At 39.8% G+C, this 72,089-nt stretch overlaps 2 protein-coding genes across 7 annotated transcripts in view; one reads left to right on the forward strand and one right to left on the reverse strand.

Moving 5' to 3' along the window:
- The window catches only part of POU1F1 (POU class 1 homeobox 1), a 21,073-nt gene extending 16,099 nt beyond the window's left edge, over window positions 1-4,974 (forward strand). For all 6 annotated transcript variants that reach the window (XM_066177325.1, XM_066177328.1, XM_066177322.1 and 3 more), the window contains 4 exons: window positions 344-589; window positions 2,113-2,277; window positions 2,859-2,919; window positions 4,761-4,974. In XM_066177325.1, the coding sequence (XP_066033422.1) occupies window positions 344-589; window positions 2,113-2,277; window positions 2,859-2,919; window positions 4,761-4,974 (686 nt within the window). The remainder of the gene's footprint in view (window positions 1-343; window positions 590-2,112; window positions 2,278-2,858; window positions 2,920-4,760) is intronic.
- A 3,250-nt stretch (window positions 4,975-8,224) lies between these two features.
- CHMP2B (charged multivesicular body protein 2B) lies at window positions 8,225-19,194 on the reverse strand. The gene is made up of 6 exons (XM_066208368.1): window positions 19,039-19,194; window positions 16,094-16,185; window positions 13,029-13,223; window positions 10,605-10,707; window positions 9,556-9,662; window positions 8,225-9,425 (listed from the first exon to the last, which is right to left on the reverse strand). Exons 1-6 carry the CDS (start codon window positions 19,070-19,072, stop codon window positions 9,312-9,314), a joined length of 645 nt encoding a protein of 214 aa, XP_066064465.1. The 5' UTR covers window positions 19,073-19,194; the 3' UTR covers window positions 8,225-9,311.
- Between the last annotated feature and the right edge of the window lie 52,895 nt (window positions 19,195-72,089).

Consider the following 72,089-nt stretch of genomic DNA (forward strand, 5'->3'; position numbering starts at 1 on the left):
TCACAAGCTGAAGCTGTAATTGAACAATTAAACCCCAATATGCAAATGGCCCAAAACTTATAAAAATGTAAGATCTCGTGACCGGTCAGCCGTTTTGTGACCATTCTTTGTCCACCTCGGGTGTAGCCCTGGTCAGGCTCTTGTCCTGCCCGAGGTGTATCCTAGAGGCCCTTCAGTAAATACCTGCTTTATTCTCTAGTTCTGTCCAGTCTCTGTTTCAGGTCAGCCCTCCCAAGGCATCAATATAATTAACATTACCAGGATTACCAGGTGGCGAGGGAAGATTTTAAGTGTGTATCAGCAGAAAATAACTGCAATGAGCTTTCTCTCTGGCCTTGCTCAGGTGGTCTGACCCCGTGCCTGTACAAATTCCCGGAGCACGCCCTGGGTGCCAGCCCCTGTGCCCTGGGCCACGGCTTCACCCCCATGGCCCAGCCCCTCCTCACGGACGATCCCGCTGCCACAGACTTCAAGCAGGAGTTCCGCAGGAAGAGCAAGTCTGTGGAGGACCCCGTGGACATGGACTCCCCTGAAATCAGGGAGCTGGAGAAATTTGCCAACGAGTTCAAGCTGAGGAGAATCAAGCTGGGTATGTGCTTTATGTCCACGAGCCAAAGGCTGAAAGGTTCCAGCGAGAGCCCAATTATTTCTCAGTGTTTTATGGTCTGGCCTCTGCCGTTGGCTGATCATAACTCTGATCCTGCCTTGTCCTGCAAAACTTTCTCCATTCCTAGAAGACTTGCATGGAATTAATGAACCTCAGCTTCTAGCTTGCAGGAAGGGACTTTAAGCTTTCCTGCCCTTAAATTATTTGTGCTAAATGAGGAGAAAATTTTTGATGTTCAATAAATTCCATTCAGTGTCAGGTGCAATATTTTGCACAGCTCCAAATTATCTGCAACTTAGGGCCGGACATGCTCCAACCTCTCATACCCATCCTCTTCCCCATGGAGTGTTTCATCTGATGGTGTGCTGTCATTTCAGTACACACTGAGTGACATCCATGGGAAATCCTTCACACCAGTAGGAAGCTTCTCTTCCTGGTTTATTTTTTTGTTCCATGACACAGCTGGGAAGCAATTGATATCTTTGTTGCTGTGAGATAACTGCTGAGGACAAACGTGGGCTGAGCCCTATGGTTCTTGGCATTATCACTTACAACATTGCATCAGGATTATAGGGAATCCTTTTATTTTATAAATCTAAAACAAATTATAAGGTTATTTGGGGTATGTATGCACTATCTCAATAGCCAGTATGTTCCATTTTCAGTCTAAACTGAAATAAAAGGAATTAGGGTTTAAAAAAATATTTGCATCTCGCCAATTTCCCTGTATATCCTGTACTTGATGTCATACACAGCAATGAAAAGCATTTGCCAGGCCACACATAGTTAATCACTGCATCTTCATCCTGAATTTTTGAGGGAGCAAAACTTCCTATGATGCAAGCAAATGACAGGGAGCCTGTAGAATGGGAGAAATGCAGTATGCACATGAAAAATAATCTGAGTTTGAGCTTTACAAGAAAAAACAGAGTTGTGAGTCTGAGAGACACAGGGTTAGTGCATCAAAAGAGAGGTTAAAAGGTGCCTCATGGGGCACCAAGTGCCTAAAGACATCCCGCCTTGTCCTGGCACTGAAGCAAGAAAGGAGGATGAGGATCCAGTCCCCCAGCCACGGCAGATCCACATTCAGAGAAACAAACAGGGAGCTGTTGATGCAGAGTCAGAGTCTGCATGGGGACTGCTGCATTTCTCTGATGACTTCAGCTGAGTTGTTGCAACAAATAACAGGAGACCTGCAGTGCCTCTAGGGATTAGTTTATTGCTCTTGCACTATCTACAGAAAGACATAAGGTGTCTGGATCCTTCCCAAATCCCTAATCCTAGAGTGTGAAACTCCACTAAATCCGTGTCACACTCCACGGGAACCACCAGGAGACTGAACACGGCTCTGAGGTGAGCTCAGGCACCTCTGCAGGAAGCTCAGCTTGAAGGCACTGCAGCACACACTGTCCCTGCGAGGACCAGCAGTGAAGGGCTGAGCATCTCAAGGAAAGTAACCCTTCCAGAAAGCTTCAAAGCTGCTTTTTCCTCTTTACTTCTGACAGGTTATACACAAACCAACGTTGGGGAAGCTCTGGCTGCTGTGCACGGCTCTGAGTTCAGCCAGACCACTATTTGCCGGTTTGAGAACTTGCAGCTGAGCTTCAAGAACGCCTGCAAGCTGAAATCTATCCTGTCCAAGTGGCTGGAGGAAGCAGAACAAGTGGGAGGTAGAGAGCTGAAATCCTCTAAATATTGATTTTCACTTCAAGGAGAATCCCACATAAACATTTTAGGACTATTACATGTCTTCTGCAGACTAAAGATTTTGTTTGACCAGCTTTAAATGCTGAGGTTTGCTTGTGTTAAAGTATAGTTATCTTTTTTTTTTTTTTTTTTTTGATGAGCATGGAGGGGAAAACTGAAATGCTTGGAAACATCTCGAGCTACTGGAAGAAATTTCTTCCAGTCCAATCCCAGCAAACTCGTTCCAGTAGAGAGCCAGAGTAGGATCTGCAGGACAGCCCATTTAGCAGTGTCCAGGGATTTTTCAGTAGCAAAGGACTTTTGCTTCTAACCATTTCTGCCTATAACCATTTATAGTTGGAGGTAAAACAATGGCCAACCATCCCAATGATGGAAAGATCCTGTATGTGATGCTCCTCTTATTCAGCAGCACTTTCTCTTGTGCTTTCTTCTTCCTTCAAACACAGTGACTATTTTTCTGGAAATGCTTGTTTTTGTTTTCCAGTCCCTGTGGAATGTAACTGCCAGCCTTTGCTGTTTGTCTTCTTCTTTTTTTTTAATACAGCTTTGTACAATGAAAAAGTTGGAGTGAATGAACGGAAGAGGAAGCGCAGAACGACCATAAGGTAATAAATATTAAGGTCATTACAGTTTAGAAACAATTTTGGCTAAGATGCTTCTTTTTCTTCTGCCTAAGTGCTGTTTTCTATTAATGAATATCTACATCTTGTGCTTGGAAACATTGCAGTGAAAAAACCCCAGCATAACCCTCCAGACCCTCCAATTCATTCCACAGATACTCTTTTTTTTTCCCAATTAAAAACTTTTGTTCAACCACACACTTTCACATGAAAATACATTTTATTCTCATTCAGTCAAAATTTATTCTATCTATATATAGCGACTAAGGTATCAGAGCACCTTTATTTTCATTTTGGGAGATTCTACATTATACTAAAATAAATGGATTATTTTGGCATAATTAATAATTATATAGATTTTGATACATAAAAAATGCATATAAATTTTTGAGAGAATTGAGGTCTGGGAAGTTTGAGAGAAAGCTTTCATGTGTCCTGTTGCATCCCTGTCACTGAATTTTTTGAAGTTCCAAAGGAACACTTTAATAAATTAAAGGGAAAAAATCAGAGTTGTTCTGGAAACTTCCTTTTCTTGTTTCTCACAACTCTGGTGGCCAACATCTACCACCTCTCGAGTCTCAGCTCCATATGGAAATTGAGTAGGCTGGCAAAACATATTATTAAAAAAAAAAACAAAATGGCAAAATAAGAATTTGGAGTGCTTCCTTCTCCTTTTGATATCCCAGATTCTAATTAAAGGTTCCTCTTTAAGGGATGCTTCTCAATTAGGGGTGAATTAGGGGTGAATTTGGGATGGAAAAGTCCCATGAACTAAATTAAGTTAGACCACAGCAAAAACTTCTAAATTTGAATTTGCGGGAAGTATTATATTTCATACTTTGCTCAAAACCCAAGAAGTTTTTAGTCAAAAGTAATGATGTTCCTATACTTCTGTATCTGCAGAACACCATGCTATTAATTAGCCAGTTTTGTTAAACTTTAGTAAATATTGAAAAACTGACCTGTAAATGAAAGACCAACAGATGAAATAACTACAACTGAAGCAGATACTGTATTTCTGTACCTAATACTTGCACCTCACTTCCAGAATAATGCATGAAGTGCCCTCTCGTGTCCAAAGAAATTACAGCTACTGCTGAAACTTCAGGATGCCTCCCCGTGGCACACGAGCAGGCCACAGAGGTGTTTTTTAGAATATGTAGCAGAAATTGGAAGCAAATTCTATCTGAAAATGAGAAAAAAAAATAACGGTATTAAGTTATTCTGTTTAGCGAACCACTCAACTTTGGTTGCTGCTGACTCTGAGGAACAGATGAGGGCAGGCGTTGGAAAATGTGATGATGGCTTAAACAGCTGGCCATAATCTCTGTGATTTCTAGGAATGCTCTAGTGCTGACTCTATAATTAGTGAGATGCAAAACACTCCCAAATCCAAGTGATTCTCTTTCTCTCTGTAAACCCAAATGATTTGACACAACCAGGTAACACTACTGATGTGCATTTGCTGGTGTCAAAAGTGGTCAGGCTTGCTCTAATTCCTGTGACCCTACTCATAAGTAGTTAATAGCTGTGTCTCCTAGATAATATCAAGAAGCACAAATATTTTATAATTAACACTGAAATTGCACTGGTTATTTTTGCCTTTTGATCACCCCATACCAAAATTCTGTGTGATGTCACGCTGCTTGTGTCAGCAGAGAACTGGAGAATATTTTTCGTGCTTTGGGTTTCCTTTACGTAGAGAAAGATGAAACAAATCAAGTCACTGCCTTCAGTGCTGTTACTTGATCTTTCTCTTGAACTAGTGGTGAAAGCCTGAATGTACAGAAAAGTTTTTAAAGGTGAAATTTTACCCCTGTATCCAGCATCGCTGCCAAAGAAGCCCTAGAGAGGCACTTTGGAGAACAAAGTAAGCCGTCTTCTCAGGAAATTATGAGGATGGCTGAGGGGCTCAATCTTGAGAAAGAAGTCGTGAGAGTTTGGTTTTGCAACAGAAGACAAAGGGAAAAAAGAGTGAAGACCAGTTTACACCAGAATGCTTTCAATTCTATTATCAAGGAGCACCATGAATGCCGGTGAAGCTTTTCCACGCACAGATGTGGATTTCTGTTTTCCTTTTTTGTAAATATTGTAAAAACTGTGTTGTTAAAAAAAAAAATCAGTAAACCACTCGTTCCTCCTACAAGATACTGACTTCAGGCATAGTGTTTGTGGAAGACCCAATTTTAATGTAAAAGGTTAGAAACTCAATCTTGCAGTGTCTGTTTAACGAGTTGAAGGTCTCTGCAAGGAACCCACCACGCATTGTTCAACTAGGAACGCTCCCCAAATTTCACAGGCAGCTGCAGCTTCCCTCTGCTGTGCCTTCCTTGCCTCCATGGTACGAATTAATGACTAAATGTGTGTGTGTTGTACATTCAGAAAGGTTGCAAAGCTTGCTGTAGCTTGGGAAGGATTTTGCTGTCGTTCATTAAGGCACTGTGAGCTCACCAGGACAGAGGTGTCACACTGCTCCTGCTGGGTGCTCTGTCTCAGCCCAGCATTTGACTGCCTCCTTGAACTGGTGTCAAGTAGAAGTGGCTTGGAGAATGCTTGTTATCAAAGGTAATTCTTTGGCCACTTCGTTATGTGCCTCAAAGTTTGGTTTGGGTAGGCTTAGCTAGAAAAACAGGAATACAATTTATCTGACCTTAAGACTTTGTGGCCTGAGGGGAAGAAAAATAATTATCAGGGGTTTTATTACATTGGTCTTTTCTCTGCGTTGTACTTCTGATTAAAACCATGTGTGGACATACTTTATTTGACTTATTTGTCATCCTCAAGCCTGGAGATAATTGAGGGGGAAAATACCAATGCCAGAGCTCCACCTATCAGGCAGGCACTGAGAAAACTGAATTAATGACTGTAGTACTCATCAGGGAAAGATTATCCAGCCATCTCATCAGCCCTGCTCATTGTTATGGGAATTAGCCCATTACCAAATAAGTATTTTGACTGTTTTCCCTGGACTGAAATTAAGTGAGCACACGCAAGTAGTACTGGCCAGATACATTTTATTTTTCCATAAAACAAACCTGATGATTTAGAAAATGTCTGTGTAATAGGCCCACAGAAAGCCAAAGGAGTTTAATGTTCAAGACTACTTAGGAGCAGCATGTACAAGTTAAGTGCTCACTCTCTAGTGTACATTAAATTATCTCTGATACTTATTACAGTGGCCGTAAGCGTATTCAACAATGGAAATCAGGCTCCTGGATTTCTAAAAAAATGCATTTTTATGGATGAATGCACCACTCTAAGCCCTTAACTAAGAAGAAAAGTTCAATTTAATAACTCAAAGGGGAGAAACTGTGGCGACGTACTCCCTTCAGGCTGCTCTCAGCACTAGCATAGCTCACCCATTACAGCACAGGCCAAGTGCATACTTTTATCCACCCCAAGTTATCAGCAGGTCATGAACTTTACAAAAAAAAAAAAATTCAGCTGAGAGGATCAGCACTCAGCAAAGGTGGTGGCATGCATTGGTACCTTTTATGTGATGTGAACAAATGTTGTGTACGTTGAAATTACTATCTCATACATAAAAACATTATTTATATTCTAAATTATTTTCTTAATTATAAAAGGTTTCCTAGAAATGCTGTCAGCCTGTACTTCCCAACTTCCTCATCTAATAAAGTATTCCTATACATTTGGCACTGCAGACAATGATTTGTAGTTCTGTTTTGGTAAAACTTTACTCTTTTCAGCTGTGTGTCATGCTGAAGCGTATTTTAGAATGCTCTAAGTTTATTCCTCACTGGAACGTGGTGGTCTCTTGTCCCTCAAAAAGTCTCACAAGTGAAAGTTAGTTGCAGCAACAGAGTAAAATAAAATGAAAGGTGACACATAACAAAATTGTCTTGCAAAGGAATGACAAAAGGCCAACTGAGGGAAGCAGTGACCATTTAAACACACCTATCTGCTGCCACAGAAATACAAATTAGAATTATTTGAAGAAGAAAAGCAGGATGAAATCCATTTCAACAGCTGGAGCCAATATTTACAGAAAGTGGCAATCCATTTTTTTTTTCTCTAGGAACAACTTAATTACCACCAGTTACTCTTGATTGGGTGGTGGTGGGGGGAACCCTAGAAGGCAGGATTTTCAAGGAGTAGCTCTATAAACCTGCAGGAGTTTTGCTGGCCACTCAGCCAAGCTGGGCTGCACTGTTTTTCTTTGAGATATTTGTGGGGGTTTTTTTCTTGCTCCTCTTTTCCCATGGTAACTTTAGGCAAGGTGTTAAAACCACACTAGAGGGCTAAACAAGGCATCATCATGACATTTAAATCTGAGGTTCAGCTGTCTCTGAAGAACTGTGATGTGCTGTGCCCTCGTGAATTATGCCCAATTTTAACAGTTATGAAAAAAAAAAAAATCCACTGCACACTTCATTCAGAGAGGACCCAAACCTTGGTGTTCAACCAAACTACAACCAACCACTTACATTTTATCCCTGCGTTCACTTCATGATTTCTCTTTCAATACTACAGAGCAGTACCTGGGCATGAGGTTCCAGACAAGGGAATGCAAACTTGAACAAGTCTTTACTGAATATTGAGTCAAAGGCCCACAGGAAACTACAATAAATATTATGGTGCTTTATAGCTCAAGTCAAAGGAATACTTATCAGAGCTCACAAAGAAAGCCCAGTAAGAGAGACATGTGTAAGACTAACCCTACAGAGGACAAAGTCATTGTGGAATAAAAAGCCTTTTATTAGATTTTTACAAAATAACTTGTAAAAAAGAAATCACTCCATATTGGATATATGCAATATATTAACTTACACATTCCTACCCACTACCTGACAGATTCAGTTTGTCCATTATTTCTTTGAAAGAGAAAGAACACCTACAGTTCTAGGCATAAATCCTCCTATGAATTCTCTTTGCTGACTTCAGTCCTAAACAGTAGATGGTGCAACAACAGTAGGTTCACTGAGGTTTCCTGCTACACTTTGCCAAGTAGCAAAGTCTCTTTATGAGGTTTGTTCCCCCCCAGTTTTCCTGGTTTTTCTTTTGGGAGGCATTTTGCTTTTCTCTTTTTAAAGCCAAGATGATTGTTGTTTCTGTTCAATGAGCAGCACCACTAAATCAACACTGAGGGGTAAATATCTCCAGCAGAGTCAGGGCTGAGGAATATCACACCATCTAGGAAGTAATAACTGGGAACTGCATTCTCATTTTGTCTATTCCAAGTATCAACAGTTCTTATTCCTTTGCACAATGCACATTCCACTTAAAGCCACAATTGTGTTGGTGCGGTTCAGAGACCATAGAAAAACCATCACAGAACCAGAATGCTTTTATTATAGTGTTTAGACAAGTAGTTATAATTTATGATCCAAAACTGTTCTCAAAACTAATATTTAGATTTAGTTTATCAATGTGATCAGTTGCATCTTAGCAAACAATACAATTATGCACAGTTATCTTCCATTAAGAAATACTGTAAAATATATACAAATGTTGCTTCAGGCAAATGTCCTTTTTGCAAGTGCACAAGTTGCATTTCTGAATGAGTGCATCTCTCCAGCACTGAGTCCCATCAAGTGTACAGAGAGGTCTCACCAAAGCATTTTGTGAAACCATCTTAATAATTAAGTTTACTCACCTTTCAAAGACTCATTCTGAAAGAAAATCACAAAGGTACAAGATTTATATACATAAAGGCACAGCAATTCTGTTGAAACCAGCTATGTTACAGTACAATGGAGTTCAATCAGTGCCTTTCATGCAACAAAGTTCACTAACAAATGTAACTCCTCTTCCAGAAAAAGTAACTGCACAAGGAGTGTATCCTTCCCTTCTGGTAAGAAGAATAACAAGCTATTATTTTGGCAGCTCAAAAGGAATTTCAAAGAAATACATAAAATGCTTTTTCCTTCTGCCGTAATTAACTAGACTTCCAAAGCTATTTCTCATGGAAACAAATAGTTTCCAACTAAGAGCCAAGGTGAAGTTTCGTTTGTGCTAAGAGATGACAGACTAAGAATGTTTCTATAATGATAGTTTTGTCAAAATGATAAATATTACATAGGAGCTGTCCTAGAAAGTGGCACAATCAGCCACAGAATAGCCAGTTCTAGAGATAGATCAGGAACTGAGATGGAAGAAAACTTTTAATCCAAAGGACAGATCTGGATCACGTGTAAGGGAATTTATTGTTAGAACTATACCCCTGGTTGGTCCAGAGTCAAAGACTCCATGCAATGGATGAAAAAAAATGTACTTTTCTCTTTAAATTGATCTTCAAGTCGTAATTTCTGAGACTTCAGGGTTTTCCAAGAAATCAGTTGCATTGAAAGAGTATTTGCACTTTGCACATGTGTCTAGAGGCGAGCAGCCAGCAGGCAGACTCTGAACTGGGTAAGTTAATCCACACCCAAGGCTTTGAGCTGGCGCTCGATCTCCTCATCCGATATGGTGGTGGCGGTGGCTGCCGACGCAGATGGCAAACCTCTGGCAGCTGAGGGAGCCTTGGCCATCTGGAAGGAGACAGAAGTTTCCTTCAGTCAGAACAGTGCAGGTTATGACAAGCTGACTTTTAGAATAAACTATTTTTAAGAAATGGAATGTAGGGGGAAAAGCACACCAACCATGCAGAAATAGCCGTACCTTGCCAGAGATTTCGATCCCGATCTCATCAAGCACTTGATTAACAATATCTTGGCTTTCTTCCTCTTCATCAGAAGCATCAAAAATATCATCCAGAGTATCATTAACTTAGAAGAAAGAAAAAAACCCAGACTGTATTAAGCAAAAAGGTGACTTAACATGACCTAGTACCACCTTTCTACCCTCCCAAAAAACGGCAGAAATACCACGATGTAAGATACCAGCAGAAGGCACCCGGGCTTTAGAGAGGCTTTCTTAGCTCTGCCTTGCAAAGCCTGTGAGCACAGCCAGGGCAACAACAGGGTCAGGCATGGCTGCTTTTATAAAAACGTTTAGTTCCACCAAAGGAGTTCAGCTGCTCTATCTCCCCCCACATTACATTTTAACATTTCTGCACAACACCTATAGTTTCATTAAAGTCCCCCCTTCCTCTCTTCTTTGTCCAAGAACGTTGCAAAGTTGTTAACTACTCAGAGAACTTGTGTGCAGTTGAGGTGTTTCCAGCTTGGTCAACAGCATGGTGTGAATCCATGCTACTTCATACGACCAGCAAAGGGGCAGGAATTGGGATGGGGAGAAGACTGTGAGCAACAGCAAGAATTAGCTGACAGTGAACTCAGGAGAAGAAACTTGCTGCCTCCCCAAAAAGTTGTTTGTGGCCTAATTTAAGAAAAAGGAGACAGAACTACCATGTGCAGAAAGCTGAGACTATCAGTATCTAAATTAAGGCAATTTTCAAGTCCCCCTACCAGTTATGCCATGAAGGCCTTCAATGGGTCTCAAACCCTCTTGCCCCCCAGAATGTTCTTTCTAAAAATGTGATGAATGTTTTGAAGAAGATGGGAAGAGAACGGATTCTAGATTTAATACCTAGAGCCTCTAAAAAGTCTAAGGCTCAGCTTTTCTGCTCAGACATACATTGTTTTGTTTGCTTTACACTTTTGCTGTCAGTCTCATTAACTATAGAAATAAACTTCAAACATTAGTGGTTTTAGGCTGGTTCTCCCCTGCCAAGAGCTGCCAGCTGTCCCCTGCTGTGCAGAACTTACTCATTTCTTCAGTCATTTCCATCTTCATGTTTTCCTTCTGGAAATTCTGCATAGTTTGTAGTGTCTTTTGTGGATCCATTTTCTTATTAACTGCTTGCATTGTCTATTAATATGGAAAAAACTCTTAAATCATACAATGAGACATTAGTAAATATCAGCGTATTCATTAAGAAAAATGCTTTAATCCAAATTTCACTTTCCTTGTCTCTTTACATCCCGTGACAACTGTAGGTAAGTGACAGATCAACAGTACAGCCTGCACTTTGAAAGAAATATTGCTATCTAGTGTCCTAATAGACAGACTTCTAAATATGTGCCTCTTTCTTGCACCATAACTCTCCCCTGGCCTTGTGTTAGGAAAAATCCGACTGATCTGAATAAAAAGAATGGAGAACATTTCCTAACTTGAAGGCTACACACTTAAAGAAGTAAATAACTGCAGGTTCTTATTCAGAAAGGACCATTTATTTGAACCACCACTGGAGGACAGGCCTTACATTGTTTCTTGATGTTACAATTTAATGGAAAAATTACTTTTCTCTGGAAAGAAAATATCTAAGTGTTGAGGAAGTACTTGTGTAGGGTTCACTTGTGTGATGGGTGGAGATCTTGCTGTGACAGTGAAACAAACTTCACCCATTTTCCTACAGGTGTGCAGCACTGCCTTTGTGGGCACTGCTATGGGGTACTTCCCTCTTTCCTAAAAAGCAAGTTACTGATACAAGATTTCAGAATCTAAATATAGACGTGAGCAATTCAAATGCAAGATTTAACCATCCTTGAGAAGATAAAAGACTTGGTTAATTAAAAGAGATGGTATCAAGCCACTACAGGCTTCACAGAAAGTTTTCTGTCTTCATGTCTGAGTTTGTTCAAAGTGATAATGTATTATGATACTAATGTTACTTGAATTTCAAAGACTGTACTCATGGTCACATTATTTGAATTTAAGAACTTGTTCTGGAAATGGAAGGTGTTGGTATAAATGGGTATCAAAAGTATCTGCACTGATAGAGGGTTTATATATCTTCAGAAAGTAAGGGTCAGATGCATGATTAAAATAAACAGGTAACTTAACTGGACTTTACTATGTTCAAAATTAGCAACATATATGCTAGGAAGTATCCTGAAAGTTCTTTGAAAGCTTTGCACTCACATATTTATTTTGCTTGTTAAGACAACTGATCCTATACATTTTGCACTGATGATTTTATGAGATTAACAATTCTTTAAGCTTCCCATGTTATTAAGGCAAAATATTCACTTTAAAAATGATCAAAAGAATTTAAGACCTTTCTCTCCAATAATGCTACACAAATTGTAGATACAAGTATCTGCTGTGTTTCAAAAACCATAATTTTTCTGAATCCTGGGTAATTTTTTAAAAAATGTTTTAGGATTTCTTTTTCCTACTGACCTAATCTTCGTAACTACTCCAGTGACACTTTGGTTTTGAGAAATTTAATCCAAGATCTATCACAGATAAAAAAAAGTCACCCATGTAATAATTAAAAAGCAAGACCAACTTGTTCACATGAGTGCAGTTGTCAGAGTACTGAGTAAGGTGTTGAACCTGATCAGTCAGACAAGTGCAATTTGTAAATTTGCTGCAGAGCCACAACTCTTTATCACTCATTTTGTGTCTAAAAGGCACTTGACCACCAAGCTTTTGTGGTTTCTGCACCGAGTTGCATTGCTGTGTTTAACTGGATTTAACTTGGACTGGGAACAAAGCCCAGCTTGGTCTACAGTGATGCATACTAATTCTGCCTCCTGCACCTCGAGCTGAACAATCCTCCTTGCCAAAAGTCACATACCTCTTTATCAATTCAGGGAAAGAGGGGAAAGTTCACACCTAACCAGGAAAACTGAGATTTTTCTCTCTTTCATGAGATGAGATTTGGGAGAAAACTTAATGCAATACTCTTTTCCTGAGAGAGCCCAGAGAGAATTACAGCAAACTCCAGATTAGATATTTTTTTTTTTAGCAACTTTAGTTCCAAAGCAATAACCTACTTTTTTCAAAAGCCATAAAGCTATTGTGACACACTGCCTTGATTTCTAGACTAATCATGCCCTACTTTTTTCCAGTAAAAACTGCTTGTGACAAATAAATACAGGCAAGGCATCAGAGCAGCAGGGTTTGGGGTTTTTTTTATGTACTAAAAGAGTTCATTCATTGGCATTAGTTTATTTTTATCATGTCAACATCTCACAAATGTCTAGCTCAATAAAGTATGTAGGTGCTATGTGGATAGACTGACTAAACAAAAATGTAATTAAAATAAACCCAAATTATATTTCCCTACCGTATCCTCACCACCCCTGTGCAGTGAGTTTTAGCCCTGCAATTACCCAAAATACCACGATTTTTGCAGCCAAATGCTGCATTTGAATACAAAAGAATATCCTGTGGTGCCTTACTTTTGCTGTAGCTGACATAGCTCCTGCCATCTTCATCTGGGAGTTCATGACCTTGGTCTGAGTGGACATGGAAGTGACTTTGGAGCTCACAGCATAGGTTCGGTTCTTCTGCTTCCTCAGCTGCACCAGCTGCTTTGCCAGCACTTTGCAGGCCTCTTTGTTACCAGTCTTAGCCATTTTCTTGATTTCCAGTTCCTGTGAAAAGAGGTGTCAGATTAATTCCACAGAATTTCCATTTGTGCAAAGACTATAATTAAGCCTTAACGCTAACAATTAAATTCGAAAGTTAACGATCCTCCTGAATCTTTTTAAGACATTTTAAGTTATATAAATAGTTCCTTGCCTTTTCAACAAGGCTGTTTAGTGGAATCAATGTCATGCTGGTGTGATCTGACCACAAGGAGAAAACTCAATAAAACTGAATTATAGTGTGGTAGCACACAATTCCCTCAAAGACTTCAATTTCTGCGTGATGTCACATTCACTTCTATGTGCACACTCAATTCCATATCTGGATAGGCAGCCACACTTCAAAAAAAGCCCCCAAAAGTGAAGGAATTGTGATATCAACTCCTGGTACCTAATCAACTTTGATTTCTTACAGTCAAACAACATCACCTATGTAAGAAACGGAGAGTTCTTTTCAACACTTTTTCAGCCTCAAGAGAACCTCACAGCCTTTTTGGGGAAGAAGTAGATAAAGTTAGATGACCAATAATTATAGGCTCTTTGCCCTTAAAATTTAGCTGGACTTAAATCATAATAAAAATAGCATAATTTAACATGTGCTAATGCTGTAAGAAAGACACTTCTGTCTTAGAAAACCAAACCCCAATCTGTCAATTCAAAGAGAAATAACAATCTGTTTAGCCCAGAGGTACCAGGAAAAAGCCTGGCACAAATAATCTTGTCAGCTGGGACTTTTCAAAGTGTGCCTTCTGATTTGTGACTTGGTAATGTAAGCTTTGCAACTATTTTTTTTCCTTTACAGCCTTTTTAAGGAGGTCTTGTCACAGTGGCTCGGTTTTCTGCAGATGACCATTTGTCCGTTTTGATTTTTACCACTATGCAAAAGCAGCTTTTAAAGACCAGCTTTCTCCTGGGTTTTTCAGGAGAATATGCCTGCTACAGGTATGCAGTGGCTGTACTGACAGTCCAGAAAACTGCACTCATAAGAAGCTATGAAAAGATAAATCCCAGAACAGTCACTTTGAAAGGTATAAACTGGCCCACTGCATTACCCTGACTACCAGAAAAGTTCAGAGTTAAGTTTATTACAGAGATGGCTCAGGCACAAAATCTCCTCTGCAGATTCATAACTTTTAAAGGGTGTGTCATACACTCTATTTTTAATCCAGGAAGGTACAGAGTGGCAAAGAAGCAGCATGAGACTGTTCAAACGTTAGAGGCCTGAAATAGAAGTAAAGCTGTGCTCTTTGAAAGTAGCTCACAGAAGCCACAGAAATTTCTGTAACATCACCAGAATATTATTTCCTTTCTTTTTGTACCTAAGATATTGTGAAGGTTGAAGGGATTAGTCTGCACCCCAGAGTTTTCACAGCAAATGTTTGACAATAGGGATTTTCTCAGGAAGTTGAAAGACCTACATAGCATTTATAACCAGATTTTTTTCAAAGCAAAATGCAAACCATTGCTAAATCACTGCACATAATCCACCTGCAGGAATCAAACCCTATATGCAGATGATTTTATTCTTAATTTAAAAGAATTTGGATAAATTTGGGGTATGTCATCTGCTCTTGAGAGGTCTGGGGCAAGCTTACAAGTCAGTTATGTTCTTCTGGAAAAAAAAATCAAAATTCATATAGTTATATCAGGTTACTGAACTGAAGCAGAATTGTCTGCATACATTAAGTTATTTTTATCCACAGAATTAATATAACTGTATAACTGGGTTTTCTCAGAGTAGTACCTTAAAATTAAGGGGAAAAAAGAAAGGTCTTTCCAGGGAAAGCACATAATGGAATGTTTTGAGATTGACTGATAAGCCCCTGATCCTTCTTCACCTGATCTGACACTGAAAATTAATATTTATTTTCTATTGCTCCTCTCATTCCAGCAGCAAATTTTAACTTTTTCACTGCTATTACATATTCATATCAAGACATGTTTCACTGCTCCTTTCTTCTTCTCCTCAGAAATCCAACATTTCTGAAACCACTTAATGTGGTAAGTAATCAACACTTCAGCCTGAATAGTCACTAAAATTAAGGTTATTTTCATTTTTGGAATACTTAATACTGGAAAAAATGCCTTATTTATGAGTAACCTACTATCTCTTACATGTCCAAGGCTTTAGGAAACATTTTCTCTGATCTTTTAGTTTATTATTCCCAGCTCTTGGTATCCATGCAACCTGCTGCCACAAACCACCACCTCAATAGCTGCTGGAACGGGCTGGATTTGCACAGCTTTTCCCACAGTCTGAACATTCTTCATGCATCCAACCCCACCATCTGGCACATCCATTTCTCCTCTTATAGAGCCACACACAGGTGCAGCATTCAGCCACTGAGCACTTGAAAGCTCACACACAGTAAGTTCTGAATGCATCTTAATTTAGGCAAACAGTCCTGCTATTATTGGCTAATTTTAGGGAAGTTCTATCTGAAAGAAAATAACTCTGTGGGGTATACTCATGATATCCTGTGGCTTTTCAAGTACTCTCTCCCACTGGACAGTCATGGTACCATGTGACAGCACTTCTTTTAATTTTTACACCACAAGACCACAAGGATTTACAAACCTTTTAGAAAAAAAAACCTTCTGAAGGACGGAGAATGCTGGGAGTTGTAGGGAAAACCCAATGTGGTTATTTTATCTAAACATATTGTTTCAGGATTTTCCTATATCTAAGGCTGAGAATCAATTTTAGACAGTAAATATTTTCCAACACAATTTTAATAACTGAGAAATGAGAAGGGGAAGACAACTTTTTTTAGTATTCCATTCTTATGCACTGATTTGTATCTTTAACACCTTGCAAGTTCTCTATCACATGTGTGTGTTTTAAAGAGCAAAATAAAGTTCCCTGTCATACTTACCAGCTGTTTTTCCTGTTTTTCAAGTGCTGCTCTATCTCTGCTTATAGCCCTCTGTGTACCTCTCAACTCTCGATTTTGCTCCTTTATTATATCTGGAAAGAAAATATTGATAGAGTTGGGCAAAGTTTTTCAATACTCCATGAGCATCTGCTGAGCATGTTTGACAACTCTCTTTGTTCAGAGTGAAGTGGCAGCGTTTTGGATACAGAAAATATTAGCAAAATACAACTTGGTAGATACAACATCATTGTGGGCTATATCCTGCTAAAAATAAAAAAGCTGTTTTACCTAGGATGTCGCTTGGCACCATAACCATAGCAAGAGCCTTAACCCCACAGTAAGACACTTGTACACACACTTTCCTTCAAGTCCAGCACTAACTCAGCAATATCACAGCCACTGCCATCCCACTGCTTTTCCCCCAGCCAGGCCTAACTGCAACAGGTAGGGCAGCTGAAGGAGCCTCGATTTAGGAGATCTCAGAGCAGGTGAGGAGCTCCCAGCTCCACAAAACAGTGAAAATAATCCCAGGTGCAAGTCCTGGATCCTGCTCTTCTCTGTCCTTGTCCTGCTCTGGGGGAGCTTCCTCTCCTCCACATCTGCCTAGCCCTTCTTCAAGTCAGTCTATAAAGCAACAATCTTTGAAACCTTTCAATTAGGAGATGCTTAAGAATAGTCAGGTAGGAAAGCGGAGGCCTTTACAACAAATTTCAGTCTACTGACAACTGACACAGCAAACAAAGCCTGAACACTGTCAGGTGAAACCCATCATCCTTCATATCAGCTTTATCAAAAATTATATACTGGTAACATCCTCTTATTAAAGCAAGTATTATTTACAGTCTAGGCAGCAATCATGCTAGTTGCAACTAACTTTTGACAGGATTTACAGCATGTGCTTGGGTGTGATTCACCTGGGCAAAGGCAGAGCAGGACGTCTGCATGTGACTCAGCATCCCCTGACTTCACAGAGGAAAGCAGTTATTATCCAGGAGAGATCCATCTACTCCTACTCTGTGTGCTTTGGGTGGGAGTTTGGAAAGAGCATACTGACACATAAACTTTCTTTAGAGCTAATGAAGGATGAATTCTAGGATTGCAGGCCACCCTTTTTAATTTTTTAAGGTTTGAGGCAATTTTTCTACAAACAGCGAGAAGCATTCCCATTCTTCATTCCCAAAGCCAGAAATACTGTAAAACATCCATTGTTGAAATTATTTCAATGTTAATAAGGTTTGAATCAGAAAAAAAGTCCCAAACCTTCAACGGCATTTTAAAGACAGAGAATAAAGTTCCTCTTCCAACCTTGCTGGAGATTTGCCCAGTTCTTGGGCAAAGAAATATATACACTTAAAAGAAAAATAAAAGTGTGGAAATGACACCTGTTTTTACAATGCTACTATTGCTGTGAGTATTACACAAAAAACATCCTTGGGAGATGCAGACTTTTCAGTGGACAACAACTAAGAACTGAAAGATGGCACGGAATATAACTGCATTCTTCACACTGGCAAAACAGCAGAGAAAATCATTGTGAAAGTGCTACAGGCAAGTAATTTGGAAGGTAGATAAATGTATATTACTTGCACAGCTGCACTTGGTGAAATTGGAAGAAAAAGCCTAATAGCTACATACAAGACTGGACTATTAAAAAAAAATCCTTAGTATAGTGAGCTTGAGAGGTAGGAACTTCAAGGTGATAGCAAATAAGAAGAGTATGATGCTTATTTCTCTAGTTTCTGATCCTCCACAGTGGCTTAAACTAAGGCTAGCAATAAACTGAAAACAACTATCTGCAGTTACAGACTGTTTAACTTGTTTTTAGAAGTGAGGGCCAAGATAAGAACTTGGTTCTTGTTTCTCTCTGATAAGCGGGGGAAATTCCCAGTTACCAGAGCAGACAGAATACGACAGGTTATTCCGAGATAGCCTTAAGCCAGCAGCCACTCCTGTGTGTCACAATGTTGTCACACACACCGGGGCAAGGAGGAAGCAGCTCCATTCCTTAGAACAGGCTGGACGAGAGACACCCAGCAGGGCTTGACCTGGCCGCTGCAATCCTTCCTCGGTCATGGAAGCTTAACGCAAACTCCCCTTATTCCTATCTCAGGTGCGGCATCCAAGATGAGAAAAGCCAGGTGGGACCTGTGCGTGTTCCCCTCCGGTGACACAACTGGTGGACGAGCAGGGTGGTTTTTTGGGAGCCCTTTCCAAACGCGGCCCCGCGGATGGGACACGGGGCACCCACCGCGCCCGAGAGCCGAACCCCGGGCGGCCCGACCCGGGGGCACGACAGTGCGGAGCGCCGAGCATCGCCCCGCGGCCTGCTGGCAGCTGAGGCATCTTCCGGGGGTTTTCCTTTGAGAATCGTTATTCCTGCTGGAGTTTAAGCGTTGTGATGTTGCCAGACCGGCTACAAAGAGCCAAGGCCAAGTTGTTCCCACCCCCGCGCGGAGCCCAGGGCTCGGCGGTGGCGGCTCCCGCAGCCGGGACGCGGCTCCCGCACAGCGGCACCGCTGAGTCCCGGCTCCCCCTGGGCCCCAGCAACTCCTGGCGGGCCTGTTTGGATTCCCTCGCTGCCAGCCAGAGATGCCGCTCCTCCTCTTCCCTCACCCGGGATGGCCGGGCCCGGCTGCCAGCCCTCCCGGTGCGCCGGGCATCCCCCGCCCCGCCGTGCCAGGGCCGGCCCTGCCCGGGGACTCCCCCCGGGCGCCGCCGGTGAGTCACGGCGGGCGGGCCGGGGCCTCCTGCTCCTCTCCAGCTCCTCTCCCTGCCAGCTCCCGCTCCGCCGGGACGCGGGGCCCGAGGCCGCGACCCTCGCCGGGCTCCCGCCGCCCCGGAGCCCCGGAGCCCCGGCCGGGACCAGCCCCGCTCCCGGGGCCGTGCGGGGGCTGGCGGCGGCCGCTGCCGGCAGCGCGGCGGGGCCTCCCCGGGCGCGCACTCACCGTCCACCGTCTTCTTCTTGAAGAGCGAGGCCATGGCGGCAGCCGGACCCCCGCAGCCGCCTCGGTGGGCTGCTGTCGCCTCCTGCTCCGGTGACCAGGAAGCGGCCGGGCCGCGATCGCCCGCCCGGCTCCGCCTCCCGGCGCCGAGGGGCGGGCGGGGGCCGGGCCGGGGCTCCGCGCTGCGCCCGCCCACCCTGAGGGATCGGCCCGGGGACGGGGACGGGGCAGCGGGAGCGGCTCGGGGGTGGGCTTCCCTTTCTCCTTGCGGGGTTTTTCTGTCTGTCCGCCCTCGTCCGGCCGCCCCGAGGCGCGGGAGAGGCGCTGCGGGACGGGACCGGCCCGGCCATACTGAGGGCGAGCCCGCAGCCCGGCCGGGCGGTGATGTCCCGGCTCCCCGCTCCGTGCCTTGGGCTCTCTCCTTGTACCTGTCGTGACTAAACATTGAAATGAAAGCATGTAAAAAGTTAACGCGGCAGCCTGGTGCTCTCCGTGTTCGCCGCTTGGTTTTCTGAAAACACCGGTCGCGTTGGGATTAGCAAGTTTTCACTGTTTTTCGTGTGTCCCTTTAGTTAATTTTCACCGGCTGAAATCCAGCTGGTGTGTACGCAGACACTATGGGAATTCAGCGAGCTATTACAAGGAAACCTGGTGCGTGGGCATCTGGAGAGATTTGGGCACAGGTCACGATTAAACCCACAATTAAGCAGTGGGGTCGCTGCCTGTCTGACAGATGAACTCTGGGCTCCGGGATTTTTTGGCCAGGAGCATCCCAGCTCTGGGCCCTCGCCCCAAGCCATTGCTGAGTCTGGAGAACGGATGACACATTAAGTTTTCCTGGATATGCCTTTGTCTGAGAGTCACAAGCACCGCTGTGCGCAAGAGTATGGAAAAAGGAATAATAATTTTCTTGGGTTTCAATATGTAATTACAATCCTTAATTTTTAATAAGGTAGTTTATAACGTAGCTGTGGTTTCATCGTTGGCGATTACCTACATATGCATCATGTAGGTAAGATGACAGAGCTGTAGGTTTGAATACCAGCTAGACACAACTTCTCTTACTTTGAGGTGTTGGGGGTGATTATGTTAATATGCAGGGAAAAAAAGAAGTGACTGGAATGTAGTAATGCATTTTGATGGCTAGATATAAATTCAGCCTGAGAAACAATTGTAAGTTTATGGTTGCAGTACCCTAATAAACCACACTTTTATAACCTTGCTTGGAGAAACAATCTATCAGAATACTGTAATAGCAGCGTAAGGATGTATGTGGACATGGGAAGGTACAGACTATGTGCTTGCTGTCAGGATTCCTTGATTTTCTGAAAACACTGATTTTGTTGTAAATAGCAAGTTTTCATTGTTTTGCACGTATCCCTTTAGTTATTTTTCACTGATTGTTCTAGGCTGAAATCCAGACCATGCATGATGACATAGATGCTGTGGAAATTTGGTGATTCTCTATGAGGCAAGTTAAATAAAATACACTTCAGGAAGTTTATTCCTGTGCGTCTGTACTCTTTGTTAGGTTAGATCAGTCAGACATGGGTTAGTAAGCAAGACTGAAATCCTGGTTTTGAAAATGCACAGATGAGGGGGAGGAGAGCACTTGTAATTTAGATTCAGATCCCCACTTTCCTTGAGAGAGAGTCTGGGCAGCTTAACTACAGGGTACTCTTAAATTGTGCTAATTAGCTATGAGACCAGAAATGCATTTTTCCATAATATTTCTTCATGAATGTTTAATTGTGATGAGATAAACAAAGATGTCCATAATAGGCTTCATGACTGCAATAAATACAGTGTGTCCGAGCTATTGCTTGCCAAGACTTCCTTTCTGTGTTGAAAGCCTGAATGCTGGAATGCTATTGCATGTATTGATAGCAGTGGTAAGAGAAGCCCTCAAATTTATCTTTTAAATTAATATTGCTAGAAGCCCTCAAATTTATCTTTTAAATTAATATTGCTTAAATATCCGTGTTTCTTTTAGATTCTGACTTGGTTCAGGATCTAATCACCAATCAAAATGTAAAAAAAAAATTCCTTAGTTCTTTATGCTACAGACGAACTTTAAAAATCCATCAGATGGAATAAATAACCTTGTCCTTAGTGACTGTATGCAAATATCACTACCAGAGCAGGGACTGTGTGTTTCCTGTTTGTTGGATTTAGAGTGAAACTGGGACACAAAAACTGGTTTGGCAGTATAATACAATATCCTGTATTGATTTGAAAATTAAAACTTTCAAGTCATAGTATGAAAAAGGAATGGATAACAAAAACAGATTAAAGCCAGTGTTCAGTGTTCCAGAGTTGTACCTAGAAAAAGACAGGAGGGAGGGTTTGTTTTTGGAGATAGAGATAAGCTATTCTAGCCTTGGTGCACTGGAGTATTTAAGCACATAGTTTATTTAAACCAAGTGATGGGGTTCAGTCTGCTTAAATCTAAATATGTTCATGTGTTGAGATAAAATGGTTGCTCTGAGGAGACCCTTAAAAATTGGTGCTTTCAGGTACTGTTCTATAGAATAGCAGATAAAGTGTCTGATGTGAAAAAATATCCTTTCCTGACCATGCTCTCAGGAGAAAAAGGAGAGGTGAACTTTCAGACATGTGAGCCTTGAAGAAACTCTTGAGATCATGCTTTAAATCTTTTTAAGCTTTCTGGTCTAATGAAGGTTGCCAGTCTTCCCTATCTCCTTTCCTACTGTGAGTAAAATGTTGCAAGTGAACTTTCACTGACAACTAAGGCAGACAGTCTTGGGATGCTTTGTGGATAATGACCCAAATTCAGCACTGTTTGATCTATTCTGGGCCTAATTCCTGCTCTGCAGATATAAGGAAATTAAATGAGGCTGTGTGTAGTGAAGAATTAAGTGGTTAAGTCAAAAATTACAGAGGCCTGAGAAAGATAAATTATCAAAGACTGTATAAATGTATTGCTATATGAAATGGACAGCACTTTACATGGGAAATAAAGTTATGAGTAGAAGTGTCTTTGGTGCCTCAGCAAGTGGCCACTTTCCAAATTCTGCAATGCTTTACCTCATCCTGAAGGAGCTCCATGAGGGTCAAGCTGCTTACTTGTGTAAGAGTTCCTGAGATTGTGCAAAAGTCTCCATGATTTTATACTTTGTCACCTCACCCTCACCTTGCAGATTAGGCAACTTTCCAGCAACGTTTGTGGAAAGCTCATGAGAACAGAAAAATACCTCCTTTGCAGGAGGGAAATGGGGAGTCACATCTAACAAATATACAGGTATGAAATAACCTTTATAAATGCTGAAAGTAAAATTTTTGAAATAAATTTCCTAAGAGAAAATTAACTGTCTACAAATAATGCCCATAGTGAATTGCTGTCCAGTAAGAATAATGCTACAATCAATGAGGTGGCAAAGGGAAACAAGTCAGTAAGCTGAAGATCAGTGGAATGCCTATTAGGAACTAGCTTATAATTCTAAACATTTAAATTTTTAAAAGTGTATTTTTATCGATCAAGAAACATATTGAGGAATGTGGTGAATCTGAAATATATGAGAATGTCTTGCTTTCCATCTGTTCACAATTTAGGTTGAACTGGGCATGTGTGTGAAGCAGAGAGTGATTATTGGTCTCATTCATAACTTAATTGTTTTTTGCTTTCTCTGCCTAAAAAGAATCAATAGCCAGTAGACTGTTACTCTTCTAAGCCTTACATCACACAAGGTGCATGGAGTAGGGGGAAATACATATTTAGGTGTGTGAGCATGGCTTGATTTAATTTGTTCTTGTGAGTGCTTGCTGACATCTATGGAGATTGTCTTTTTATGAGAGAGGGTATTTGTGATGTGCATGGTTTGCTTGATACTCTGCTGAATTTGCTTGACAGACCTATGAATAAGTAAAAACCAGCAAGAATGAGTTGAAGGAAAACTGTAGTGCCTGAAATGTGAAACGTTACTCTAGTTTGCTGAAAGGCTTTTAGTGAACTGAGTCCTTGAATGTATAAAGGATGTTGTCTTCATCTCAATTTTTTCTCCTAAAGGCATTTAGGAACAATTCTGGGGGCAAAAAAATGTAACTCAAAATACCCCTCATGCCTAGAGAAATCCCCAAAATCATAAAGAAGACTGCCAAACTCCCTCATCCTTAATATATGTGAGGGTAGGCATGTTTTTTCTGTTGCACAGAGTTAGGCTAACAAGGGAAGATGCTTATGTATGCAAGAGTACACCTTACTTTTAGTCACTTTCAGCATCTTCTTACTAAAGTAAGTGTACTTTGAACTGTTTATTATGTGCATGAAGTTCAGTACTTTGTGAAGCCCCCTAAAAGCCTACCCCCTCCTCACAGAAATCTGGTCTTAATTATCACCTTGATTGGTGCTAATAGGACACTTCTGACTTGCAGACTGCGTCTTTTATAACCTTCGTGTCTGATTACAAGGTTTTTGCTTCGTGCAAGAGCAAATGCTTCACTATAAAATAGTGCCATTACTTTATACAAGCAGAGTCAGTGTTGCTTCAGTAATCAAGTACAGTAGGACATCATATTTCTGTAGGGCATTCATGAAATCAGAGGTTATACTTTTAAGAGCTTTTGCTTGCAAATATCATTTCTTTAAATGACTTTTCCCAGGGAGAAATGGAAGTTCAGGCTAGCAACAAAATAGGTAAATACTGTTAGCATTTTATCACAAGCTTCAAGACTTCCTCAAGGCATCAAGTTCAGAAAAAATAGAGTAAGATATTATGGGGAGGATATTTATTATTACAAACTGCAAAGTCAACAGGGACTGCTAAATGTTCTTGCAGCCATAATAGCCCATCTCATGTTAATTCTAGCCCAAAGCTCTGTGACTCTTTATGTGCAGAGATAATGGGGGGTAAAACTGTATTTTTAGTTTAGCAGCAGATTCCTCCCAACCATGAAAAATAAATTAGGGAGCTTCACAAACTAAAAATGATTTGGGCTTTGGAGGAATTCCCAGCAATAATATACAAGACTTATTACCCTGGGTAGTTAGAGGGTCCCATATGTTTATGGCTGATAGTAGTCATTTTGATGGAATATTGCCTCAACAACTTGTTTTCAAATAATTTCCCTGTAACCCAGATCTCTTGATCCCAAGACAAGGTCTTAGGATCCTAAGAGAAGATCTTTTTGGTAGTGGTATTCTTGTTTGTACTCCCTATGTGTCTCTCAGATAAAATTCTGTGTATTTTGCCCAGGAAAAATGCTGCATTAGTGGCCAAATTTCTATATTTAATTTAGCTGGAGTCCACTACACATCAAAGTTTAACACATCAAGGCTTGGGTTATGTAGGTTCAGATTTGAGAATGTGTGTGCATTTCTTTTTTCCTTTTTTTTTTTTTTTTATTTTTTTTTTTATTTTTTTTTAATTTTTTTTTTTTTTTGAATAAAAGACACTTCAGGTAGTTGTTCTAAAATAATACCTTAAAAACCTAGAATATCCATCTTAAGGTTATTGCTGTTCATTATTTGTTTGACATTGTTATCCAGGAACATGCTGCTTTGGAATGCTGTAAAATGTGGGGGGAAAATATCAGTCCATCCCCCAGAGAAAATATTGTCCCAAAATAGAAATGGTACGTGAATGTCAACAAACTGGGCAGTGCAAAGAAAGCAGAAGTTAATTTATATAGCCTTACATATCATCTGTGCATAGGTGTCAAGGTAAAAATAAATTAAACTTTAGAAAAAACCCATCAGTAAGAGGAAGAAAAAAGATGCTTGTTAGAAGCAAAATTAGTGACAGTGTCCTAAAAACTTAACAAGAATTGAAGGAATCAGTGAGGTCTGTGAGGGTGTGGAGTTTGGGATAGACCAGGGAAAGCCTTGAGGACACCTGCACTGTTTGTAGTGAACAACCAAAGGAGACACCTGGAAGGAGGCAATAAAAATGGCAGTGTGGTCAAAGAAATGATCTAAAGAGATGGTCTTTTGGGGTTACATTTATTGAGTGGTATTGTGATGGTGTTCTTGCAGTCATGTGAAGATAAAGTAATTTAAATATATTTAGAAAAGTTAACATTTCTTTATATTAAATATTAAGAGAATAGAAAGCTATGTCTTAGAACTGGAAAGGCCAGATCAAGGAGCTCTTATTTGGTGTTGTTGATAATGACTTATGTGTTCCCCAGGGTTCAGAATGCTTGTCATTTACACTGTCCTTTGGGTACAGCTATAGCTGCCTCTTGCCCAATCCAACAAAAAATATGTTCAGTTTCTCTCTGAAAAAAAGTGTATATAAACCTCAAAGTCAGTCGAATCTGCTCCAAAAGCATACACTGCCAGAAAGATATATTTTAGATTGCATTGGACCCTAAAGTGTTATAAAAAATGGCATATCCTTTTTTTTTTTTTTTTTTTTTTTTTTTTTTTTTTTTTGGTGGCTTTATGACCATCTAGACAGCATCAAGCAGTTTATTGCAGACCTGGTTTATGCCTTGCAAGAGAGCAGTGGAGTAGACCCTTGTGCATGCTTTGTTTTCAGCACCAACACTGGAAGCAATTTTGAATCTCATTTGATTTTATTTGAATCTATGCTCTTTGTTGTCTGTGTGAGAGCCAGTATTTTAAAAAAATTAAACTAATGCTGGTTTTGTTGTTTAAAAAGGCATTTAATTTATTTTTTATTAGCTTAAACTGTATTTTCACACTATGCTTAACAGTTTCTTTCTTAACCCTTTAATGCCATCGTCACTTTATACAGCTAGGATAAAACATTTGCCATTTCCAGGGATGGAGAGAGGCACATGCAAATGAGGATTCAATCCTACAAAGCCAGGAAAGACATTTGGGCACATTCATTTCAGCAAGAATTCAATGGATAATCCCCACAGAAGTTAATTGGGATGTTCTGTAGGTAAATGAGGTAGCCAGGATCCAGGGGAGTGTCAGTGTCCTTCTGGGAGGCTCAGCTGTCAGTGACAGAGGAGGTGTGAGCAGCCTCTGCTTTGCTCCTGCAGCATCGAGTCTCCTGAGCTGAGCCTTGGAACCTCATTAGATCCTGATTCAGGGAACTCCTCTGGCTTAGCCTTTAAATTGGTTCTGGAAATGTGTCTTTCTACGGTGACTCTCTTTTCCTTTGAAATGGGTAATGTGGCAACTGTTTGCTTATAAAATATCATTGTTAATTTCACTTGATCCTTGACTCTGACAGAGCTGTAATTGCCAAAAAAGTGACAGTTATGGACCTTGGTCCTATTTTAGAGGAACATGGACCACAGAGGGTTCTGACGTCCCAGTTCCTTAAAGTTGTTCTGAACCTGCACTCAAGGGGTTTATCCTTCTTTCAGCAGAAAAGTCCTTTTATTGGGACCTGCATTATTTTCTCTGCTGTTTTGGAGATTTGAGTCTCTCCAAGGAGGAGGGGGTCTTGTGGCTGGGTGAAATGCAGCTGGCTGGGAAGTCAGGGAAGAGAAATATGTGCGATTTGCTTTTTTTCTTCATCAGTGCTTTCTGATTGTAGCTGCTCCTGGGAATTAGATATTTTGGTTTAAAGAGTAGTCCCTGTATACCAGATATTTCACAAGACAGTGACAGCATTCTGGCATGGGCTGTTTTGTTCAGAGTTCTGATGACTACATCACTTAATAAATGAAGTATTTCATTATTAAGTGCTTGATCAGAACCAAGCAAATTTTTAATGTTGGCCAAATTCACTAACTTACAGCTTAGCTGTCACTGCAGCATCAATTACAGATGGTTCTTGTGGTTTTTGTTGCCATTCGCATTCATGGAACGCCTTAATAAAGGGAATAAAAAGAGGATTATCATGCACTTTGTTCTTGTAGAGAAATAGATGATACAAGCACATCAATTTTGTCTCACTTATAAATAGCTCCCGGAAATACTGGTCTATGAGGGAATAGGGCTGATTGACTCATTCCTTGTGAATAATTTAGCCTCAAAGATTAGCATTTTTGTACATGTATTATCCATGGAGGACCGAATTCATCTATTTGTTATTATAATCTTCCATTTAATAGTTTATGAATTGCTGTCTGAATTTTTTTGAGATGTGCTTAATTCACTGCTTTGTTATACGTGATGTGTGATGGTCCTCTGAGTCATCTTGACAATTTGTGAGTCCTCGCTGGAGGACTGGGACATTCAGCTAGAGAACAATGACAGGGTCCACAGTTCTTTGTGGCCACATGTGGAGATGAAGAGGATTCATATGCCAGCCGTTTTAAGGAAATGATTGTCAGGATGGGGGAAAACTCTTCAGACTTGCAGTGGTTGTGAGGGCTGTTTTGCAGTGATTTTTTTATATTCAGTTTTGTGCAAGACCTTGCACAGAGCAAATTCCTGTTTCTTTTGTGAGGATGCAGAGTAGCACGGGATCAGTGTGGGTCTGGGAATGTGAAGTCCAGAGTTACAGCTCCCAAGCAGGAAATATCGTGTATAGAGATAACTGAGAGCTCCTGAGGAGGGTAGTGCAAGGGTCAGAAACAAGCTGTGTACATTAGCATGGTATTCTACCTATTAAAAATAATAAATCAGGCTTCTAGTTCAGAAATTTCTCAGATACCTCTGCTGTGTTGTATTTTGTGTGTGCACTGTGTGTGTGTTCTTTGTAAACATATACACATACAACGTATATGTGCCTCAGTTTCCCCCTCTTTCTCATTTCTGCTCTGGGTGAGAGTGGCCGTGTTTTTCAGCAGCAAAAAGTAATAGCAATCCTTTCCCACTTCCTTCTCACGTTTGCTGTATTTTAGTCCACGTTTTTGAGGTGCTCTGAGCATGCTGAGCATTGGTATGGAAAACCCAACAGTGCTTTGATTGCCAAGGTGCACTGAGTACCAGGAGGAATTCAAATTATTAACACAAGCAAATGTACAAAGCCACTGAATGTTAGTTTTATGCACGGTTACAATCGATGTCAAAGCTATGAGATGTTGTATAATCAAATAATTTATTAGGCACAGCTGGTTAAGTGCTTACAGCAAAGCAACCTGTAGCTTAATTGCTCCTTCTATTGCACCGGTTTTCTGTATGGTCCTTCTGGCACCAATACCCAAAGCAGAAAAACCCTGCCGTAGGCTTCCTGAGAGTTGTGCAAGACACTGTGGGTCATAACTCATCCATGTCAAATTAATGTTGTTGTCATGGGGCACTAGTGGCATAATGAAGGGAGAATAAGGGCATTAAGGAGAGTTAGTCCTTCAGTAGGACTTCCCTTCTAATTTCATTGATATGCTAAATAGAACTGAATCTTTTTTGGGTTTTTTTTCCCCCTAAGAAATGATGATAATGTTAAGTAAATACTTTGAGGAAGAGATGTGAACCTTGTAGTTTTAAAGTATTAGTAATTAGTTTGCTTCCATTCGAAATGGAATTGTTCTATATATTTAGAAATGCAATAAGGAAAGTTGCTACATGCTATCAATTCTAAAATTTCTTTTCCTCTAAGGTAGTTTTTGATGAGTTCGATTATTTTACTCTATAAAATACAAGGATAAATGTCCTGCCTAACCTATATTCTGCAATGGCCGTTTTTCATTTTGTTTTCAGTATATGCAGCCAGGTGAATGAAGAATACTGATCCTTAGTGACTTGCATGCTTGGGGATCACTTTGAATAGAACCAGGAATGTCCTTGATTGGCAATGAGAGAATTTGAGAAATAGTGCTTCACTTAATCATTGAAAACTTTTACGTGTAGTGTTGGATTTTCATAATAATCACCTGATTAGGTGCATGAGTCTATTGCAGGGACAAGGGATGTTCAGTCACACAAGACTTATGTCTTCAAGTTGTTAACTTACTATATCATCAGAAACAGCTCTTCAGTCCTATGGTATAATGGTAAGTAGTTGCTTATTCCTGTTTGGTAGATAAAACTTTTTCTGCTTTATTTATGTCTGTGTAATGTCAGTTTAACTTTAGCCTTCACCATTAAATATTTCAGATTTTGTGGATAGCTCTGGTGCTAGATACTGTTGAAAGTGTATTCATTGGTCTTCACACGTTCTGTCTTCATGTTTAGGAGCAGTGTTTTCTTAAACTAGTAAATACATAGGGGTAGAAATAAAATGTAAGAGTGTATAAGGTAAAACTGCTTTTCATTGCTGTTTTACTTTTTATTTTTGCAATGGTTGTTCAAATGAATCTGTACTAATTCAGTGGGACTGTGAGTTCCTTCTGCTTTGCAAATACACCACTTGGAATGGGAATTTCTTCTGCTACTGAACACTGGGATTGGGCAAGATCAGTTCCCACATTTCTTGTCTACACTGTATTTCCTAGCTCTCCCTGTGAGATTTTTGTAGACATTTTAAGTATATGGAAGCTCACCCTCTGTGCAGACCACTTGGCACCTTTTTCTCATGTTTTGTTCAGCTCACATACATGTATGGTTCTCCAGTGTAATTTCTAGGTCATAATATCACTTATCACTATCTTGTCTCCCTAGAACTAGAAGTGAGAAGCTGTGAACTCCATCTCAGCACTTGTGCTAAAAAGCCCTGAAATTTGATCTCATGCCTACTGCTCCTACAGATGTGTCTGCCTTGAAAGAATATGGCTGTGACCTTGAACGTTTGGTGGCTTCCTAGTTTTCAAATACGCATTTAAAGGAAAAGAGAAATAAATTGAAAATTTAGTTTTCTGGGTTAAGCTGACTTAAGTTGTTGAATATGACTAATGTACATTGTCATTTTTTTGTCTCTGCTAATTTCTTCCAAGATTCACTTTTATTCCTGAGAGGTGTATTTGTTTATTTTAACAAAGGGCAAGGGGAAACTGGGGAAAAAAAAATTCCTGTTCATTTGCATGGTGAGCTGTAAGTGGAGTGATTTTGTCAGGAAAAAAGTAAGTATTTTTATGTAACTCTTTCCAGTTTGTTTCCATTTTGTTCTACAGGTCCCTCAACAAACTTGAGGCCCGTTTCTAGCACATTCACGAAAAGCTGGTCAGAAAGATTAGCTGTGGTGGGCTTCAATTGTTTTCGCAAGTGTTCAACACTTTTGTGGTAAATTCCTTAATGTGGCTTCTAAACAAAAAGTGTTTGTGAGCCAGAGCAAGTGAGCTGGTGATGAACACAAAAGGTTACTTATCTGGATATTTTGTGCAGCAAACTGAATGGCAATATCGAATGATAATAATTTTCCTTTAGACTATTCTTCTTTATCTTTGAACTTTTCTCAGTTGGAGACCTGGTTTCATAGTTTTTCTAAGTACTTTACTAAGTGTGAGTACTTTACCAGATTACAAGGAGATCGAGCCATAAATTTCTCACAACTCTTGGCCTTTATTTCTCTTCCCTAATTTCGAAACAGGAGGATTGTTCATAGAGTGCTGAACTCGGAGTGCCAAGAACTCAACTCAACAAAACCGAGTTAAAAATCACATGAAAGGGAAGAAAACAGGTTAACATGCCATATAACTAGTCCTGAACAACAAACACTGTGCTGAAAGACATTTAGAAGTAGATTAGAGGGAGCACAGGGAAGTAAAGAAGAGCTAAAGGGAACAAGCTGCTGCGGAGGGAGGATGGGGCCACATGATTCCTCCCCTTGCTGGTATCAGTGGATGTGGGGAACAGTGTGATGTATTCAGCGTGCTAACATTTGCATTACAAATGCTTGTACTGGGTTTAGAAAAGACCTAACAGATTGTCATTGCCCTGAGCACTGGCATTACAGTGATTGCTCCAATACAACACGGGCTGGTAAAGTTTTTCTTAACCCTTGTGCTACCTCCATCCAGCTTGAAATAGAGTTGTTTGCCCGGAGTTGGCTTTCCTAGACAAGTGCACATTTTCATGCCCGCGGAGATCTGGATAAAACAGATCTGTTAATCACTGGCATCTGGGATACTGGGTGATTTGAGATGTGTGGATTTTCTCAAGTGCTGGAGTAATAGATGATGCACAGCTCACTCAGAGCACTGCTGAGATTGCACCCTGGGCTGGCGGGAAGATGAAGTATTATGCAGGGCTTTTCACACATTCTGTGTTTCTTGTATTGTCTCCAGTTTTCTGAAGGCTGTGGCAATAAAATTAACAGCCTTTTTCATTTATGCTTTTGTTACAACGCTGCCATTTGGTTTAATTTCTGTTGTTCTAATTTAGATTAGTGGAAACTGGAAGAGAATCTTGTCCTCTAAATGAATACATCTGGAAAATTGTGAGGGCTTTTTTTGTGAATATTTTATTTTTAAAAATTCTTCTGTTAATGAAAAAAAATCCTAAATTTCATTTGCCTTGAAGTTCTACACCTAATTTAAAAGCAGTGAATCTCACAAAATTTTTAACTTGGTTTTTGGATCTAGAATCATAAAATGGCTTGGGTTGGAAGAGACCCTAAAGATCATCTCATTCCAACCTCCCTTCCATGGGCAGGAACATCTTCCATTTGACCAGGTTGCTTGAAACCCCATCCAACCTGACCTTGAACACTTCCAGGGATGGGACATCTACAGCTTTTCTGAGCAACCAGTGCCAGTGCCCCATAGTAAAGAATTTCTTCCTAATATTTAATTTAAACCTGCCCTCTTTCAGCTTGATGCCATTCCCCTTGTCCTATCACTGCATGCCCTTGGAAAAAGTACTTCTCCATTTTTTTTGCCGGCCTCCTTTAGGCACTGGAAGGCTGCCAGTTGATCTTCCTGGAGCCTTCACATCTCCAGGCTAAACAATCCCAACTATCTCGTGTTTTCCTTCCCACTGAGGAAAGGCAGGTCTGTGTAGACATCCATAAGCCCCAAGAGTGGTTATAAAAGTTATTAATCACCTCAGCAAAGCATAGACAATTAAAAAAACCCCAAAACTAACAAATTCACCCCAAATCGACCTATTTGTTTTACTAACTCAATGAAAGAGACATTTTATATTTGAAAAAAAAGAAATTAGTTTTTAAACTGATGTAGTTCTCAATTTAACCAGTTGATCAGTGATTTGTACTGTGAAGTCATCTTGCATTTAAAACTGATTATATTACTGAAAACCCCTCTACATCAACATATAAAATATTGTTAATATTGATGTAAGTCGCATCAAGCAATTAATATATGATAGTTTGCAACTAAATGTAAATGTCCTAAACAGTTATCTGAACGAAGAGTATAAAACTTCAGGATTTAGTGGGCAACTAACATGCATTTTGAAGGAAAGACACAGAAGTAGCTATTATTATCTGGAAACCACTGTCCTTCTATAAAGGATTTGTATGACATTTGAAAAATGGCAGCTTTAGAAAATTACAGATCTATTTCAATGCATCAGAAACAAAGTTTCTCCTTGCCATTAAGACATGAGGTCCATTTTCATGACTATGTAATAACATAGCCAAATTAGTTCCTTATTTTATTGAGATGTCCTTTATGGAGTCTATCATCATGTTAAAGATTCTGAATGTATGAAAATAACTTAGGTACTCTAAGCAATCTCTTTCAGGATAGAAATATCATCTCTGATAGGTTGGTATCTTGTCTAAAGGAGCATCATTAACTTTGGGAAGGTAGAATTTCGTGGGGGCTGTTTTTTGGCTCTTGGTATTACAGTCTATCATTATTAATTAATTTATGACTTGCAGTAAAAAAAAAAATCTTCCATAAATATTCTATGTAGAAGACAAAAGGGTCTAACATGAATGTGTTTCAAAACACTGTGTGAAAGAGGATGTAACAGCATGGTAAAAAGAAATAGCATCATAAAGCTGCATTCCAGAATTTGTGCAAATGTCCTAAGCAATAATAAATAGGATTTTGTGGATGAGGGATGGTCATTGTATCCTTTTTATCATCTCTGAGAGAAATGAGCTGTTTCTGCAATTATCTTGCCTATTTCATCAACTTAAAACAACCTTTCATTCTGAATTTTAAGAATGGGTTTTGGCTGAAAGAAAAGGGCAGATTTGTGATTATCTAAATCGTGAAAAGACATAACATTTTATTAGCAGTCTTGGCAGCAGAACTCATGTATGCAAGCTGTAGCGCATTCTATGGTATTTGTTACAGTAAAATCTAATTAAAAATTAAACTGAGCTGATGGCACACAAACTGCAGTTGGGGAGGGGGGATCGGATTCTGTGGGTCTCTCTGTACATATGTGTGCTGCTGCCTTTTTGTTCTCTGGCAGCCAAACAGCTTCTGCCCGAGCTCAGAAATGTGCTCGCCTGCAGTCGGTCCGTGCGCTGCTGTCAGACACACAGCCTGGCGTTTGCCAGGGTTTTGTGTGATCCTCGGTAACTCCTGTGGTCCTGGATAACATCTCTGCCCAGCCACTTTGGGTGCTCAAACCCTGGAGCCCTGCTCTGCTCCGCGGTTTTGCTCAGCACCGTCGTATTGGAGGTTTAGACATGCAAAATGAGGTTTACTGTGAGTTTCCTAGATAAGAGCTAAACCAAAACAGCCAAACCACCCGCTGCTGGGGTTGCTCTACTCTAGGTCACTGAGGACGGCAGCAGTAAATCTCGTGTTTCAGTTTTGCATGTGAAGAGTGACAGCTCAGTACAATGTTTTCCTGTACAATGTGTTAGTCTGGCATATAAATGCACTCGTCTTCTTGATGTGCACCAAAGGCTTGAGACAGGATTACAGGAGCTGAATAAAGAGCAGGATGTGCCATGGTTTGCTTTCACTGACGAATGTGGCTTGTGCTAGCTGTCAGCAGGGCTTAGAGAAAACTAGCTTTTAAGTCAGGACTCTTGTACATTCGTAGTGAGCCACCTGCTCTTCTGAAAATTAACATGACTCTATGCAAGTTTCCACGGTGCCACTTTGCTGGGTTCAATTCCTACAGTTTCAGCGGGATGTGATCAGCATATTATCCATTTCCTTCTCTGTTTTCTATAATATTTTTTCTGAAAAACATATCAAATAGGGTGGAAGGTCTGTTTCCTTATGATGTTTATTCCTCCTTATTGATACTTAGCCAGAGAAGACTAACCCAAGTATATAAGATGGTGAATTCCAAATATTAAGTGAAGGTAAACTGTGTAGCAGAAGAAGTGAATTGGTAAAAGATAGATTGTTCATTATATGTAGGTGCTTAACTCACTTGTTTCTCTTGATTTAATTTTTTTCTATGTTTAAAGCTTAAAAGGAAAAGAAAAACCTGTTAAAATTTCCATGATTATTATTAAATTCAAAACACTGTGATAGTATCTGTAACATTGTTTGAATCTCCTGTCCCTGGTTTCAGTAGATGCAGAGATGCAAGAAAAAGAGTGGTTCTATAGTTGGTGAAAAAGTATCCTCTAGACATCGGAAAAGTGAAGATTGACCAAGGACTGGAACAGTTTTACACCATGGATCTGAAGGGAAAATTGTAAAGAAATCATTAAATAATACAGGCAATCTCTTTTACTACTTTTTTTTTTTTTTTTTTTTTTTTTTTTTTTTTTTTTGGGGGGGGGGGTGCTGCTGTGATTGTTTGTCTCCACATCAGGGAAGTTTTTACGTTACAGAAATCTTAAAGTGTTTTCATTCAGAGTGGGTTTGTGTTTACATTTTAATGTTTTCCTGTGCTCTAGAATGTAATAATGATTGTAATAATTAGCAGTATGATTGGGAGCAGTCATGGAGTCTAATGGAGTTTAATGAAATTTTGGTATAGCCTGTTTTTTTTTTTTCCAATGGAAACAAATAGAATGAAGTTCTTTCCTGGTGTCCCACAGGAGTATCTCCTGTGATTTTTGCATCTATTAAGGTGATTGGCAGCATTTTCAATCCATTTTCCAATTATCTCTCCAAACACTTTGGAAAATTCAATTGCCTAAAGCTCCTTTCCTTCCCTTTCTCTGCCCCCCACCCTCTTCAATTTATGCTACTCCTTATTTAAATAAATTGAAGAAAGAAAAAAAAGCTTAGTAACATTTGGCATGGAAAATGTAAGAAGTCAGATTCTCATGGAGAACAAGCTGAATTTGGTGAAACTATGAAAATACTTTTCCAGTCCTTTATGTACTTTGATGATTTTACCAAAAGCTGTTATGGAGTGTAAAATGCTTCCGTGCACTCTTGCACTTTGTCACAAAAGAGTGCACTTACAGTTTCTTGTGCAAGAGACTGTTGTATGTATTTTGAGCTGAGAATTCAAAGCTGGTATATTTTAGAGTTATTTACTTCATGTACTTACAAAGAGGAAGTTTTGTAGAGTGGTTTCCTCTCCCTCTCCCTGCTGGAGATTTTTATGTATTTCTCCCTGCTCCCTCATTTTATATAGACAAGCAGGCTAATAGTCATTGAAAAGTTATTGTACTTAGGGAGAAATAAATGGGTGTGGTTTTTTGTGGTTGTTTTTGGTTTTTTGGTTTGGGGTTTTTTTTTTGTGTGTGTGAGGTTGTTTGGGTTTTTTTTTCTTTTTTTTATGGAAATGAAATTCATAATCTGTTAATGTCTGTTTTATTCCCTTACTAATCACCACCATTCCACCCTCCTCCCTGTCCATACCCGTGGTTAATGGCTTAGCTGTAAAAATTTGCAATGGATGGAAAAAGACAACAGAGACCAATGGTAAATCTAAATATGTAAATGCATTTCAAAATTGACGTCCTTGACGTTAAATCTGTAAAAGAACCCCAATCAGTCTTCATATTATGCTGTTGCCCAGCATCCTACCTAAGCCTATTACTGGTCATACTTGCTGCCAGCATATTCATTAGCTCTTTAATCCTTAATTCCATGTGACAGAGAAATAATGTTTGGCTGTAATTATCTAAGTTGTGTGCCCATGTAACCCAAATTTTATTTCTGTTCTTCCTTTTGTTGTTGCTGTGCTTCTCTTCCTGCATCTTTACAAACGGCACCGTGGTGCTACTCAACAACTTTCTGGTGCTGAGTCCTGGCACTGGGCAAACAGGTGTGGGGAGTGCTGACTACACCTTTACTCCTCACGGTGTCCTGAGTTGTGCACTGAAATTGTCCACATCTGGACATAGACATGACTTATGTTCTCATGGCCAACCAAATGGGCTTTTTTTTGTGTTTAATTCTGAAATGCAATCAGACTGTGGTTGCCTTTCTGTGAGACATGATGTCTATGACAGTGTGCCAACAGCCTCTATGAATGGCAGGATTTGAATGTTCCTTTACTGGCTGAGCTCTTCACACCTTTCTCCCTTGTAAAGATTAAAAACATCTATTTGGATAGTGATTTTGCTGCGGCAGCCTCATGACAGCCCACTCCATTTCCCTAAATCCCTGCTACTTCATTACAAAGAAAACACCTGCTTGGTAAGGAGCAAAGGCAAAAAATGTGATTGGGAGAATCTGGTCAGCAAAACTGTTCAAAGGAAAACTTTATTTCCTGCAAGAGCCAACATGATTCTCAGTGTGTGTGGAAATGAATGCAGACAGGGCACAGGAGATAATGGGATGTGTGAAGAGAGAGAAAAAAATGGTGTGTGGAGCAAACAGCAAAACACAAACATTTCCATGGGTGCTACCATGGCCATTCAGAGTCAAACTGTAATGACCTGGGTCACACTTGACATTTTCCAGAGAGTAAGGAGTATTTTAGGATGTTGTATGAGCTCTCAGCAGTTTCAGAGCCGCCTGTTGCACCATCCAAGCTGGCAACGTGCTAGAGGACTTCATGGTTGTGTGGACTGCTCGCTCTTTGGGATGGTTTTCCACTCTTAGCCTCTGGAGTGTGCCATGTGTGCTCCTGGAGCATGCGGCCAACACTGGGGTCGGAGTGGAATTGGGTCCCCTTCTCCAAGTAAAACCCACTCTTGAATGAAGCCCCACTCTCGAAAAGCTGCTCTGAGCATGTGGTGCAGCCATCAAAAAACCCCACTGTTAGAAATCTCTGAAGGTCAGCTGTGTGTGCTCCAATTCCCTGACTGTGCTGGGCTGTTGTGGCTCTGCTGTGCTCTGCACACACTGCTGGACTAAGAGTGAGGGTCACAATTAAGACTGCTCAGGTGGGATCTTGTTGGAGTTACCTCCAGTGTAGAGACCACAAACCTCCATTAACGATGTCCATTTTAAATTGACCAACAGATGGCACCATCAGTCTCCTTTTCTCCTGTGGCTCAGAAACAACTCCAAATGCAAACTTTTGTCCAGACCTCTCTGCTGCTAAATCCAGTAATTGCTTTCTAATTAATATTTCATTTAAATTCCTAGTGTCTTGTAATACTGCTTAAAATCCGTGCATGCCTACATGTGCAGTGAAACAAATTATAAGGATACATATTCATAATTTAACCTGTAATGTTCCTACTAGTGAGTTAAATGACTCTTGATTTTCAAGGGGTTTCTAAGTCAATGCTGAATTTGAATAATTTAAGTAGAAAAGGCCCAGATGCATACAGTAGTGAAGAGGTAAAATGCAGTTTGGTGTAAAAAGGTAAATTGCATAAAAAGCATACTGCACTGATTTCTGAAAACTCTACCTTTCTCTTCTCTCGGATTTTACAGTAAGTTTTTGTTGTATTCTGCAGCTTTAAGATACATCCTCAGGGTCTGTAGACCACCCCATCAACTGATAAAAATAATGACATAGCAGCTACCTTCTCCTCTATTATCTGAATTGCTAATTAGATTTTCAGAATGAGACACTGCTGAGAATGTGTCAGGAATAAGATCTGCATGGACACAGAGAAGGCAAAAAGTCACAAGAAAAGAAAGTTCAACACAGAGTTTAAAGGAACCATCATATACTTTTGGAGGGTGGGTGTTAAGCCATGCAGACATCCAGCTCCAATTAGGTAGTGTGGAAGAGGGAGAAGGCTGAGGCTGTGCTGTGTCTACCATCCTTGCAATGCAAAGGGGGTTTTTTTACTTCTGTTTAATAGGAATTTCCTGTATTTCAATTTGTGCTACTGAGAGGTGTCTGCCTCCATCATCTCATTTATACATATTGATAATATCCCCCTTGAGCCTTCTGCAGCCTGAAGAGTCCCAACTCTCACAGTCTCTCTTCATAGGAGAAATGCTCCAGTCCTTTAGTCATGTTTCCTGGACTTGAGCCATATGTGGGGAGCACATATTTCTGTTCTGAAAGGCCAGCCATGGTGTAAAGATGTTCATCAGCCTGAGTGCTTTGGAGAGCCCAAGGTTGTCTTCCCTGTGTGATCCATGTGCAAAGCACCTCTAAAATACTACTACTGAATTGCTTGGCTTCACCAGTTGTTGACTGATCATGTACAAACAAATGTGACTAAATATAATGTCAGTAAAATTTGGAACCAGGATTTTTTTTTTTTTTTCCTCATAGGAGAATAGCAGTATCACTCCAAATTCTTTGTGGTGACTGAGTACAAACACAAGCTTTACCTGGAGAGCACCAATGTAAACTCTGCTGTTAGGGTGCAAAAAGCAGAGAGAGGGTCTAGTAGCAGATGTAAAGTGAACTTCCTTTACACTCAAGGCTTTTTTTCCTCCCTTTTTTTCCCCTTTTTTTCCTGGAGGTATTTTTATCACCACAGGTATTTCATTTATGCTTTAATTAAGCCGTATGATTATAAGTGCTTGTCATTGAGGATATGTAGCTGGGTAATTAGAATGATAGTGCAAGGGATAATTAGAGAATATAAAAAGTAGCTAAAAATGAGTCTGTTGTGATGCAGTTGAATTCTGCACAGCTGCTCTGCTTTCCCCACCTCACTGAGTGCTTAAGTCTCTGGCTTGCTGTCCATTCACACTACATTACTTTAAACTGGATTAGGGAAGAGTTTAAAGTGAAAACTTAATAAGATGGAAATCCAGCAGGGATGTGAAAGGAGGGACAGCAACCAGAACACCATCCAAAGCCTCTCGTGGATCATAATGAAGTGTGTTCCACGAAAGACAAATCTTTCCTCAGCAGAAGTGAAATAAATGTATTGTTCCATAATAAATTCTGTTTAGAGATCCCCAAGGCCTGTGTCAGCATGCTGCTTAAGCATATGTTCAAATCCAGTCTGATTTCATGAAGTACTTCAGCTCTAGTCAGGCTGCGTTATATGTGAGCAAAGGTTGAAAAATCAAAAATACTAATAAATAGCCACTTTATTAAGCTAAGATTTGCTAGTCCTTTGCCATTGATGCTTTGGTTAGATAGGGTTTAATTAAAAATTATAGATATTTTGTTTGACTTGAATTTAAGCTGCTGGAAATCATCAGTAGTGCAGGGACAAATTATTCTTCATTTTTGGTCTGATTTCAAAGACACAATGAAAGTTGATAGAATTTTTCCTTTAAGTCAACAGGGAGCAGCATCAGGCCTTTGCATTCCTAAAAGTTTTCCAGAAAGCCTTAGATTTCCTTCAGCACGCACATAATTATAATTTGAGTCCCTAGGAACACCATTAAAGAAGTCCAACAGCAGTAAATATGAATCCAAATTTTTATGCAGAATTCTGAAATCCAGCACTTCTTAATTATGCTATTCATGGAATGAAAAGCTAATGGTCAGAGCGAAAGCTTTAGAAAAAGAAACACCATTTCTAAAACCTAGGGAAAAAAACCCCAACAACCCAGACTTTGCAGCTCCCAGCATATTTTGTAGGTTTGTGAGGTGTCCTTGATTTTTATGTCATAGTTCTCTTCTTTAATCAGACCTTTTGAAAAGAAGCCAGCAGTTCTCTTGCATGCACTCTATACTACTTGAGGATATGTTGAGAGAAAAAAGGTGCAACTCCTCCTGTTCCTCTGAATCTAAAGGAAAGATTCTGAGTTAAGGACCTGCCTTGTAACTCCAGGAAAGCAGTTGTAGCTTTCTGATTAGCTGTTCTGGGTCTTACATGAACTTCATTCTCTATTGATTTATGGTGAGTAGAGATAATTCTATGAGATACAAAATATTGTATCTTAAATTGTGTGCTGGAACTTCACTATAAATTTGTTGTCCAAGATGTTTCCCTTTCATAATTAAATTGCAGTACCTAGTTTTATTGCTGTTCCCAGGGATAAATCTCTGACCCGAGAGCTTTCACACTCCATATCTTTATTGCTCTCATTTTTATTACAGGTAAGGGATTATTTTTTACTATCTTCTTCATGATCTTGACAGAAACTTAACATATATTGGTCTGTTCCTTCTAATTTATTCATTGAGTGGAGAAGCCTTGTATTAATAAGCTTTATACATATTGCCCTATACTCCTATGTTCTCTTCATCTTATGTGCGGGTACCATCTGATTTTCTATATAATTTTTAACCTTGGTCTCTGTTTTTTAGGACCCCCACTGTGCTGGGTGTATGACTGCTGTTACAATTAAAGGAATGTGTGTGACATGGTAGATAGCAAAAAAGCCAAAAATTCTGGAAACCAGAAAATCAGGCTTGTGTTTCAGTTACAGCAGCAAACCCTGGACCCTCCTTTTGGAATTACTGTCTAGAACATTTGGGGTTTTCTTGGAAGGCAGAGAAAACACTAAACTCCTTGGTTTAGGGCTTTTCCAGAGAAAAACTTCAGTGGCTGAAACATTTGTGAAAATGCCATTGATAGCCTTGTCTTTAAAAATAAAATGAAGCACCAGGTGTGTGAATTAGAACAGAAGATGAAAGCAATGCACAAGAATTATAAACAGCGTAAAATCTAATTGCAGCATTTAACATTTCTGCTGTAATGTCATAAATGTCAACCAATGATGCCTTCAGCAGAGATTAAATGGCTTCACTTCACCAGTGGGACAGACTTGAGTAGTAATAATTCCAGTTGTTCCTTGTGCACAGCTGTCCCAAGATCTCTTTTGGCAATAAGTCCTACCTTTGGTACCTTCGAAATTCTTCTTTTGGGATTTGTCAGAATGTTACCCAGGATTTATGTAAATTGGGGAGCCAAGGTGTTGCCATGACAATCTCAGCTGTTTATAGCTTTTTTTTTTTTTTTTTTTTTTTAATATATAAGCACCATTTTGTTGTGGCACTGTTTCTAAAAATTTGAAGATTTGTGTTAGGAGCAGATAAACATGTGATAGAGGGTGCTATTCCTGCTTTTACAGGAAAGGAAAGAATAACGGAAATCTTATTTCTCAAACACCTTAGATTGTATAAAGAAAGGTCAGAGTGAAGTCTGGATTGCACCTTGAACTCTGCAACTTTGTGCATTAAAGTGTGGTAATGTTTGAGTGTGTCAAGCTCCTGGCCAGACTTTGTTGGATTGGGTCACATTTATGGAGCTGGAGATGCTCCTTCTGGTGGCTCTTGTATCACTTGTGTTTTCTCCCTTTTCAAAAGCTGTTGTTGGTGTATTCTTGTGGATAAAATGCTGGCAAGTGTTGGTTCAAACGATTTTGGAAATGCAGTGATGTATTTCTATTTGTATTCAGCCAACAGTGATTAGTGGGCTCAATTAAAGGTACTTTGTCAATCATGCACAGTCTTTGTTACAAATTTACCTGCACATCTCAAACACAGCCTTTGACCCCTGAAAAACAAGTTGGCCGTCTCTTGATGGAGGTTCTAACATTGCTGGAGTTTAGGAAAAGACTAGCTTGCTCATCCTAAAGAAGTTATATTTATTATATATTTTTTCATCTATTAGCAAAATGAAAGCACTGTGTTAATTTTATGTTGTGAAATAAAGAGCGAAGAAGCTGCGTATGTTTTTCAATTAGGATGTATTTTATCACATTTTGTGATGGGAAAAAAATATTGTTTCTGGAAGGAAGAAAACAAAACAAACCCACCTGGATTTCAGCAATAACAGCTCTTAACATCATCTCTGATTTAGACAGCTTTGGAGCTGAGGGTTTCATTCAGGCAAGACATTTTTATGGATTGCCTACAACAGTGACTGGGCATTTAGGAATATAGGGCTTGCAAGGAGGTTTTTCAGTATTTTGAAGTAGCTATAGCATTTTCCTTTCCCGATTCCAAACATGTGGATTCAGGATAAATAAAATATTGTCTCTATGAGGTGTAACTTAAAAAGGAAGTGTAACAGATTAGAGAAGTCATAGGAAGGATATTTTCAGGGATGTTCAAGTTAGTTTGAAAGAAACCTTAATTTCATATGTAAATGCAGATACTTGGAAGCAGTTTCAGGAATCAGTTTTCTCTAACAAGTGATAAAAACGCAATATCCAATGGTGCCCAACTTTTGGGATAGATGCTCTTTGTAATCAGTCTCCCTCTTGTGATTTGATTGTGATGATGTTAAAAACTTTGATGGTGTCAACTTGTACTGTGTGGAAGCTTTCATAAAACCAAATATTTTAGGCCCCCCCCCAAATCTGTAAGTGTTCTTTTCAGCTTGGTTCATAAGTTTTTTTGATTTGGGTATTTTTCCTAAACGCTCAAATACTGGAATCAAGAAATTGCACTGAGAACATAGTCTTTCATTAAAGCTAAATACTGTAAGAATGTCTGCAGTCTGCCTTTGCACAGGGGCTCTTTAAATATTGAATTGATCATGTTCTGTTGATTCAAAAGTCAGAAATGAAAAGTCAAAGCTAAAGAATCACAATTTTCATGACATTGGAACTTGTCTAAGCATTTTGGAAACAAGGTTGCTGTTTTTCCTTGAATTTCAAAATAGTGAGATTCTGAACAACTAAACAACATCTGCTGAAAATAAAAACATGTTATGTTTTCAGTAACCAAGAAATTAACTGCTCCAGAAACTGCTTCAGCTAGTTTAGAAAAGCTTATTGACTAAAAATTATTTTCTTTTCTTTTTTTTTGGATGAAATTCCATGCCTTTACTTTCAGTCTTAATAAATGTGTGGGTTTTTGTTATCTGTCAAGCAAATGACAGTATTCCAAATTTAGGCTTTTCATCTGCTTGGTGCTTGTAACTATGGCCATTCAGAAATTAGATCTTGTTTCTGCTCCTTTTCCTGAGGGAAATTGGTCACTTGGTCATCCTATTATAATCTGAGAAACCAAAATCTATTAGTCTTTAAAAGTCAAGTTTGTTTTTTTAGGGTATTTTTTCATTTCTTAGTGACAGAAACTTCTTTTTCATGCAGCAGGAAACACATAGTTCTTAATGTTCTGATACAAAGAGTTAAGTATCAAGAAGTTCCTATCTTGTTAGGTTTATTTCAAAAGTCATGCCAGCTAGCAGTGATGTGCAGTTTCAGTCTGCAGTCGGTTTTGTTGTTGCCCTGGGACAGGAGAATAATCTTTCACTTTTTTTTTTGCACAAAATACTGTTAACCCGATGCAACCTCTGCATTCTTGATGGTGAAAGGCCTGGAGGGGAAGCTGTGTCAGGAGCAGCTGAGGTCACTTGCTCTGTTCAGCCTGGAGGAGACTGAGGGTCTCATTGCAGTTCCAGCTTCCTCATGAGGGATCCAAAGGATTGGCCTGAAAGTGTCAGAGCAGGTTTAGGTTGGTTATTAGAAAAACGCTCTTCACCCAGAGGGTGGTTGGGCACTGAACAGGGTCCCCAGGACAGTGGTCACTGCACCAAGACTCACAGAGCTCAAGGGGCGTTTGGACAACAGTCTCAGGCACATGGTGTGACCCTTGGGGTGCCCTGTGTGGGGCCAGGAGTTGGACTCCATGATCCTTGTGGATCTCTTCCAACTCAGCATATTCTGTGATTCTCTGTGATTCTCTGATCATGTCTGATCTGTCTGTCTCCTACCTCATGTTTTCAGTCTATTGTTGACGTTAAGAAACTTTGGCAAAAGGTTAAATGTTTCGGATATATTTACGGTTTCCAGCTTAGCTTAACCTCAAGAAAAACGTGGGCTGTTCCTGGAGAGAAGTGACTGTGCAATGTTGCTTCCTCCCTTATGCTGCTCTCACAATCCTGTGGCTTGGTGATCACCAGAGCCACCTGCTAACCGGGGTCAAAATGAATCATTTCTAGGCCAGCCCAACTCAGATGTGGATAAGTAAGTTAACCCTGTGGCCACAAGTTTCTTGTCAGTGACCAAAGAGGGACAACAAGCAAGTAAGACTGAGTTGTTGGGGACACTGGCAGGAAGGAGGACAGGGAGCTGGGGATTACCTGGTTCATTATCAGCCAGTTGTTAGACTGAACCACAAATCTTTACAGGGTTCTGATTTACACACAAATTTACTTGGTTTTCAAAAGTACCATGGTAGGTGCAAAGATGAAAATAGAGCTAGGGAAGCATCTCCAAGTACAAACTTCCCCCTTGTGGACTATAACTGGGAGATGAATTTTTACTGTTTCTTTTTCTATTATCTTCGCATTCTCACATGGGACCAGCTCAGTGTGGCTCGTGTAGAAAACAATAAGTTGCTCTGAACTGATGGACTATTGTGCTTCAAAAAGGAAGGACAGTGTGGAGGAGGGATGAGGAGAAAAAAAACCCTATAAAACAACCTTATGCCTCAGTCTTACGTGAATTTTTCTTTAAATATGCTGAAGGCAGCATAGAAATGTTTCCCTGATGCTCAGTGTGTAACTATGGGCATGAAAGCAGCCTAATTTAATTAAACACATTAACAAATTAATTCAGGCTAACATTAGTCATTTAAACATTTAGCTTGGTTTTCCAGAAGACTCTCAGAGCACTTGTGGAAGTAGAACTGTCTCTATAGTTTCAGAAATTGTAGAGACACTTCAGGTTCAATTTTAATTTAATAAGTCTTCCAGAAAAATGATAGCAGTAGAGTAGCAGAAAAATTGCCTTACAAGGTGCCTTTCACTGATAACAAAGCATAAGCAGCCCTGACTTGCCTTATATAGGGATGTTAAATTTCCTTGTCCTATGAAGAGCTTCAGGTCTTCAGCCTCCATGGAAAAGAATGTGTGCTTCCCCTGCCTGACTACTCCTGTGAAAGGAGACCTCAGAGGGTAAAAAAAAAAATATATATATATATTGTGCATTATAGAGTTTTTCCTTATGTTCAGGCACTCTGAATCCATCTCACAGTAAAAACAAGTCCAGATTGATTCATTGTGGAAACTTCCAGACTGGAAGAACATGTGCTTTGAGGTGCATGTTACTTTTTAAAATAATGTTTTATTTTAAAATTCCTTCAAAACTTTTTTTTTTTTTTTTTTTAAAGGAAGAAAAATCCCAATAGCTGAAGTGTTATCATTTGTGTAGGTCACTGAAGAAATCCTTCTGGGTCATTGATACCTGTGACATTTTGAATTTGATAGTTCTCTACCTATTGTGGGAAACTTATATGTATTTTTGTAAAGGTCCCCAAGCAAACATCTACCAACCTTGCCCATGATACCTTCGTTGTTTTGCTTTTTCAACTAAATCTGAGCCTACTGAGGGCAGCTGCCTAAAGGCACAGGCGAAGACCAAGATTATTTCTGTTCTATTGGCTTGTTGTTGTTGGGGATGAGGTTGATAAATTCATCTTAGCAAGCAGGCTTCTTTGCTTGTGCACTGCTGGGAAGTATCCACACTAAACTGCTCCATTGAAGACAAATATTTCCATACATCTGGGCACTGATTGCTATTAACATGTGCCACACGCAGCTCCTTCTGTTTCTTGTGATCCCAGTCAGAATCACCTGTACTCTCTTGTTCCCACGGTGCTTAATGCTGTTTCAGAACTTTCCTAGGGAGTTTATTGTGGTCACAGGTATTTGGGGATAATTTTTAAATCTATTTATGGCTATGTGATGCTCTTAAAGTATCTGGAATTAGTATCTACCATTTGTTAAGTGGTGACTAGCTCCAAAAACATTTTTGCTTTTGCATATCTAAGTGCTGCAAAGCAAATGAGAAGAAAGTTTGCATGTGTTGTCTTACAGACAAATAGAAAGGGAGAATTTCAAATATTCTTTTCTACTACTGCTGATGGGTAACACATGTTCTGTGTTTTCAAACCCCTGCACTTCAGAAAAATAAGAGATCCTTGTCTTCTAAAAGTCACATGCTTTGATTTAATGAATAAGCAGAATACACAGCACAAATCAGTGAAAACCCAAGTGCTGAGAGAACATGCAAGGTGGTGAAATAACCCTTGTATAAAACTTGGACATTTAGTAGCAATTAGATGCTGCATTAAGTAATTTATTAAGGCTCTTCTTTCATGTCTAATGTCTGAAAACAACAGACTGATCCAGGTCCTTGTGTAAAACATGGAAGTGTGCCTGTGTAGAATTACAGAGGGACTTTTTAGTTGGTCTAGACTTTCATTTATGAGTTTTACTGGATTTGAATTTTGGTTTTTGAAGGCTCAGTGGTAAGTGATTTTGTTGTCTTTAATAAGCCATATGAGGAGACAGAATAAAGACTAAAAGAATAAGAACATGACAAATGTATCAAAAAGCTAAATATTTATTCCTAATAGTCATGGATATATGCCTAAACCACTCTTCCACCGCTTCTAAGGCTTATCCATTATTACTGAAGGGACATTTTTTACACAGAATCTGTTACAGTAAATATTCTTCTCATTTGACTCTAGATAACTTTTTGCCTTGATTTCATCTGTTATTCAGAGGCTGATTTAAAAACCTAATTATTCTTCTAATGCTATGACTTTGAAATTAGCATTAGAAATTGCCTCTCTTTTTTTAATCAAAATTACTTTTTGCATAATTTTTCTGTATTTTTTCTCAGTACAAAAGAGATGAAGCTACGGGAGAGAATCCAGTAAAAGGCCACTTTGATTGAGGATCACCATTTTGTGATACTTCTTCTGTACCTATACTTTTGTGCCCCAAAATCAAATCCTGCACAAATTCACATTTAATCAGTGCCTCTGCAATTCCCTTGCTATCCTGCATGGTGATGAGCACATTGATAGCAATACTTGATTTTCTTTTTGGCATCTCTTGGACTTATCTGGCATACCCTTGAAAACACTAATGAGCGGGATAACAGCAGCTTTCGGGGATCAGATCTCTGAAATTTGGTCACCTAACATTAGTTACTTGATTTCAAAGGCAACAAGTAATAGGTCAACTGATTATTCTAAAATGGGCCTCAAAATGGTTGCTGAATAGAGCAAAACTATGTCTGCAATTACTTGTGTGTGTAAAATTTTGTATCAAAAAATATCCATGATGAAAGTCAGACCTTTTAAAAAATACTGTGAATTGATAGGCTATTGCACCAGAAATGAGAGGTCCTTAATGCAGAGCGTTGTATGGAGGAGAGAAAGTATAACTCACACTGTCAAGCATTCTAATTTGCAGGTTCCTGTTCTATTATAATTAGGGATAGGAGTAATAAATAGAAGGGTCGCATTCCATGAAGGAATGAAGATAGAAGGATGAATATATCACTTTTACTTCTTCTATGACTTCTCCTCGATTTATTTCTGGGGTTTTTTTTGTTTGTTTGTTTGGTTTTTTTTTTCTTGAGAGATTGTTAGTGTTGATCACCCTATGGCTCAGAGTTGATAAAATAATAAAGATAATATTGTTCCCATAGGTGCTATTACTACTTCCATATCACAGACATCACTCAAGAATTCCACCTTTTTTCCCCCCATAAATAATGTTTCAGACACAGGGATCTTGAAGTGGAGGGAGAAAAGAGATAGGGACAAGGTTGGCCAGTGTTACTTTACTTTTTTTTAAGAGTTTTGCATATCTCCAGTTTGCTTAAAGATAATTGAGAGGGAGATATGTTGGGTACTGACTGAGTCTGAGAAAATAAAGACTGGTGACATTTTCAGATGGACTGTGCATGTTTATATGTGAGAAGGCAGGGCATGTATAATCTTAGATTAAGATTTTTGATATATGAAGACATTTAAGGCATCAAGGCTGATACTGAGTTATATAAACATGCGGTGCATACAAGGGCACATTATACAATATGGAAACAATCTCTTGAAAGACATAAACGGTGCAAAATTTTAAGATCCTATTTTATATTTAATATTTTCACTCCAGTGACTTTATTCTCTACATCCAATCTACCGATTTTATACCAAGAGCTCAGCACCCTGTAAGTCACATCACTATTTCCAATTTCTGGCTGTAGGTCTTATCATGATGACAACTCTCTCAAACTATTCAGCCATTGCACATACAGAAAACAATGGGCTTTATTGGTAGTTATTCTCCACCAGATGAACGTACAGCATGTTGGATAACTACCTACTCCTCCTAAACAAATGTGTTTGAGAGAGTTATATTCAGAATGTACTTTTTGCCCTCCTCTGCTGACAAATTGTTTAGCTGGGTGCTCGTCATAGCAAGCTGTCAGCCACATGGATGCCATTCAGCCATTTTCCCTCCTCGTATGCTGTTGAGCGGGGCCCACACAGCCAAATGTCTGTGAGTCCTGAGATTCAGAGTGACTCAACAGAGCCGAGAGAAAGGCCACAATTTCCTCAAGTGGCAGCAGGCACCTGTGTCTCTGCTTTACTCATCTTCCTGTCCAAAAAAAAAAAATAGTAATTCCAAAGAACCCTCATGTACATAAATTTCAGTTCTTTCTGCTGGGCTGTGCAGTTGCATCACTGTCTGCTTTACTGATGTGGCTTTGCAGCTGTAACAGATGGATAATATTAGATAAGATGGATGTAAAAATAAAATAAGAAGAGAATGGCACTTTGCGATAACCTTGGTCATGTTGCAACACAGAGGGGAAAAATAAAACATGCGAAAGTTGTCAGCTGGTGTAGAGACACTGTTATTAAAATAGAAATAGTATGGAAAAATCATGGCTCAGATGAGCTACTAAGAGGTTTTCAAGAAGCCATAAAAATGTGCAGTTACATTACACTAAATGTTAGTTTACCATTAGACTTCCTAACAGTAATAGCTGCTAACCAGCAAAATCTTCATAGGAACATTTTCCTAAATGTGTCATCATTGACTTAGTTATGCAGAAATGCCCAGGGAGCCAACAGGCTGCCCGTGATGGCTTTTTAAAATTTAAAGAGGGGACAAAGGGACCTGCACTGTGTCCCTTTTCTTTTGATATCATGGTCTTGGGTGCTCAGAGATTTAGATCCTGGGGGATAAAGGGAAAGGAGTTGTGTAAAAATGGAACATAATTTTGAATTTTCTCATTAGATTGACATTTTCTGACAAGGCCCAATGCAAAGAGAAACACCAACCCCAGTTTGGTCCCTAATGCTGGATCACATGGTTGGTCTAAACCCTCTTTGGGTTTTGGCCATCCGTTGGCCTCCCTCATGACAATAGGAATATTTTAAACCCTTCCAAATGATCACGGTTTTGCTTAGCTGCCCACGCTTTTCCATGGTTACGTGAAGAAGTAACTCCGTGACACATGGTTGGCATTTCTCGCGTTTGTTTGTTTGTTCGAGCTCTGGGAAGGTTATCAGTGATCTACATCTGAGAGAGGAGGCTTGAGTTTACATCCCTGCAGCCCCCGGGCTGTTAATTTTAACCAATCTGCCAGGGTTTGCACATTGGATGTGTTTGGGGCGTGCCAGGGCGGGGGTGGTACAGGGGGGATGTGCGACCAAACAGCAGGTGAAGGTGGCCTCACTGCCATGGGAACCAGATCTCCTGTGGGGAAGGGGGCACAGAGATGTGTTGTGTGGTAGTTGCATTTATTTTTAAGATTGTTTGTGGCATGGAAATGTAACTGATGAAGGCTGTGGCTCAGAGAGGGCTGGCAATGACCTTGGTTTAAAGTGTTTCCAGCTCTGCATTGGCCAGCATAACCCTCGCTGAGTTCCTGGATGAAATGTTTTCCTCTGATATGTAGTTATGTTAAGATTGGTGACCTTGTAGATAGACATTCTTGTGAGAAGTTTCATCCACTGGGCATTTCATTGGTGGATCCTGCCTGGAAAACTAAGCAGATGGTTTTGGCTCTCATGAAAATTGAGATTGGATCAAAGGCTGAAGCTCTTTGGTGTCCCCGGACCAGGCTTGTGTAGTCCTGCAGCTCCCAAACCAAAATGCTCTTCTGACCATCTTTAGTCTGATCCTTTCAGTTTCTTGAGTATTGGGGTTTGGTACAGGTAAGTCATAAACATGACATCTCCCCACTGCAATGTCTCAGTTGTGACTCAAGCAACAATGCTTGCATTGCAATAAAAGCTGCAAAGATTCAACTTAAGAGATATTCTTATTTACAATTCTAATCAATCAGGAGGACTAAAGTCAAATAATAGTTCTAAACTTGCCTTGCATTTGCGCAAATTTGATCATTTCTGTGTGGAAGTAGACTTCCTCTCTCCTGCAGCCATTAAAGATGTCAATTTCAAGGGAGTACAAACCTAGTATTTCCTAAGGGAAATATTCAATGGGAAATTATTATGAATATTTTTAAAGAAATTATGAAGTGCCTTTTGCCTTTTTTATCATTTAATTTTACTAGACAATTGTGAATGGCCATTGAGAATCACCAATAAGAGCTTTAACCACTGAAAAAGAGTGTTAGCTTGACTTTGTTTCCACCCAATTACGCATTCATTCAAAAGTGGATTCCAGGAAAATGTAGAGAAAACATTGGAAAACAACATCAAATATCTAAAACTTTAAAAAGTGTTCTTGAATTTCAACTTTCTTGTTCTGGTTCTACACCAGAGGAAACATTATATGTGATTAGTAAACAGTCATGTTGTGGTTATTGTATTTGTCCTTTTTTGAATTGACAATCTCTTGGTACAGTTTTTAGAGTAAAAAAGAAAAGTGAGTCTTGCTGAACTAATTTACCAGTTAGCTCACAAAGTTGTATGAGATGGATATTGAAAAAATTGAATTGAAGGAATGTTCTTTACACCTGCAAGTGAGGCAGCTGCTGCTAAAACCCCCAAAGTATCCCTTCAATAAACTTTTGGTCTACATAGTGACATTTCCCATTGATGCTGGGGTTTGGCCTATTACACAAACATGAACTGCTCAAGATGTTAAATCTAAGTTATGTTTTGGGAATTTTAATAAATTTTGTTAGAGCTTAATGTATGTTGTCCTGCTTTAAATTTAATTTTAAATAAAATAAATAGACTTACTCTACGTGAAATATAAAAGAACACTGTGTTTTTTTAAATAATTTTTATACAGCTTTTGGAATGTTGAATTATCTGGTTTTGCACTTCATTACTTCTGCAGATTTCAAATGGGATTAGACTGGGCTTTGTGTATCCCCAAGCCAGAATTTTCAGTGAATATTAGTATTTATGAAAATACAGATAAAATCCTTGTTAACAGGAGGAAATTATTTTCAGGTTTTTAGTGGGACTAGTAAGACCACACTATTGCTTTCCAAGTTACATGGAAGAATTTTTCAGCCAAGGACACAACTGAAAGCTAAGGACCTATGGCAGAATTATCTGATTTTACTTGGCATTTGTTTAACTGTTGTGTGCATTGCTGAAGGCCATTTACTCTGACAAGAAATGTCAAATAAACCAGTAATAAATCAAAACAGGAGATGGAATGCAGTTCTCTTTCCTTTTTTCATACTTTGGCAAGGTATGGAAGGGTTTATAGACTACTGAAATTGAAACGATTGCTCACAAATGGAAAAATATTTTTTGTTGGGACAATTCTGTCAACTTAAGCCTCTGGAAGTGTTACAGGAGTTGTTCCTAATTACATACTTTAATGGTATCTAACTAGTAGTATGTACAGTCTTTTGTGTACGACCAGCAGTAACTATCTCTTTTAAATGAGCATTTCTCCCTCTTCTCTAGTTCTGTAATACAGTAAAACATGTGGCATGAGAAGATATATATATATATCTGATGCATGTGCCTTTTAAATACGGTACATTTTCTTGCTATAGACAGACCTTACAGTAGAAATTCTGGTCAGTAAGGGGATGTACATTTATAAACCCTGAAGCTTCTTGGTGTCTGCACTGGATGATGTTCACTTTCCATGAGGGAGAATTAATTTTTTGATTGCTAAATGTATTTTTTGAAAATTACTCGTTACCATTTGTTGCCCTGCTTTCCTTTAGCGAAATAAATCTGCTTATCCAAGGACTAGAATAACTACTTAGAAACTATTTAGGACTTTGTTTCAAATCCCTCTTTACCAAGAGGGCTGTGGGATTCAGTACAGGACAATTCACAGCTTTCACAATTAATGAGGAGCAACATCCCTATCAAGTTAGAAAAGATGAAGGAAAATAAATGCCGTGGTTTTCACAACTGCTTAAAAATCATCAGCATTTTTAATCTGCTAATAAGGTCCTGCATAGTGAAAAACCAGAGAGGAGGGATTAATACTGGTGGAACAGTTCAAACAAAGGTAAGAAGTTTTGGAAGTGAAAAGTCATTCCAGTCTCTAAGCAGAGAAAAACATCAACTTTATTTATAATGCAAAACTAAAGAGAATCCTTTAAAATGTATTGACGTAGTAAAACTCCATGGGTGCTTTGACTCATTTGTGTATTTTAATGGTGTTTTGGGTTGTTTGTGCCAAAAAAAAAAAGGGAAATGCACAGTAGTGTAATACAGTGTTTCAATGTTGGAAGGAATACAAAATTGAAGTCATATTTAGATGAATATAGAATAATAGACTCTACAAATGTCAATTAATAATATCACATCAGTTTTTATATTTTGTTTTGTTCTGGTTTTGAGACACTCTTCACTAAGCAATCGTGGGCTTTTACCTCAGCTTTGTCATCTATTTCCGTGTTGATTAATTTGTGTAGTAATCTAGAATTTTTTTTAATATAAGTAATTTTTGTTTAAGATTGCTGATAAGTAGTGGGGGCAAAAAACCCCAAGAAAACATTTTATTGCTAAAAAGCCAGTTCTGTTAATACATAGTTTTCATCATATATTTCCATTTGTTTTTAATTACTAAGTACATTTTCCTGAAAATTACGAACCCTTGTGGGTTAAAGGTTCCTGTGCTCCTGCTGCTTATTTCTTTCACACAGACATCCTTCCCTGTTTCTGGCAACCAGACTATCTTTAAAAGCAGCACATGGTAGAACTGCAAACTCTGAACGCTGGCCTCAGTGAGAAACAAGAAGCTTTTGAACAACAAAAGCCTGGCTCAAATCTTGAGGTGGTGTTAAATGATTTAGTTCTGACTTGGGCCAGACATTTGGGTTTCCACTATCTGAGCATCTTATCTGTGTATGTCTTCACATAAAATTCTGCAAAAGCCATCAAGAGGTGAAAACTGAAATTACATAGTGGCAGAACCTCTGTAAATAATAAAATTTCAAGCTTGCCATACAGCATTCCTTTGGCTTTTGCGGTCGGCTTTATACATATATTATAAATATAATGAGCATACGAGATGGATTTCAATGAGAGCAGTATCTGTGTTGCATGAATTAACAGTATTTTTATCAGGACTGGATGAAGTCTTCATCTAAACAGGAATGCAGCTCAGCTGCATAGTTGTGACCATGTCATATGTGAGGGGAAGATGTATTTTACTCAACAGTGCTAGGAAAGGCTGGAAGGGAGAATTAAATCATCTTCATTCATCTCTAAGATCTATAAATAATATTTTCCACTCATTCCACTTGACTTTATTCATGGTTTGTCTCCTGTTTCAGACTTTAAGATGGCACTATTACAGAGCAACCTTCCTCAAAAAAAAAAAAAAAAAAAAAGAAAAAGAAAGGCAGGAAAATCTATTCTGCTCTAGATCTTTCTTTTGTAAAGATTCTTTCTTTAGGAACTGTGCTAATGTAGCATAATTTTTCAGGGCAAAATGTTAGGCAATGTTAGGCAGCCAGCTTCCCAACTTGCTTCCACTGCTGTGGCACAGATCTCATCCCCATCTTTCAAGGTGTTTGTAAGACAATCCTGTGACCTGGATTGGGGTGCTGTCTGCATTAAAATAAAACAGAATAGATGATTTGAAATTGTCACCTCACCAAATCCTACCCTGCCACAAAGTGACCATGCTTCAATGGGAATCTCACATAGCAAACCAGTACCATTAAAGGACAATTCAGGAGAGACCAGCCACACGGAGCTGTTTTTTTCTTTATCAGCATCCAGTTAATTTGTATCAAAAGCTGTCTAGATAGCTGGGAGTGTGAGGAAGCCTGTATGTTAATTGCCTTTAAAAATAAATGCATCAGAGCCACTGGGGCATTTCTGTTGTGGTTTTAGATTATTCATATAAATTATGAGGTTATCAAATGCGAATGTGAAATTGTCAGGCATATGCTCAAATATCATCTTCCTAAGCTGTGCAATTACTCAGGGTGTCATCTCAGTCTTCAAGCAACCAGAAACTTCTGCTTCTACATAAAACATCATCAAGGTATTACAAAGCCTTTGGCAATGGAACACAATTAAAATACCTCAAGCAGTGAAACCCATTAATATAAAACAGGCGAAGTTCAAGAGAAATAGTTCGGGCGTGCCTCCTTGACAGTGACAGGAGCACAGAGCCCTTGCGGATTAAATCACCCCACTGAGAAGCCAGAGTCTCTGCATTGCAATGTCTCCACTGCAGTGCCAGAGCTGCTACACTGAAAGATAATTTGGACGCCTCTGTGCCATGCCTTGGTGCCTACGGGCAGCGGTGGTCTGTCTTTTGTGAGTTCAAATCATACCAAAACAGGGATAGTCGAGCATAAGACAGATGTTTATGTTACCAGCTTCATCTGCAGCTGGGTTAGAGTGTCCTGTTCTTCTCCTGACTCCCTCTGGTCCTGTGGCCAAGTCCTTACAGCCCATCCGTAAGAGCACGAGCAGTTTGAGCAGCTTGGATGCAAGCTGCCTCTGCTCGGGAGCTCAATGAAGTTATTATGGGGCCAAACCTGCTCCAATGTGCTCTGCAGGACCAATAAAACCAAGGAAACATCCCCTCAGCCCACAATTAATCATATCCTTTGAGATCAAGAATTCTCTGTCAACACACTGAGTTACAAAAACAAATTATACAGTCAGCTTCTTAGCACTTATGCAGTGCTTTTATGTTAAACCTGTAATATTTTCATCTTTTCAGCACGAAAAGAATGAGATGCACTGCACCACAGACAATCAGCTTTCCCTGTAGACAGTTTGCTAAGTTATTTTCATCGGTGTTTTTTGAAAATAATAGTTAGAATAGTTCAGAATAGTCACAGAAAAATTATGTGCTGGAAACTTTCACTTCACTGTTGCTGCATTTACACAATGTAGAGTTTACATTATGCACATAAAGAAAACATCTGTATTCTCTAATTATAGAAGCTTTAATAAACACCAGCTTCGAACCATGCCTTTCTCTCTATCCATACAGTCCCAGTGTACACAACTGCGAGACATTCCCTGTGCCACCTTTCTGATGTCCCACGTGGGGCTTGACCCCAAGTAAGTACCTCTGTGCAGATAAAGGTGGAGTCTGAATACAGTTACTTTTTAAATTCCACTGTGAGGATTTCTGGATGGCAACATCCCAGCATTGGAAAGAGAAAAATTTAGTTCATGTGAGCATGTAAAGAGCTCTCGGATGAAAATCACCCTCAGTCATTGCTTGCATGGCCTGTCCTCAAAAATCTCATCAATTTTCACTGTTTTTATACATCATTACTGAGTTACTCATCTCTCAATTGAAGTGCTGCAACCTTATTAAAAGGGTGGACCATATCTTTTATCCCACTGTCACCCCACCTGATGACACTCAAGAGGGCAGCATCTCTTCCCACTACAACAATCATGAAAAGGTAGAACTATCAGTGGTGCAGTCCAGATGTACATCCTACAGTTTTTGCCAGGCAAGTAGAGCTACATATCCTTTTCTAGCAAAATTTTATTATCTAACTTAGCATTAACATTTCATTTTTTCTGCCAGGGGGGCCTGTCTGCTTTGGGCAATCCAGTCATTTTTAAAAATGATCAATCTAGCAATAATAGTTATACCCATAAAGCTTCCCTGTGCTAGCCTATGTCATTAACTGAAGAATATGTTTTTACATATAAAGGTGTGATTATCTGTGCCAGGTACTTCAATGAAATCTACATATAATATGTGTTATGCTTCCATACCAGAAGTTTTTATTATTTGCTCAAGTACTTAGTCAGGGTCTCTGGCATGATTTATTAGCTGGTTAAAATTCATAAGTGCCATTTCCTTGAAGTGGTTACAAACTTTCTCATTAATACCTGTACAACCATCACCATAGGTATTACACACCAGATGACACTTGCCAAAATCATCTTGCCCCCTGTACCATCACCTGTCATGCTGCAGGCTCCAGACTAAGTGAATGCTAATTCACCAGAGTGAATGCTCTGGAAGTTGCCTCTTCCATCATGATTCCTGGTGCCCCTGGCTGAGGGCTCATATCACCAGTCATGCCCTGCAAACTGCTTTTTAGTGGTCACTGTACAGGTTTTGGCTCTCTCAAATTCATCAAGTAATTCCTACCCATCTATTCCTACATGAAAGCATTTTATTTTCAAAGTGTGAAGACTGACTTGATAAATAAGCAGTATAATAAACGGATGCTTGAAATAATACGGCAACAATTTGGATGGCTCAAAACTTCTCTTGTGGTTTGTATGCAATCTATGTGGGAAATGGCATTTACAGCTTCACTGAAGAAGGTTTCTGTTTGCTTGAAGGCTCTCACTGTTTGTCCCAAAATAAACTCAGGGAAAGAAACTCATCTTCCAGCACGTTTCTAGAAATCTGCATTTGTTATGCTCCTGTGTCTTCTTTATCATGTACCACTCCTTCATAGAGCCCTTGTCTTGCAGGTTTCACTTTCAAAGCTGGAGACCAGACTGCCTGCAGCAATGGAATTCCTTGCTTCCTAACCTGAGCAGGGGCAGAGGTAAGGACGAGGGGAAAAATGCTTCTGGCTAATCTCTGTGAATTATAAACTTTTTTGTAACATTCTGGGTTTGGATTGACTGAAATCTGTTGCTTTGGTTGCAATCTGTTTTGATTGTGTAAAAAACAATTATTATAATGTTAGATTTGTGACAGTGAATAGGAAACTGCCACACATCGTTTAAAGTGTGTCACTTTAATGTTATGCTTGGATGATTTCAATTTCGTAAAAACACTGGTGCTTAGCAAGTAGAACAGAGAGTAGAGCATAAAGGACAGGGTGTGAATGCTTTGTTATTATGTCATTATGTCCTGGATCTTACAGGGAGGATGACCCCAGCCCTGAACTGCATTTAGCTGGATAGGAACTGTTTGGAAATGTGTGGTGGCCAAACAGATGCCCATGACAGGGCAGCATTAAACATCTTAGCTCTGGAGAGCATTAAACCCACAAGTATTTAGAGGACCTAGGAGGCCTCAGGCTGGAGGAATGTTTGGTCAAAGTAGCCCCTTGCCAGCTTATTTTCCGGCGCTGTTCACACAGGCAGGGAGCAAGTGAGCTGTGCACGTGAACCAAATCTTCGCTTTACTCACAAGCCAGGCATGCTCCAGCAGACCCCTGGAACCATCACGTGCACTGAGAAAATCCATGGTAAATCAGGACTTGCTGTGTGTGCAGGGCAGGCTTGGACATACCTCATGAAAGAAGGCACTTAGGGCCCTAAGTGGCCCTGTGTTTACAAAAGCCAGTCCACAGAGGTCTGCATGTGAGAGGTACTGGTTACTTTATTCTCCTCCCCATGTCAAAAGGCAGCTGTGTTGTTGCGCTCCCAAAAGACAGCTGAGTTCTTGTGCATTGGAAAAATCAGCTGTGAAGTGACTGAGAAAAATTTTGTTGTGTTTCCCAAAGAAAAAATAGAGGTGTGCTTATACAGTGTGCCTATAGACTGACTGAATCCAGCACTTTGCAGGACTTGTTCCTGCCATACAGAACGAGCAGCAGAGTTGCTTTTTGACGAGGAATTCTGTCGTTGAAGGGAACATTTAATTTCTTGAAAGAAATGTTTTCTTATGATTAGGTTATCATTGACTAGGTTGTGATCAGCTGTATGAAAACACAGCCGGTGGTATGTCAGGCAAGGTAGAAAATTGTGCTCTCTTCCCCACAAACACAGCTCCTGTCATTGTCATCGGGTGAGTGAGGCACACACACACCACAGGGAGGCAAGATTCCTGAGCTAATCTTGAATCTGCAGTTGATGTTCTGCTTGGCTTTTTAGAAGATTCCTCACATCTCCTGGATTCTGTAAAAGAGAGGGTGATAACATGTGATAGACTTTGATCTTGTGGATTTAATGCTTTTTGTACTGCTAAATCCTTTAATACCTTCTTTGTTTTAAGCAGTAAATATACCACCTAACTTCTTTAAAACCATAGCCAGCTGACAGGTTATGTTCCTGCCGGTGTTAGTCACTTGCCTGACTTATAACATGACTTATTGCTCTTCTGACTGATCTCCTCCTATGTGCCACTTTACCTGAATTCCTCCTCTGAAATTGCCATTAGTGCTTAGGTAATAAAAGCACAGCATCCTGTACATACTTCAGTACTTCACATCACTCAAGAATCTACCTGTCAGGATTGTCATTCTTCTCAGTAGCTTTTCCACAGATAAAATTAGCAACATGATAGAGGCTTTTACCAACAATTAGCTTATTGTAGAACATATTTCATATACCAAAAAATGTGCTGTGTGCCATTTTGGAAAGGTATTGTGGTTTCATAACACCCTGTCAGCATGTAGGCACTGCAGTGAGAAGCACACAGTTCTGACTTTGCTCAAACTTTATGCTGGAATAGCTCCATTGCTTCAAAGGCACAGAAGTGAAATCAGAGTCAGGTCCAGTATAGTAGCAGAGATGAGCTGATGGGCAAAGCAGAAACTTTGAGAGACTGGACAGTTAATGGTTAATGACTCAAAACATTCTGGACTTCATTGGGAGCTATAAAAATTCTTAAATTTGCAGGTAAATTTCAATTCATCTTCCTCGCCCATAAATGTGTTTGTAGGCCAAAAGTTTTTTGTCTGGCAGAGTTGTTTGGTTCCAAGTGTCCTCTTACCCAGTACCAGGAAAGCAGCGAGCACACAGTACCAAACACCACTCTGCTGTTTCCGTGATGTTACTGCTGCTCACGTAGCTTTTCCCAAATTAGCTTTTGACTAATTGCTGGGTCCCTCTGAGAAAATAGCTGCTACTGCACAGAACCTAGTGCAGCTGCCAGGGAGGTTTGGTTCCTCTCCAGCTGAGATTCATGCCACTGTAGCTACACAGCTCTTACCACCTGACCTACTTAAATCAGTTTTGGGCAGAGTTACTCAAGCTGCAGTCGAGCCTTTTTGTTTAGGGTAGATGAAGTCTCAGGTCCAAGTGTCTATCATTGCTGTGAAAACCACAGTGTTATCCATGTGCTCATAAATTTCCATGCAATTATTTGCATAATTTCCTGTCTGTAGTATGACAAGTGTTAAGTCTTAGTTAATGAGATGATTACACATTGGCAACTGTTCACAGGTATTACCTTTTGTTAGAAATATAAAGGCTTGCTTCCCTAAACATAGTTTTCAATTTTGTAAAGCATAGTGATGTTTTATATAGTAGGTTTTTACGTACTATTCCTGCTTTGTCTTGGCTAATCCATTGTATCATCCATTTTGGGTTCCCACTCTACACTTCACGGAGTCTTGTAGACCTCATCAGAAGGGACAAATAACACTGCCATGAAGGTTTTGAACATGAAGCCTGACATAGCTTTTGACATAAGTCTGCTCGCATCCTGAGATTCACTCCCTTCCTGCTGTCCCAGAGTCAAAACTTTTGGGTTTAGGGAAATCAAGGGAACATTCCTGCCTGTTCCTCTTATTACCCATCATTTACCTGTACCCATGATTGTGTGCAGCTGCTTTTTGAGACTATTGATACTCTTTGTTATTGGCAAGCCTGGAATGGAAAAAATCAGATTAAATACCATAGTTGCACAGAGATAAGCAAGATTTTCAAATGTTTTATAAAAGGGAATTTCTACCACAAATATATGTCAATAACTTGACTCTTTAGTGTAGCAGATATCCACAAAAACATGAAAAGTAAGAAAAGCAGAGTGACATTTCTCTGTCATAAGACACTGAATCCCAAGAAAGGCAGAAGTAGGCCAGATAAAGATATGGCCAGTCATAGATCTCATCCAGTCACCGCTTTCCAATGCTCACCTTGCTGCTTAAGGTAGATGATATGGAGAGGGAACACCTGTAATACTACCACTACTTTTCCAAAGGTTTCAGTGATTTGCAATTCAAAGATCCCAGAGTCTTTGGGTTTAATAGAAACTTGCTGTGATTTCCTTTCCAAAGTTATCTAGCTGCTTTTTGAATCCCTACAGTCTCAGCTTCCAAAACACTTTGTGACAGCCTGTTCCCTTCATAGGAACTCTGAAGTTCTGATATTTGCATGGAATTACTGTGAGCACCTTGTGTTCATGTGGAGAACTGCACAGATGAATGCATTACTATTTTAAGCAACAAATTCAAAGTGTGTTTATGAGCTGTGAACAGAAAAGAGGGTTTGATTAGTTTTGATTTATTCATTTGAATTTTTTAGCAGTGCTATTGACATGATATGCATGGACCTGCTGTCTGGTTCCTGACTATAATAATGGAACACAAACGAATGAATGGTGTATGTAACCAGGCAGGTTATATAAGTAGTGGGCTTACATAATCACACATATATGTGAAATCAAAGATCATTTTTATAGTCAGAGCAGGTCGTTTGGGTGGATCCAAAGCTATAGGAATGCATTAAACTTCTGAAAAAACCAGTCCTGGTTCTGCTGGACTCATGAAAATATGATGTTTTAAACAAGGCCTGCTTTCTGCTGCAGTCCATGGTGTGGCTTACCTAAGAAAGCCAGGCCTGAGCCTTCAGTTCCAGGGCTGAACTGGAGCCTGTTGAAAAAGATGGGCTCTTGGAGGAGTGGGGAAGGTTTGTAAACAGCTGAAGTGGAGCCTTCTGGGTTTAATGTGTTCCATAACCAGTTCAAACTGAAAACCCCAGATGTCAGAGTTACACAACAGCTCCTTCAGGAAAGCAGCTTCAAGTTTTCAGTGGGCTTTATAATAAAGAGCATGCACGAAATGTTCACCCACAGACAGTGAAGTGTTTGCTTTGCTAGCAGTACTCACCCACCATCGACTCTCAGCTCATCCTTTCATAGGGGGAGAGAGGGATCTTCATCCCTAATGCATGTTTTTACATCACCCTTATGTTGCTGTGCGTGGGTTGTGTATAGCAGACTTAATGCAGCAATTTGTAGACCTGCATCAATTTAGTGCCTTTTTTTGTTCTTAAAGAAATGCTGTATTGAATGAAAGTTTGAGGCTTTTTTTCCACCTGTGCTAAGGTTGAGTACTTTGAATGAAAGAGGGTTTATTTTGAAACTTAGAGAAGTCTGGCATTTTCTATTCATACCTGTATCTTCATATCCCTGCAGTGTTCAATTATATCTAATCTATTTTAGCCACCTAGCATAGGAGGTGACTTGATACATCCGACAAGCTACCATTTCTCCCCTCCTCTGAAAGGAGTCAAGACTGCAATCTCTTGTACTGAAGCTGTTTAAAGAACCTCACATCAGCTGTCTTGGTTTTAAACATTCAGCATTTCTAAAATTTTGTCATGGAGCTCTGCAAATTTAGTGTTTCTAGTGGTCAGGACTCTTCCGCATGGCACTGGTTTTTGGCAGTAATTCTTGTCTTTTGTAATAATTTTCTGATAAGCTACAGTCTCATTCAGTTAGCATGGTGAGCAGCCCTACTTTGTGAACTCTGTATTATATGAAGGTTAACTTTCATCTAAATTATGCTAAATACGTGAAAATAACATCCTCTCTTTATCAGCATGTAGGTGATTTTCTGTTTTCTGGTTGGTTTTTTTTTTTTTCATAATTTGTGTGAAATAAAAATAGAAGGTAAAAGAAGTGACAGAATTAATCTAGTACATAACTCTGGAGGCATTGCTATCTGGCAGAACATATCCTAATGAACTCATCATTCAAAGGAAGCCTTGCTTCCAGTTACAGAATGAATATGAAAATGATAGATTAATATGCTTAAAAGAAAAGTAGATAAATAGACAGAAGGCATGATTGAATAAAATTCAGCTAACTTGAGTAGTTTGCATTTCATTTTGTACTTATAAATCCACGTTATAGATGCCTAGCAGAGACTTGGCATTTTCTCTGGGCTTTCCATCACTAAGTCATCACTGTGGATTTCTCTCCTGCACCCCTGATTGATATTGAATCACTGACTGTCCTGTGGCAATTACTCCCCAGCAATTTGGCATGTCCTTATCACTCACTTTTAATCAGATAAGGTATTTTCTCAGTGCCTGCTCTTATCCTCAGTAGGCTTTCTTAATCTTGCATGAAGGTTACTGACAATTGAGGCCCAGTGTGGTTGTAGAGGTGTCCCCTTAAAAAAAATAAATTTTTGCAATGTACAATAAAACTTATTCATAGTTTCAGTATTTAAGAGACTTTTTAATGATCACATTTGATGGGACCCATCAGGAATTCAGATTTATTTCAACCAAAGTGACTTTATCTACCTGTGTCAAAGAAGGCACAGACTAATTTTTGAATTCTGCCTCCTCCTGCAATTCAGACTGTCTTATCAAGACTGAAATCAGACAATTTTCAGGTATTTCTTGTAGTTGTTCAGAGAGGAATGCTTTATTAGTTCCCCTTTCTGTGTTTCTTGTAGTTTCTGTGCCTCTAGAAAAATGCAGGTTTGCCTTGGGAGACTGAGAAGTCAGGATCAATTACTCCACAGCTCTACTGAACTCTAGGGTTTAAGGTCACCATCTGAATTTCTCCTCCCATGATGAGCATGGTGATGAGATGGTGACCTCACCAAGCATGGAGAGGCATATTCAGTATGACTCTGGAACAAAGTGAGGAGTGGTGCTTCTATTTCCCTTGAGGAACAGTGGTCATATAACCCACTTAAAATAGCCCAGGTTTTGGTTTTTCACTCTAGAAACAAAATTATTCATGGCTAGCCTGAGTTATGAAAGATTTACTTTGAAAAACAATACAAAACTGCTGAAGCAATTATAATGAAAATATTGTGGTAAGGCTATGGGATGAAAAAGGAAGTATAAAAGCAATTTAATTTCATGGGGTTTGGAAGTCTTGCCCTTTACCTATTTAAGATCTATTTTTATTAAAATTTTGCAGCCTGGAGGTTAATTCATTATTTAATGTATGTTTGTCTTTCAGAGTATTATTGATTTAAGCAGCAGGCTGCATGACTGTGGTCTAGAAACATCCATTGTCATGCACAGTTTTTATATTTCCTCTTCAAGAAACAAAAGTAGCCTTTTATTAAAGCTCCTTGTTTGCTTTTTTTGAAAACCATGCTAAATGCAGGTTGGTTCACTAATGAATTGTCCCATGATCCTCAGGATTATGAAGCTTGTCCCACAAAAACCAACAAGTGTGTCCCCACAGGCGTTATGTTCTTTTTTCAGCCTGCTGGCTGAGCCAAGGGTGGGCTGAGAAACTTCTTAAAACGACCTGCCTTGCTAGAAAAAAAGACTTCTCCAGTCGGTGATGCTCTGTGGTGCTCCCTAACAGGGTGTTCAAACCAGAACCTAAGCCCGAAGATGGAAGTGGTAATCATGTAAGAAACTGCTGGTTGATCTCATAAAGTGAATTTTATCACCTCTCTGATCCTGCATTTTTCCACATGTTACTATATTAATTCGTTCTTACCTCAAGCCTGGCCTGTGTTTCCGTGCTGCTGTTGCAAAATGCCACTTTCAGAGGTCCAGTGTATTCCAGGATTTCTTGGAGAAATCCACTGGTGAGTTTAGTTCTGGTTTTGAAATCAGGTGGCATTGAGATTCAGACAAAGCTAAGCTTTTCTTGCATGTTATGCAAAAGGGATTTTATATCTCAGCCCTTGGTTTAGAAATATAATTCAAGCAGGGCTATGCATTCCCATATATTTACCCAAGAGCCTGAGTGTCTAATGCCAAAGATGAACCTCAAACATTAAGAAAAGAAAATTTACTTCTACCAGTTTTACCAAAAATTTTTATTCTTCTTTCAAACCACACAATATTTGCTGGCTTTACACATCTATTCTTTGAGTCATGTGATTATTTTTTTTTTATATTCCTTACTTTTCATTTAAAATGCAAAGGAAATTTTATTCTCACAGTTACTGAGGAAACATAAAGCTCAAACCAGAACGAACCCAAAAGCTCAGAATCCTTCAGAATTCTAACAAAAAATTCAGATGGGCTCAATCTTAAAAAAAATAAAAATTGTTTAAAGCTCTCCACTTGTTTTAGAAGACCTCATACCAGAAAACACTCCTGAGAGACTGAAGTGAATCTTTTTACTTGTGTGCACTAGACCTTGCTGCCTAGGAGATGCACAACTGGAATATGTAATTGCACAGTGTACCTGAGCTGTATTTAAAAATAGGAGCCCTGTGGAACAGAGAGGTAAAAGCTTGAATTAGCACAATTAACAGACAGCTCTATATCAATTTTATTTATGATGAATAATTCAGAGCATCCCAAGTCCCTCATCACGTTGGCTACCATAATCCATGGAATTAAACAGGGGTCAGAGAACAAGCAACAAATTACAAAACCCTCTTGGAAATGCCACATTGTCTTGAGGCCGTCAAATCAAAATCATCCAACAGTGTATTTCAGTACCAAACCGAAGTATTGGACTGCCAGAAGTGGGAATCCTGCTGCATTTCACACCCTCCCCTCATGTCAGCATGGAGAGGTCGCACTGTTGATGTCTATGTGCTGCAGTCATCTCGTCTCCCTGGAGCCTCTCCTCACTGGGGCTGTCTGACTGAAGAGATCCACCTTTCTGAATCCCAGCCAGCACAGTGATCACTCACTTGAATTGTTTAGCACAAGGGCAGTAACCACTGTGTAGCTGCCCCGTGGTTGTAAGTCCTGCTTTGATGGCCTCTGGGCACCTGCTGTGCGTGTTTTCTCCTTCAAGTGCCCACATGAGGCTAATTGCTTACTCAGTGAGCTGTGCTGTGCCTAATGCTCTGCAGAATGAGTAGAGCAGCATTCCCAAACATTCCCTTCTCTTAAAAATTGATGTTTGCCAATGGACAAGATATTTTCCTCTTGTGACGTTTTGTACTCTTGCTAGAGCAAGGGACTTTCTCTGAAATGGGAAGCTCTACCCAGAAGCTCCATGGTTTCCAGCTTGGCAGTTCTCTGTGAAAAATACTCACTGCTCTCAACAAATTTTAATTCTAACAATGTTTTAAGGGTGCTCTAACCAGAGAAAGTCAATAAAACCCTACTCAAGGTGTCATTTTGACATTTCAAAAGCCAAATAAAAAGTGAGACAATTGGTAAATGGTGCATTGGTGTCGGTGCTTGACTAAATGCCATGGATTAACTTCCTGATGTGACTAATTTAAAATTCATTATGTGCACTCAGCTTTCTTATTTTTTTGAGAGGAAGCCATGAATGACTGCGACAACTTCATTCTCTTTAGCACTTTAAAAATATAAATTACTGAAGTTAGTACTGGTATTCATAGAACACCATTTCTAGTCCTTGTATCAGAAATATAAAAATGACAATAATGTCTGTGCAACTTTCAGCTGTGCATGGTGATGTTTATATTCCTTTTAAAGAGGTAAAGGTGGGAAGGGAAAGAGTTGGTTGAATTACTGAAATATCTATACTTTTCTCTGTGTTTTTGAGAAAACCGTTTCTCCTACCTGATGGAATCACTATGGACATTTGCAAGGACACTGGTGGAGCCTTTCACCTTTTTATCTGCAGAAAGTTCTGTCTTCTGTAGAGATTTATGTTCCCTTCATTCTGGAGCTATGGGAGCTCTCCTCTCAGTCTGAGAAGGCAGAAACTTCATGCCAAACAGGCTTTGCTTCCAGGCAGTTTTCAGTATGTAGCATTTCCATTACCCCGGAGTCATCTCCAGGCACTGCCCATGACAACAAGTGGGACATAGAACAAAACGACTCGTGGACCCTAAGAATTATTTTTGTACTGTTTATCTCTATAGATGCTATTCACAACAAGGGGAATTTTTTTGCCAAGGTTAAATATTCTGAGAACATAGAAATTACCTTTATAAATACTGCAACCGGCCTAAGGGATATTTTCTTCCACTACACAGTATTAATTTTAAAAGAAATCAAATCTCCTAGGAGTGCAATGTCACATGAAGTGATTTAAAGTGTGTCAGAAGATGAACAGAAAAGCTAACATTACCATTTCATCTTTGCCATTGTTTCTGTTATGCCCAAACACAGAATACAATAACACATGTAAGAGATCTGGCTGGCTGACGTCTGTCCATCCCGAGGCACAATGAAAGGACTCAAGCATAGAGCAGCTGCCTGAATTCTGAACCATCTTGTTTTTTATAGGCTCTTACATAAGCCTTTTTTGCTTCTGATTCTGTATTTACCAAGTCAAGGGTCTACCTCATTGTTCCATTAGTGCAGTACCTGAATTTACAGCAAAGCAAGGAAATATGGCAATAAATCTTATTAGATGTTGTTGTATGTGGAACACAGTCCCAAAGGCTCTCCTGAGCGAGCTGCATGCCTCTCGAGCAGATATCAAAGAGAATAAGATTATGTGCAGCAAAAGAGAACAACAAACTTTTTTTTCGAAATGGTGATATCTAAACTGCACGGCACAAATGCCATTCCTTGGGAAAGCGAGATTTTTCAAATGATCTGTGTATAGAACCACTGGTAGGATATGTGAGAAGAGGGGACAAAGTGCTCCTGTCCTCATTCCCATCTCTCCACGTTCCTGGCCGGAGCCTGAGTGGGCCAAGGCTACAGGGGCAGCCCCACTGTTTTCAGACCCCACAGCTGATGAAACTCAAATGTTAGTCTGACTTCAGTGCAACTCATTTAAAGGATCAATTTCCCCACAGTTTAGTCTGAAGAGAGAAGCTGCAGTGTTTTAAAAGCATGTTTCTTGCCTTGTTGTGGATGAGGTACCTGGCTCATTTGCTCTTAATAAGTTGCAGCTCTGAATATTTCTGAGAACATTGGGATTTCCTCTCTGTTGCTTTGCTTTCCTTCGTGTACTTGCTGGATCTGTGACGTGTCTTTGAGCAGGCCTGTCTGCCGGCCACATTATAACTTATAATTAATTAGACTGACATTATTTATAACCCATTCAAGAGATACAGGTAGGCTTTCAGGTGTTTCTGTCCGCCAGGTGAACATTCATTGGAACTGAAACCTCTTGGGCTTCTCCTGGCTCTCAGGAGGTTCAGCACTGGGCTGGCACGAGCTTCCTCAGTGCTGTCAGGAAAGAAGTGTTTCTTGGCATGTGCAGGAGCTGAATACTGGGCACCTGGAGAACTTTAAAATTGAAATAGGTACCTACTTAGGTTTAAGAGCCTTCTGAGCTGGGCAGCAGCTGAGCAGAAGTTTTTAGTATCACTGTTCGTAATTGCAGCTGACTTCTGCCTGGCTTGGATACCTCAATACCTTTCTGGGATCTGGCCCTAAGGATTTATTTATTTATTTATTTATTAACTTATGCATTAAATAATAAAGGACAGGCAATTAAGAAGTCTTGCTTAACTGGCTCAGCCTCTTGAAGAGAGCTACAAATCAGCCTTGTTTCCTCCTCCTGAGAATTATTGGATCACTTGTTACAAGGGCGCAGGGAGCCTCTGCAGTGTTTCATGGCACAAAGTGCACAGGGCTGCTCTGTGGAGTGCTCTGTGCTGTTGTTTACAAACCAAGCTTGCTGCACTGAGCATCCCAGCTGGATGTTTAGTTTGAAAAGCGATATGTCAGTGGCTATTTAATTGGGACCCTGCAGTCCACCTTTCTCAGATGCAGCAGCTTATTAAAGCGCTCCCTGATTGGGAATATGCAGATGCCATTGGTGGAAGAAATAGCTGCCTTTCGTTAGAGTGGAAGAACTTTGCCACCTCTAGCCTAGACTTGGAGCAGCACACTTGGACCCCAGAGCTTAGGTGTAAGGCCAGAGGAGACAAACAGGCTCCTATTCTCCTTCCAAGGAAAATGCTTTTGGAAGGAGCGTTGCTGTGCTCCCTGTCCCAGGAGAGGAAATTCTCCTCCACTGCTGCCTGTGTATCCTTCTCACATGGCTCTTCTCTGCAAGAATTCCAACAACAGGTGAGTAACTTCTCTTTACTGCATGCTTATTTGGGCTAGGATTGAGGGCAATAGGAAGCAAAAAAAGTTGGTGTTTGGTGTCTCTGGGAGAGGCCTGCAAACAATAAGCTGCTTCCAGTAAAAGAACATGGCAGTGTTCAAGGCCAGGCTGGATGAGGCCTTGAGCAGCCTGGTCTAGAGGGAGTGTCCCCCCCAAGACATAGGGGTGGGAATAGAAGGTCTTCAAGGTCTCTTCCAACTCAAGCCATGCTGTGATCCACCAGTGGTGCAGCCTTCTCTAATTTGGAAGGCAATCAGTACTTCTTTAGATTAAAGGAACTGGGGCTGCAAAGAGACTCCCCAGTAAGGTTTACCAAAATTGTAAAGATACCTCTAAAATAAACAGTAGTGTACCATTCAAATGCCTGGGTTTATTCTTAGTGTTGTTAACCACTTCCTATTTCTCTATTGCTGTAAGCTTAAGAAAAAAAACCCCAAACCCTCAAACTCACCAAAAACTGATGGTGTTTATGTGAGCTCTCGTAACGATACACTTGGAGAATTACATATTTTATTTATACTGAGCTACAAGGACTGTTCCAGAGCTCTTAGCCCATTTGTTATTTTGGCTCAAATGTACCTTTCCAGAGGTGATAATTCTATGCCTCACTTTGAAATAAGAAAGATGAGTTTAGAAGAAATTGTTTAATATATATTTTTTTTTCTTTTACAAAAGTTTACACTAATGAAGTAAAACACTGAGTACTGTTGCATTGGATCCATCTCCTCCAGAACACCACTGCCTGTACTTTTAAGACAGGCACAGAGTTTCTTCTAGATGTTAGTTAGAGATAATGTGTGTGTGTGTATAAGGGTAAGGACTATTTAACTGGTGAGAAAATTCCCTTACGGAAAAAGGAGATGGAGCTCAATCTTCAGCTCTCTTATCCCTGACTTTGGGAATATTATCTCTATTCAGTAGTGTGCTCTGGCTTTTGTGCAAGCAAAATTCTCCTGCATTTCCCACCTCCTCTGGCTCTCTGAGAAGTGACAAACCATATTGCTCATTGTGAGCAATATCTTCTTTTCTAAGTTCATTTTTCCAGTTTCAGGATATTGGTTTTGCTCACTTAAAGACCTCCTTTTTTTTTTTTTTTTTTTTTTTTTTTTTTTTTTTTTTTTTTGTGAAGGCAATCACATCCTAAGCACAGAGATACCCATACAGTAGGAAATAATCACGACAATGAATCTTGCTCCCTACAAGAAACTAAACAAGCTGCATGACTGAAGCCCATGCCTGAATGACAAAAGTCATGATTTGAGCTGATTAAGTCCACAGCTTCTGTATCTCCAGCTCTAAGACAAAAAAGTGGTGACAGCTCACCATGGTCATTGTGAGAATTAGTGCAATCATATATAAATATTTTACACACATACTATGCCACATACTATTTCACTAGGAATTAATTACTTGCTTTCCCACTGTGATGGGAAAGGAACAATGTCACAGAGAAAAGAGAAGAGCTGGCTAAGTGTTATTGATGGCTGCATTTTATTTTCCAAGAGACTGGTAATACTCTAGAAGTATTTTTCTAGCCATTTCCTTCACCAAACACACAAGTTCTCTTGATGAGCAATGAAAAGGCTATGATAATGAAATCACAAGAGCAATATGAAAAGAAACTGGGAAATGCTGACAGTCTCAATTATTATAATAATCTATAATTGAAAGAAATTATATTATTACGCTAATATACACTAGAGTATATTATAATATACACAGCAAAAAGAGTAAAAAAAAAAGACCCACACCCAAAAAAAAAAAAAACCCCAAGCAATTGTTAAATTTTTAAAGGCATTTATGAAGCTGCAGCAAAACAACTTTTCACTTCCATTTAACATATATTTATTTAGAGTTGGGAAATGGTATGTGGTATTAAAAACATGGCAGTGTTCCTTGTAGTAAATGCTTTCTGTCCTGTGAGCCAAAGAAAGGGTTCACACTGCCCTGTTTCTGCAAACCAGAGGGTTCATCAAATGTTCCTATAGTCACTATTCACACCCAATAAAACCACAAGGAGTGTTATTAGCTGAAATATTATTGAAACCACTTATGTCAAGCAAAGGGGAAGGAGGAGGAAGTAAAATGAATACAGCTCAACTGGACACAGTACTGCAATTCCTTTGTTTCATTAGAAGTTACTTGGGAAAGATGGACTTTCAGCATTTGGTGACAAGCTGTTGGAGTGTGATATTGGTCTGAGGGTGAAGCAGGAATGCAAAATCACTCCTGTTCTCCTGAAGATTGCAATGCTGGAATGCAAGACGAGCAGGGATGTTAGCTGTGCCAGCAGAGATGGTTGTAGGACATATAAGCATCATTTGAGCAGAGGGGAGCAGGACTATAAGACTGTGAGGCTTTTTTCAAACTAAGAACTAGTCCAAGATCAAAGGGATCATTATTTCGCTGCATTAGTCTTAGTTTGTTCTGGTGGCTCTGTCCTGTTAACCATTTAGACACACATGCATAAAACTGGCAGACATTCTGTATCTTATTCTGGCTAACTTGTCCAAAAAAGTGTCCATACACATCATTCTGCAGTTACAGGGGCTGTGCCAAAGCCTGGAGGATTTGCTGGGATATTCTGTGAGTGGCTGCACTGACAGCAGGTCTGATGTCAGAGCCAGGTGTCAGTCAGTGCCCATGCATTGGTCACCAGGGCTATGGAACAGGAAAAGCAGCTCTCCCAGGTTTTCAGCAGCCAGGAGCTGCTGGGCTTCATCCTCAGTCACTCCACATTCACCACTTCTGCTGCAGCCCGAGAGCTTCATGAGGAAAGCAGGGACAGAATCTGTGCTCAATGTGAGGCCAGTTAGGGACCAAAGAAACCCTTGGGGTGGCTGTGGACAGCACTGAAGCTTCCCTGCTCTGGATCAGATACTGCAACTGTTGCAGATAGAAACTTTGGGATTACCCCAACGCGCCTTTTTTTTTTTTTTTTCCTATGGGGAGAAGGATGGAGGAGAACAGCATCATCCAACATGTGAGGGTTTCAATCAGTTTTCTGCTTCTCCTTTACTGTTACTTCCCAGTTGCTTTGCACTTCCCTCTCAGATGCAACAGGGCCCCAGATTTCAACTGCTGAGATGGAAACATGCTTAATAATAGATTATGAAAAAGACATGGTGAAAAATTCCAGTTTAGATGGAGGATTTTAGTGCCAGATTGTGCCCTGGGATTCCAATGCATATCTTCCATTAAAGCCATTAAAAATGTTTGCATTTCAAGGAAGAATTTGGACTTTTGACACAATTCCCTCTTTTTCTTTGGGAGCCAAACATTTTCTGTGGTAACAGAACATATTATAACAAGAATAAATATAATGCATTCAGGCATTAAAATGAATAACAGTCCTTGATCTATTTGCTGAAGATTACAGACATGAAATGTGAAAGCTGTTAGTGGTTTGAAGAAAGATATTTGCTGTAATTGGCACTGCAGCTTTGGATTTATTACAAAATACAAAGGAGATGACCAGAGAGGTGTTTCCACACATTATGTGGAGAGATCACTGTGCACCTCATGGTCATAACTTTGGCCAGTGGTTTGCTGCTTTTTGAATCAAGAGATCCTAAAATCTCAGAGTAATTCTTGTACATTTGCCACACACAGGCTGCTGCCTCCTATTCCAGTGGAGTCAAAACCTTGGTGATGAAGGTTCATGGCTGCAAGTATAAGGAAAATGTTTCTTGTATTCACAGGGTGTTGTATGAATTAAAATGGCATTGCATTAATGGAACACTTTGCATTTAAACACTCAACCCTTCAATTTCTGCATTGTTTCAAATTGGAACAGTGTAAGTACATACAGAGAGAAGCTTTGTCCTCCAGAATGGAGATAACTCTCATCCTTCTCTCCCTCCTCAAGTGTTTGGGCCAGGCTGTTTCCCTTCCTTTCCTTCAGAAATGAAACCAAGTGCCTGCCTGCCTGCCTACAACTTGTGCTTCTTCCCTGCGGAATGAGGAAAGACAGAGCTCAACCCAGGAGTTTCTGAGCTCTGTGTTGCCTCCTGCTCTTCTGGGACTTGCAGTGGATCAGCTGGAAGTGTAGATCTCAGTGGTGATGGCACTGCAGTTTTACAGGAACCTGCCTAGCACCCTCTGAGTCCTGAGGCCAAGATAAACTTCCCAGCTGGGCTAACCAGTACAATGCAGTTTGGTGTGAAACCTTTAGAGATTTGTGTGATGGCAGATTTCACCAGAAACTTAACTTGCTTTAACAGAGTGGGTTTTCTTTTTTCAAGATTGATTGTTCCCCACAAAAAGAAATAAGCTGTT

Source organism: Chamaea fasciata, unplaced genomic scaffold (genome assembly GCF_029207755.1).
Source record: "Chamaea fasciata isolate MVZ Bird 193981 ecotype frontalis unplaced genomic scaffold, bChaFas1.0.hap1 SCAF_2, whole genome shotgun sequence".
In the NCBI taxonomy this organism is placed as follows: Eukaryota; Metazoa; Chordata; class Aves; order Passeriformes; family Sylviidae; genus Chamaea; species Chamaea fasciata.

Bases quoted from the DNA above. Each gene is read 5' to 3' on its own strand.
- CHMP2B (XM_066208368.1), bottom strand. From the start codon at position 19,072: ATGGCCTCGCTCTTCAAGAAGAAGACGGTGGACG. The intron at 16,186-19,038 runs GTGAGTGCGCGC...TTTTCTTTCCAG, and splicing joins CAAGAAGAAGACGGTGGACG to ATATAATAAAGGAGCAAAAT. The intron at 9,426-9,555 runs GTACGGCTATTT...GTCTCCTTCCAG, and splicing joins GGATCGAAATCTCTGGCAAG to ATGGCCAAGGCTCCCTCAGC.